The sequence below is a fragment of the Dermacentor andersoni genome, chromosome 3 (genome assembly GCF_023375885.2).
Source record: "Dermacentor andersoni chromosome 3, qqDerAnde1_hic_scaffold, whole genome shotgun sequence".
Lineage (NCBI taxonomy): Eukaryota > Metazoa > Arthropoda > Arachnida > Ixodida > Ixodidae > Dermacentor > Dermacentor andersoni.
In genome coordinates, this window is record NC_092816.1 from 56,694,682 (window position 1) to 56,766,770 (window position 72,089).

At 48.5% G+C, this 72,089-nt stretch overlaps 1 protein-coding gene, 1 long non-coding RNA gene and 1 pseudogene across 2 annotated transcripts; 1 reads left to right on the forward strand and 2 right to left on the reverse strand.

The window, feature by feature from the left end:
* Window positions 1-5,807: 5,807 nt before the first annotated feature.
* LOC126547651 (uncharacterized) lies at window positions 5,808-13,522 on the reverse strand. Its single transcript, XM_050195591.3, has 4 exons — window positions 13,059-13,522; window positions 10,776-12,243; window positions 7,600-7,842; window positions 5,808-6,080 (listed from the first exon to the last, which is right to left on the reverse strand). Exons 1-4 carry the CDS (start codon window positions 13,343-13,345, stop codon window positions 5,913-5,915), a joined length of 2,166 nt encoding a protein of 721 aa, XP_050051548.2. The 5' UTR covers window positions 13,346-13,522; the 3' UTR covers window positions 5,808-5,912.
* A 6,126-nt stretch (window positions 13,523-19,648) lies between these two features.
* LOC129380926 (uncharacterized) lies at window positions 19,649-26,684 on the reverse strand. Its single transcript, XR_008609149.1, has 3 exons — window positions 26,570-26,684; window positions 25,293-25,462; window positions 19,649-21,888 (listed from the first exon to the last, which is right to left on the reverse strand). It is a non-coding gene; the product is annotated as an uncharacterized lncRNA (long non-coding RNA).
* A 41,507-nt stretch (window positions 26,685-68,191) lies between these two features.
* LOC126520656 (uncharacterized) lies at window positions 68,192-70,170 on the forward strand (annotated as a pseudogene).
* Window positions 70,171-72,089: the final 1,919 nt, after the last annotated feature.

Here is a 72,089-nt window from a genome sequence, read left to right on the forward strand (position 1 = left end):
TTCTGCTCGCCGGGTTCGACCCGGCGGCCGCGGCTTTTGCACCTCTCTCTCTACGAGGGCATACGCTGTTTAAAGTCAGGTTACATAAAAAAAAAAAAAAACACTATTTGCGAGATAATTCCACGCCAGACGCCTAAAATTCGGTTGGTAGAGTTCCCCATTGGGAATCACCTAGATACGATGAGTAAAAAGAAAAAAGACGTGGCTGCTGTCACATTTACAGAGATCAGCGTGAGATGATGCGCGAGGGAATGCCAAGTATGCGTTCACTCTAACGTCTGTGTGCTGCAGCTCTATGATTCAAGCCGTCTTTTGCTATTTTTTTCATGACAGATTTGTTTACTTTTACCCGACTATTTGTAAAACTCAAGGCATTTGGACAGAGTAACGTCATCTTTGTTTACCTCTATATACGGACGCTTTGACATTATAACAGATTTATATTTGTTGCGCTAGCTGTACCCAGACGCTACACACGAATAGTCGTCACCGGCAAATTTTCTCCTATAACATCGCTTCCAGGGAATTATAATCTCTTATATGGGTTTGATTAGTAAGGCTCAGCGTGTTGGATCATATAACTTTTCTCGTTTGATTTAATTATTTGGTGTTCAGTATGGTTCCATAGCCTTGGCTTCTTCTTCATTGCTGCTATCCACTATGCTGTTTCTCCGTCTAGAATTTTAGGTTGGACATACTTTCATTTGCTGCTGCCCCCGAGTCCATTAACGTAATAGTTGCCGGTTAGTATCGTGGTACATCTGCATGTTTCATACACTACGAGTCGATAGTCCTCGACAGTCGCGAACGTCTTTTTCCGTATTTTTCGTGAACGTAAAAGACGAGTCTATTGCCAAATGTGGGCGATTGGCGAGACCTCCCGCAGACGTTTCAGAGCCAATATTTTTATTAAAGCTCCAACCGAAGAGCAGAGCGTTGATAATGACAGTCGGTATGCTATCCTATATGGAACATTAGCTGCTGTTGCATGATACACCTTTTCTTCGTCTGTCGAGCACAGAGTGAAGTGAGATGCACATATTGCAAGGGCGTCATCAGCGGTGTCTATACTGCTGCACCTTCAATTTTAACCTGGACTTAAGGTTAGACGCACTTTGAACATTGGGGCAAACCCATATCGTTGTTGTCATGATGATGATAATGATGATGATGATGATGATGATGATGATGATGACGACGACGACGACGACGACGTTGGTGATCATGTGCACATCTCGTTCGAAACTGGCTCGAGACATATGCCATTAAGCTGGTTATTTTAACTTTATGGCGCCTGTCAGTCTTTATGTATTTATACCCTATATGGTATACATCTACTGCCGTTTCACTCACACCGAGAAACAAAAATAGAGTAGGCTGCATCGGGGACGCATCCGCAGTGGGGTATACGCGTGCAACGCATGGCGCGTGCTGCCGAGGTTGTAGGGGCACATAAATGACGTAGCCAATTACGCAAGTTGTATTGGATTTCATTTGACCCGCGGTTGTCAACAGGGTAATGCCACACGCTGTTAGCAAGGCGAGAACGGCCTCTCATTATTTGAAAGCTGTTTGAAAGGCATTCAACATTTGAATCGATTTAGCTTTGGCACTGTTCGATTCGTATTTTTATTAGGTCTCAGAAAGCCACTATTCGCACACCTCTAGAAATGCACAATATTTCAACTCAAGTTGGCCTCGAGATGTCATTACACCCGGTTTCATCGACATTTTTGCGACATTACGACACATAGAAAAAATTGGAAAATTTTGTGTTACTGTAGGGGTACGTATGACGACGTTGGTCGTAAACAAGAGAGCTGTATGGCTGCGCTGCCAGGAACGGGCCGAGCCAACGCATCACATAACGTCGCGACGCATGCATCCCCTGAGGGGGTACCGAAACGAAAAAAAAAAAAAGAAAGGTTCTAAAGAAAAGAAAAACGAGCACTATGATAAATTATTCAGGCTGCTCTGATGCCTGCTAATAACTTATCTCATGTGTCAAGGCATTGTTCCTTCTTTTCACAAAATGTGTGAAATTAAAACTGCCCTGTCAGCCTCGTCAGCCTGTTCTAGACTCGTCATTTTTTTTTTTTCTTTTATTGAAAGGCTCACGGCACGGTCCTTACTATAATTCCTACAAAATTTGAACCTTCAGCCTCTGAACCCGCACCAGCATATCTAACTCACTGGTTCACTCTCAGTCACTCTCAGTCACTAAGCAACCACCTGCGGTGGTTGCTTAGTGTTGGGTCGCTGAGCACGAGGTCGCGGGATCAAATGCCGGCCACGGCGGCCGCATTTCGATGCGGGTGAAATGCAAAAACACCCGTGTACCTAGATTTAGGTGCACGTTAAAGAACACCACAGGCGGTCCAAATTATTCCGGACTCGCCCACTACGGCGTGCCTCATAATCAGAGCGTGGCTCTGGCACCTAAAACCCCATACTGTAATTCAATTTAAGCACTTCGCTACGGCGTCCGTGCTATTTACTTCTTTGACACGATATAGATGGTTGTAGTGGGAAATTTTACGTCTTTTCTCAAGCGTCAGTGGTCCAAAATGGGCCTCGATGGTGGTGGTCGTAAACTTTATTGAAAAGGGGAAGGGGAAAGAAAAGGGTGGCTGAGGGATCGGGCTCAAGTAAGACCCTGGGATTGCTTGGTCTTCTTCGCCCATTCCACCAGTTCAAGCTGTCGGTCGACGTCCCCGGAACTGAGCCAGACTGTCCTGTCAGTTTCGCTGCTGACGGAGGGATGGAAAAACTGGAGCGAGGTGCATTCCCACATTATGTGTGTGAGTGTCCCTGTTTGTGAACATGAACATGTGTTTTTGAACGAGCCTACATAGGTCCCTTTCCTTGCCCCGTGTGATTTTGTTAATGTACTTTGGGTGTGGGTATGCGTTTGTCTGGAGTCACCTAAACGCGACCGCTTGCATTTTATCGAGTTGCTTGGCCGGTGGTGGGAGCGCGTGACGCCTCAAGCGATGCCTATGGGCTATTTCGTGATAAGACTTGCAGGGTTCTTCGCGTCTCTCCTTTTCGTTCACGCCGTCCGCATCCGCGGACGAGGCTCGGCGCGCGAGATCTCGAGCCAAACTGTGAGCCGACGCGTTGCCGGGCACAGCCGCGTGAGCGGGGGTTCACACGAGGGTTTTCAAGCCGCTTAGGGGGCGCCGCGTGAGGACATGGTACGCCTGTGTGGAAATTCTACCGCAGACGAAGTTGCCGATGGCCTGCTTGCTGTCGCTGATGACGGCATTCGCTTCCGCATGCATTGCCGTGGCAGTCGCGGTTTCCTCCGCTTCCACCACTTGGCCAGCCGTGATTGTTGTCTGTTCTATCAATCCTCCGTTGTGATCCGCTACCTTGATGTCTTCGATTGCCTTAAAACCACAATTTAGAACGACCGACATGTTTCAAACGAGCGCCGCAAAAGCATGCCTCCGTAGTAGTGGCCGCCTCGGTGTTTCGTAGAACTGACACGGTGGCGCTGATGGCTGAGCCGATCGCTTTTTTTTACCTGTTTTAGCCAGGTAGGACATTAGGCAGTATATAGCAAGAGGTTCGTGGCGCAACCCACCGGCATGTTCCAAAGGGGACGCTCATAACATCCATCCATCAATCCATCCATCCATGCATCCATCCATCCATCCATCCATCCATCCCATCGCTGCGCCGCCTGACCATTGAAGGTATAGCCTGTATCATCGCCACATGTGGAAGGCTTTGGATGTCACTTGTGGGCGCGCTCCTTATAAGCTATAATTTCACAGAATTGTGCAAATCGGCAGGATCGCGAAAATTATGCCTGCTATACTACCATCAGTTGCACTTTGTTCCTCGAGGAGGCAGGACGTGGGTCGAGTGAACTCCTGAGCAACACTTCGCAATGTAGTGAACGCGGTTTAAATCATGGATCCGGCGTCTCAAAGAGGTGCAACGGAACGTTAACGCAATTCTCTCGCATTTAGTGCTAAATCGCAGCTGAATTTTTTTCAGCTGCGATTTCAGCTGCGCTCCTGTCAATCTGTGTGCGTGTATTCGAAGTTTATATGCTCATCAGTGTCTACGAGTTGAGGTTAACGCAATGCGTGTGGTTCGGGTGATATGTACGCGCGCATATGAGTGACATTTTTTTTATTGACAGAGAATAAATCAAATACAAGAAGCAGAGGTAATGTTCAGTTGGAGTAGGGAGCTCGACTGCATTCGGGGACGGCTCACGTCAGCGCCCTGGTTACCGGTCTTATTCGTGTAAAACTTCATACATTACACGATATCGTGAACTGTTCGCGGCGTATAAATTGAATCCGTCATCTAGACATACAACCACAGTCGGGGCGGTGTAGGGGTTGAAGGACAGACTTCGAGATGAAAAACTAACTTGGGAGTATTTATTTTACATTATATACAGAGAGGTGAGAGTCAAGTAACAGTCGTACAGTCATTACGGGCCGGCAGCAACTCGGACGCTGCGGCCCGCGGCAAGAAGTTCGAGAGAGGTGAATCAGGGAATGCTCTGGAATGCTTCTTTTAAACCCTTCGAAGACTGGAAGTCGCGTCATGTTCGGCCAATGGGAGAGCCCGCTCCGATGACGCCACCTTCGGCCAATGGTAGGCACCCGTGCGGTGATGTCACACCCGGCGGCTCCCCGCTGTCTTGCCTTGCTGTGGTGCAATGCGCTCTTCAAAGGCGGAGAAGGGGGACGCTTGGGCCTTCCCGGTACATCACAGCCGTCCGGTTGTCACGGCGCATTACCGCCGTCAGGCCGTCCCGGCACAATACCGCCGTCTTGGTTTGGCACCCACTTTACTTTGAACAGTGCCGGGCTATCCCCTCGCTTTCTGGAAGAGTCAAGCAGAGAATAGCTACCGGCGGCGTACGAACTTGTTTGCACGTGAACTTGTGACCTTCAACTTGTTTGCACGTGCGCTTCTCTGGAATGTGCTTTCCGTGTTTCTGCATTCCTTAGCAGTGGCGCGATTCGATGTGGTCTGGGGTACTCGAAGTAGGCACAGGAAACAGCCCCATATCTAACAGCGGGTGTTCGCGGACTATGAAGCCAAACGACGACGGCTTATGACAGCCTTATTTTACAGTGGTTAGAATCTCGTTGGTTATTCTCTTGACGTACGCAGCTTCTCCAACCTGGGGGAAAGAGAGCTGAGAGAGAGTGAAAGCAGAGTATTAAAATAGCATCGCCCAGCGTAGCGACGCGGCAAAGGTGGGTGAAGCATAGAAAGAAAGGAGGATCGCTGCACATGCGAGTGAGTGACGCGGCCCGGAAGCGTGCCCTCTCCTGTGGCGCGCGAGGCTGTGGGATCAGGCGAGGGAGGAGGAACGTTCTTCTCCGGCGGCTGCTAAGGCGCCTCGACGTCCTCCTCGCCCACCGCTCCGTACTGAGTGGAGACAACCGCGGCGTCTACCACGGCATTCGCCACGCGAATCGCCGATGCTGTAGTAGACGCCTTTGGCAGATGCCGTAGGGACGCGTTGCCGGCGCTGCTGTGTCGTGTGTGCGGTTTGGCACTACTTTACTGGCCTTCCCCCAGTTCCGCTGGTCTCTGGTGTTTGCAATAGCAGAGCCACGCATAGATTTATAACAATATTTAACTAGGTTTGACCATAGTATGACGTCTTTCTCTGCTTGATATTGCGGAAGAAAACGTAAAAAGAAATTACAGAAAACAAGCGCCAGAAGCAGTTGCAGAGACCCACTTTTGAGATGGAATGAAAACCACTTCCCCGCAGCCAGGAAAAAAAAAGCAAGAAAGAAAAAGAAGAGCCGACACTAGTATCTCATGACTCATAACAGAACTGTAATAATACTGTATGCCTGTATTTGCATAACGCAACATCAAAATTCGCTAAATAAACATGACTTCGCGTCTGTATAGGCGGTTCAGAAGACGCTGCACTTGTGCGTCGGGTTGAGCACGGTCTCTGGCGAGCAGTCGAAGGCCTGAGAGAAGCGTGGCACATGACGCAGCACGTCACTGCAGGGGTCTCCCTCGACTCCGGGCTCCTCCCGACCCGGGCACTTGACGAAGCACCACGTGATCAGCAGCACCTGCGCGGACGTGCGTTTTCCCAAGCTCGTTAGCAGAGCTGCGTGTGCGAGAGAAACCCCCAACGAGTTCAGCTATAAGCAAAGACTCTCAATCAGTCGATAGACTGCCAAACACAATATCTCAAAGCCCCTCTCGGCTGCGCTTCCTAGACGGAAAAGGTTTGCGTATTTTTTCGTCCAAGCAGGGAGGGAAGTCGAAGAGGGGGGGGGGGGACTACGCCCATGATGTCGCGATATGTCACCATTGTTATATAGGTAGTGTCCCAATCCACGCCCCAGCGATGGCTCCCACCCAATCAAAGAAACTAGTCTCGAAGCCTATGCTTACAGCTGGTGAACCGAATTCGCCCAGCAGCCAAGAGCACAGGAGCCCTAGGGGCTGCTCCCGCTGCGACAAAAATACGCGCTTCAACCGCTCTCGATTAAGCTTACTTACTCACGGCTACTACTACTACTACTCCTGCTACTACTACTACTACTACTACTACTAATAATAATAATAATAATAATACTGCCACTACTTGCTGATTAAACGCGGGCAAAACATTCGCCGAGTACTGGTTTCCGGTCTTATTCGTGTAAAACTTCATACATTACACGATATCGTGAACTGTTCGCGGCATACAATTTGAATCCGTCATCTAGACATACCACCACTGTCGGGGTGGGTGTTCGCGGACTATGAAGCCTAACGACGACGGCTTATGGCAGCCTTATTTTACAGTGGAGCTGTTAGAATCTCGTTGGTTATTCTCTTGACGTGCGCAGCTTCTCGTACGCATAAAAGACACACGAAAGCTGCCAGGTTGAGTATTTGATTACCACTGTTTCTTGAGCGGGATCCGTGACTACGAGGTCACGGATCCCGTTCAAGAAACAGAGGTAATCAAATTTAACCCCGCTCCTCCCCTCTGCGGCCGCATCGTCCGTAGCCTTGGCACAGAAGTCACGGAAAGCTGGCGCGGAAACTTCAAATTGCTGCCACCCCTTTCGTTGTTGCACAAGTCTCACACACACACACACACACACACACACACACACACACACACACACACACACACACACACACACACACACACACACACACACACACACACACACACACACACACACACACATATATATATATATATATATATCAACAGATCCTTGTTGAAATTGTCTATGTAAAGGACACAAACAATTTTTATATGTGTAAGGGTTCCGATAAATCTTAGCTCAACCCATATAACCTAAGTTCTTAGGCTGAGGGAGCCGTGCGAGTACGGAGATAGGCTCGCCAATGCATTCCTGCTCCATGGTGTGCGCCTTGTTATTCGTAGATTGCAGTGGGCCCTCTCCAGCATTGTAGTTATATGGGTCCGATGGCGTGTCTGTGAAAAATGGCGCACTTCTAACGAATGAATAAGTAAAACTTTTATTCGGAGGACAGATCGCTCTATGTGGCCTGGATAGGGCACGGGGGCTGCAGTGCGGGTTTATTGCGGCTAATAAAGGAATCACTGAGGAAATTCCGCACCTGGATAGCCGACAACTGCGGCGTCACCAGCCACCGGTCGTCCTCACCGCGAGCGGACCGTACGAAGGCGTCCAAAACGGCCTCCACCGAGGCCAGCTCGGCCATGAGCAAGTCCGGAGATGCCGGGCTGGCCGGCGACGTGGACGAGAACTTGAGGCACGTTCGCGACTCGTTCAGCGCCGCCTCGGCGTCCGGCAGGTGGCGGTAGAAGCGGAAAGCCAGCTCGGCCGAGGCGACGCCCACCTGAAGATAGGTCGCACGATTGGGCCCGTGAGTTGTAGCTCTGACAAGAAAAGTTTCGGCGCACCAAACCGTCTCAGCGGGGCGCTGAATCGCCTTCGTTTGAATATTGAGCGACGTGGTGGAATAAGTGCGACTGCTCAAGAGGCATATGCATTCGTGAACGGAATAATTGTAAAGGGTTTAGTAAGAACGGAGATCAAAAACAGCACAAATAGTGCCCCTCATTCCGCCCTCAACTCATCGATGCCCCTCAGCTGGGTCTAACGTTGGCTGGGACAGCGACGACAGAGCGTCACGCTTTGCCACGATCGGAGTCCGGCCGTGGCCGAGTGTAATTTGTCTTCCATCTGCGTTGTGCTTTTGCTCGCCGATTCATAGCCATACGCGATCACCCAATGGCGCCGTACTGCATGTAACGACGTCGCTGACGCCGCATACTGCGGAAAAAGTTAGGTCTGGCCCTCGAAATCTGCAGGAGAGGGAGATCGAGAGAGAGAGCGCAATCTACTACGGTAGACTGTGACTTGTTCCCTGATGCATGCAGCGGAATATTATTTCATTGCCTCGCATGTTTTACCGCAGTATTGTCTACAGATCCGGAACAGTTCTCTCGCCGTTTTCAGAAAGCGTTTCAGCGCCGCCTCAAGTGTAGAACGAAGTAGGGGCTGGCTACTCCGCGGTGCGGCAGTGACTGCAGCATTCTTTGGTATTTAGTATTCAACTCCCCTTTCGCAAATTCTCACACCCCACCGATTGGAGTCACGGAGATCGCGTTGTCCCACACGATTTAAGCCGTAGTAATCGGCCCAGCACGTGATCGTCTCGTGCTGGGCCGATGGCCAATTTTTTTGTAAAAGTTCTCCTGGATCTCAGTGAAGTTCAAAACAAATTACACTTAAAGACCCGTTTCGTTCATAGCAAACGATTTTTATACCAGCCCGCGCAGGCAAATATATTGAACGAAACGGCATCTGAGCCAAGTGTTCGATTATTTCACACATCGATTCTAGGCGTTCTTGCGATTCCGTCTGTGAATGTGAAGAACGTCTTGTTTACGGCGACGCTGGCGATTATTTACCCTATATCGCCGAAGATAATAAAACAGTAACAACTGTTCAGCTCTATTACGATATCGTATGTTCAAAATTTCTTTCTACAGCTTTGCCGCCTCCGTCCGATCTTCGATCTCTGCAAATATAACATTAAAAGAATCTTCACTTGTAGGTGAGTAGAAGTAGAAGTACCTGTTTAAAACTTTGCAAGTAAGTTCTTTAAAAGGTGTCTAGTCATAGTCTGTAGCCGGTAATTAACAAAGTAACAGTAATGAATCTTGGAAGTACGGGAGGGCGGATCTGGCTGAACAAAATCTCGGTTAACTGCTGGCGGCACCGGAGGTTGTTTCCGTAAACTTACAAAAAATCCTCATGTGGAGAACAGAGATATGGAAGTGAAATTCTGCAGAGTAAGTATATCATAGCTGCAAAGAATTTCGCTAGAGCACGCGAGCGTGCCACGGCAGCTGGTTGAGGGCCCTCTCGTAGAGTCCTAATGCAAGCTTGTGGCAAACCTGAGTGGTGTCTTGTGACGACTCCAAAAGACTCCGACACCATGCAGCTAAAGGTTGCATGGTGTGTGTGTATATATATATATATATATATATATATATATATATATATATATATATATATATATATATACATATATATATATATATATATACTATAGGTGAAAGGGTCAGTATTACCAAAGTGTATGACTAGGCATGCTTAGAACATCATCGTAGCGTCTCTGCGTGAAGTTTTATTTGCTCATTGCACTTTTCTTTTTCGGAGGAAAGGGGGTTCTGTCACTAAATTGAATTGGGAGTTTTACGTGCCAAGACCACGATTTGATTACGAGGCACGCTGTAGTAGGGGACTCCGGATTAATGTCTACCACCAGAGGATCTTTAACGTTCCCCTATGCACGGTACACGGGCGTTATTGCATTTGGCGTCCATCGAAATGCAGCCGCCGCGGCCGGGATTCGATACGCCACCTCGTGCTTAAGCGCAACGACATGGACACTAAGCCATCGCAGCGGATAGGAAGGGGGGGAGGTCTGTCATTGTCTGCGTCGGCATTGCATTGGTGTTCGTCTTCTCTTTTGGAAAATTTCTTGATATCAAAGAACGTGCTCTGGATCACACCGCGCCAGCGGAGCGGCAGTCGTTCGCTTGCACTTTCGCAACAGCCCCAACAGTGCGAGCCGTCTACTTTCCCAACAGCCCTTTACCGTTACTGTTACTTTACTGTTACGGCTCAGACTAACAGTCTGAACTGTAACAGTCCGAGCTGTGCACTTTCGCAACAGCCCTGTACGCACGCAAACCGCCAGAACTTAGCGTGTAGCAGCTCGCTGTAGAAAGAAAGCAATGGAATTACTGCGGGTCATCCGTTTGCAAGAGTTCCTGAACAGTCTTAAGAAACGAATAAAACGACGGGACAAGTCTAAAGCGAGTCGGAGAGAGTGTGAGAGAGGTGCGTCAGCATTACGTCGCACCTCTTTCAGGCCCCAGATCCACGATTTAAACCGCGTTCGCCACACATTGCGAAGTGTTGTTCACGAGCTCACTCGACACACGCCCTGCTTCTTCGAGGAGTGAAATGAAACTGACGGTGGTGTGGAGCAGATCGTGCGTCGAGCCTTTGTTGCAATATGTATATATAATGCGTTAGCATTAGGAGTGTCAGACGAAAAAAGTGTACGCATGGTAAGTGCGGGAAGCCGGCATCCCACACTTCGCACACTTTTTTTTCCCTCTGACAATCCGAGTCAATTTTCGTTAACTTTGAGTCTCCACTTTTGCATCTACTTTTCACACATTTCACGGCTTTCACAAACCCGCCCAGCGTCCACTTCGTTAAGACGTCGCACGATATGCGCCGACGTACCTGCGCGCCCAGCCCCCCGTACTTGACGGCGGCCGTGATGCCGTCGTCGTAGAACGGCAGCACGAGCGTGAACGGCGACAGCACGAAGTCGCTCTCGGTCTCGTTGAGCGTGTAGAACATGCAGTCCTGGAAGGGGCGAGCCGACAGCGACTTCCGCGGGGCCACGTATCCCGGACTACGCGTCATCGACCACAGCGCCAGCCAGTTGGTGACCAGCGAGTCGCCCACCTCCGGCGGCAGCGCGACCTCCTCGGTCGACGAGTCCGTGGGCATGTCCACGAGCCGCAGCGCAGGGTCCACCGTCTGCCAGCGGCTGGCGAACGACGTGTTGGCCGCGAAGGGCCTAGAGGACGAGGACGACGACAGGCGCCGCACGAAGGCCCCGCGCACGTCACGGACGAGGCTGTGCACGTTGATGTTGGTGTTGGGCCGCACGACGACGTCCGAGTCGTACAGGGCGAAGACGAGGTCTCCCACGAACGTGTAAGTCATGGCGAAGCAAGCGCGGCCGTAGTTGAGCAGTGCCTTGCCCCGGTCGGCGCCGTAGTGGTTGAGTATGAGCTCCAGGTTGGCGAACAGCGCGGCGTAGCGCGCCGCGCACCAGGACACGTAGAGGTGCGTGTCTTGCTCGCCGTACTTGCGTCGCAGCTCGAGAAACGCGCGCAGGAACGCCGCGTTCGTCGACCTGATCCGGATGCCGCGGTGGCCCGCCACGGCCCAGTGTCGCACCACGGCCGCGGTCCACTCACTGCGGTTGACGAGTCGCTCGTCGTCGGCCTCGAGAGGCGTCGGCTCGAGGTGCGACGCGCCCCGGTAGGCCCTGCGCAGCGGAGGCAGCATCCTGTCCTCCACGGCCCTCATCTGTTCGTACGTCACGCCGCCTTCGCGCTCCCGTCCGTCGTCCGACTCAAAGTGGGCGCGGAGAACGTCGAAGAAATGGCGGGACTCGTTGGCGGTGCGGAGACTGGCCTGCCTGCCCAGCATCCGGGGAAAGGTGTGCGCTTCGCGCACGATGACGGTCGTTCGCCAAGCGTCGCTGGCGCGCTCTCCGCCGGCAGGGTCGTCGTCGTTGGCGCGGATCGAGACGATGGCGGGCCAGTGCAGCACCTCGGACAGGTAGAGCACGGTGCGCAGCACGTCGGGCGTCCCGGACCTGAGGGGCCAAAAGACGCCGGCCTGGGCCAGGGCCTTCTTGACGTGCGGCATCTCGTTCCTGCCGTCTCGCACCACAGCGTCGCAGCTGCGGTAGAGCGTCGCTATGCGCTCGCGGTCCGTGCGACCTCGGCGGCCGCTTCGGGCGCCGCCGCCCTGGTCGGTCGGGGTTCCGGCGGCGGCCACGGCGTTGCGCGTGAGTCGAGAGAGTCGCTCGAGCGCCGACATGAAGATCTCGGTGCGCACCGAGTGCGCGTGTTGCTGCTGCCAGCCGTCGCAGACGAAGCGGGTGAAGCTGTAGCACGGGTTGAAGGACCTGCGATCCAACGGGAAATTTGGTCGTCCTTGTCGGGAATGCTCTGGAAGAACGCACACACATCTATATACTGGGCGACAGTCAAAGAATTCAGCACCAGCCTCGGCCAGGCCACAAAAAGCGCTGCACCTGCGCTCACTGCCTCCGTCCGCGCTCCGAAACGTAGTGCCCTACTGATGCCAGTATATAGCGAAAGAATTTCGCCTGAACTGGGACATCGCGGAGGTTAGCGAGCGCAATGGGCAGACGCGCATCTATACAAATGCTCTTCGAATTCGACAGGGACGTATTTGCCATTACATCTTCAGGTTGTTGCTTAGAATAAACTTGTGATAGGTTTTCTCTAGATACTAAGTGGGCTATAGTTCTGGTTTACACAAAAGAGTGAGGAACTGAAACTGACGAAATGTGCAGAACGTACACGGTGTCACGAACCTATATTCAGGTTCTGTGCGGTGCATTCCGTTCGTGGCCTTTCATTTCCTGAATGCGGAAACATAGCAATAAATTGAGCTAGTCAAAACCAGCGTAAACACAGTCAGCTATAGACGCGTGTCCAGTGGCGTAGCAACGGTGGGGGCCGGGGGGCCGTGGGCCCCGGGTGCACGGGGCCAGTAGAGGGGGGGGGGGTGTCATATACGTCTGAAGACAACCGAAAATTGTCGATATCCTCGCCTTCCTCGACTACACCCGGGGGGGGGGGGGGGAGGAGTGACAGAAGAGCTATCGGCCCCGGGTGCCAGACGACCTAGCTACGCCACTGTGCGTGTCCCATGACCCGACAACAACAGACGCAGACACGCCGAGGCACCTACCTGTTCATGGACTCCTGCAGCCTCCTGGCGAAGAGTCCGCAGGCGTACGAGCGGCACGGCTCGGTGCGCGTGCTGATGAGCGCGAACACGATGGACAGGAGCAGCGCCGAGCCCAGCACCACGGCCGCGATGCCCAGCGACGGCAGCAGCAGCATGCGGCGCGCCGACGACGGCGCTTCCTCGGTGGCCGCCGCCACCGACTGCAGGGCCAGCAGCTGCGGTCGAACCTGCGCGCCATGTGCAATCGCGAGGAGGGGTCGACCACGTGAGGCTCGGTCATGCTTCATGCAAAGCGAGCTTGTTGGTTCATACTACACGTCGCTCCTCATAGGCATTGCGCGAAGAACGGGACTAGAATATAGACAAACAGGAGAGTTCGTGTTCGTCTAGTCTATATACAGGGTGCTTTTTTTTTTGAAGCTGCACAAAATTTTTGCAAGATTGCATGCCTATGGCAGATAGCACAATTCTAACCCTTGATCTAAATTAATCGATGGGGCGGCCATTGCTTCTACGGGAAATCAAAATGTTCAATCGAATGATTGACGTAATTACGCTAAGTAACTCTCCAATTAATCATTTTACGCCACGTATTTCAACCTACGAGTCATAGCCACTGAGTTCGGAGGGCGTATCCACTTGGAACGAATTCTCTGGACGGCACCAGTTCCGAGATATTTATTATTGCGAAGCAATACTACTTTAGGTCGCACTTCAGCCCGTTCCGTGGCGAGGCGGTGGTAGGCACCATTGACCTTTAGCGTGACCTCGCTGCGTGACGTCACACCACGTGACCTAGAGTGACGTCACACCAGCTGTGTAAAAACGGGGTCCCATCTCACGCCGTCGCGAGGTGAGGCGGTAGCCACCAACGGCGGCCTAACTCCCGCTCCTCTCACCAGTGGCGCTACTATTGCTTCGCAATCACCAGGCTTAACCAAGCTACGCCACGGCCGCTTATTTTCAGTGTCCGTCGAAATGCATTGGCGTTCCAGTTATTCTAAGCAACCGCTGTTTTCTGCATTGAAGCAAGAAATTAAGTGGTACGCCAATGCATTTTGACGGACACTTTGAAAATTGATATCTCGGAACTGGTGCTGTCCTGAGAATTCGTTCCAAGTGGATACGCCGTGCGGACGCAGCGGCTATAATTAGTAGATTGAAATATGTGCCGTAAAGTAAGTAGTTAAATAGTTAATTAGCGTAATTACGCTACTTATTCGTTTGAACAATTCGATTTCCCATAGAAGTAATGGCCGCCTCATCGAGTAATTTAAATCAAGGGTTAGGACTGTGCTATCTCCCATAGGCAATCTAAGTAGCTAAAAAAAAACACTATACTATTGTTTTTTCTGCAGTTCCCAAGTAGTCACATTATACCTCACTTTAGGATATGGCTAGCGTGTAAGTAAGCACGATTTTGCGGGCTACATATTAGTTTATATATTAGTTTGCTGGCTACTTATTAGTTTATATGCTAAGGCAGCAGTACAGGGCAGACAAAGGCTACACAAGCCTTGTGAGTCAGTTTCACGGTCCTGCGTCGTTTGTCTTTCCTGCGCTGCTGCCTAAGTGGTACATGCTGGAACTAAACTTTGCTATATAAAGCCATCCACAGTATATAGGCAGGCAAACGGCGTGGAAAGGGCACGACCTCTCTCCCCTCCCCCACCAAGGAACACCAAAATAAAACGAAGTTCACAGGAAAATGGAACCCCGAAGTAATCATAACAGTGGTCGAACAACTGGAGCCACCCAATTGACAAGGTCCCTTGTCGAAAAGTTCGCTCCAACGACATTCCTTATTCGACCAGTTATATTCACTTCAAGCGCACTAAAACAGACATGTAGACACAGTGCCACAGCAGCTTTTCTTTTCTGCGCAAGTTGCCAGTCGTGGATTCGCTATTGGGGGTTGCCCAAGTAATTATACAAGAACGTGCTACAGATCATCGAAGGAAGAGAGCACATCCTCACTGGACGGTTGCGTACAATTAAGCTGCCGCTGTCCCGCTGTCCGCAGTACTTTTGAGCAGGCACTCACGCTGACTGACGACAGTCCGTGGATGACATTACGGCGACGATGACCACGAAGTTCTCATTAGAAACATCTCTACTGGGTGGTTTTTCCAGTGTAAAACTGGTTATTAAATCTTTCCTGTGGCAGATGGCGGAATTCCGTCGCATCAACTGGATCACTTGAACAGGCGGACACCACTTGCGCGACTATATCGCAGCGCGATGCTAGCTGATAATGGCTAAATTACCTTGCGATTAGTCTCTTTACTGCACAAGTGTTAAGTGGGAACTTCAAACCGAACAGTAATGAAAACATATTCATTTACCGGAAATTCCGTGCTTAGCCCCACTTTTCGACGAATGCCATCGCTACTGTTCGACAATTAGAAAGAAAATTAACTCTTCAAATTTGTTGACAGGTTAAACTGCCGTTCCAGTTAATACCCCTTAGTACAGCTGGAAAGTGAGGCGCTGATAGGCGTCAACTGGATGAGTGCTAGCAGTCGTCATAATACCTCGATGTGGCGCCATGAAGTCACTTGCATCTTATGTTAAAGCGGGTTGCGCGGTGACTGACAATACGTTCTGCCCCATTCTCACTCAGTGCCGTTCCTGTCCCCTCAGAGTGCAGTCTGGACTGGTACACCATGCAGATCGTTCGGCCCGCGCACACAGAGTTCCCCACAAAAAATGAGAAATAACTCTGGCGCTATAGAGTACGTCTTTGTGGGAGCTCCAGGCATGCATGGCGGTTCTGCCAGCGTGAAAGTGATGGCTATAACACACGCCTACGCTCCGTCCTTTTGGCTTCGCCAAGCTTTGCGACTTTGCAAATCGGCGACACAAAAAAAAAAAAAAAACAGAATAATGATCAGTGAAACGACGCACAATGGTAACGTATATGTATACCACCGGGGTTTTATTGCCTTCTGGGTTTAGAAAAATAGGACTGGCGTCGGAAGTCAGGCCCAGCAAAGACAGAACTGGCGTACTAACTATAAAGCCACAAGCACGTCTATAAAGGTGCAAACACGAATATCAGGCAGATCCATTACTCCAACGGTACAGTCGAACGACTGCGGTGCCAGAGATCTCTCTACAGTGTAGTATTTGTATAGGAAACTATATGCTCCCTGCGTCCCGTCTGCGCTGGAACGCCGTGCAAGCCGTTAGGCCTAGCCCGGTAGACTCGACGACATCTCAGTATAGTCCGCAGAGAAAGAAAGCAGCCTCGCGCGTCGCGTACCTGAGCGCTGTAGCCGCTCGTCTCCATGACGGTACGCAGCCCCTGGGAGGTTTCTCGGATTGCAGAGATGCAAAATCAGAGAAGAAAATGATGTCAGCCAGTCGCAGCTCTCGGGTTTGAGCAGGTTCACGCGCGACCTCTCCTTCTTCTTGTGCTCGAGCTCCTTCCTGTTATTTTTTCTTCTTTTGCTTCCAGAGTAAAATAGAAGATAAAGGCGACGCATTAGCAAAAAGGTTAAGCCTTGAATTCGTTGATCAGCGACGGAAAAGTTAAACCTTTCCGACGCAGCTGTTAATATTAAACGGAAATAATTCTAGAAAATTATTCATTAGAGCGCATTATTAGCAACAACGCGATACGTTGGGACCGAGATGGGCGAAAGGACGGCAGAAACTTCGCTTGTAGCAGTAGTAGTAATAGTAGTAGTAACAGCTAGCAGTAGCGGTCGTAAGAAGCAGTTAGTAGTACAGCAGCAATAGTAGTAGTAGTAGTAGTAGTAGTAGTAGTAGTAGTAGTAGTTTTTGTTGTTGTAGAGTTTATTGCCTTCACTAGAGCGTTTTGGACATACGGCGTTCCCGCCTTACCGGTACCAGTGCCTGCCGCAGCGGCGAAAGACAGATTTCTAATTGTAAAGTTCCAAGGAACTTCCCTTTAAATGTAGACATTTTTCATTTCCCACTACCGGAGGTGATAGCCGAGTAGTCCCCTGAACGAAGCACAAAACCGAGCAAACATTGGCCCAACAAAGGACAACGCTGGCCCAGCTGTCACTGCTATATACTGTATAGTGTTCCTGTATATGCTCCCGCAGGGAGCAGAGCTGCGCTTAACTTTTCCGACGCCGCTCCCAGCGCTATCACGTGGTGCAAGATGACGTCAAATGTTGAACTGCGCCGCTGCGAAGTCAATTTTACGGGCGCCACGCCGACTCGTTTCCGTCACTCAACCAGCGGACCGCCAAGCGAATACGTTGCATTCATCGGCTCCGGGCTGTAGGCACAGTATTCGAGTGTATAAAGTCAAGGACCTTGCTGAACTGATACGAAACACATCACATTCACGCGTGCGTGCCAGTATGACGGCGTGCAGCGCAGCAAAGCGCACAAACCGCACGGCAAAGCTTCTTACGCGGTGCCGTGTGGATGGATAGACGTGGGCCGGCGTTGTAGCCATGGCTGTAGCCATACGCTGTAGCCATGGCTATAGCGTATGGGTTGAGACGGGCCGGCTCTTAAAGGGACCAGGATATGCGAGGTTCGTTCGCCTAGCGTACAGCAGAAAGAATCGGCGACGCCGATCCGGAGAGACCTAGCTCAGCCTCGAAAAAGCGTCACCGTCGTTACTGCGGCGCCGTGGGCTGCCATGAACAAGAAGGCCCGACTCCCAACATCAGAGTCTACCGTTTTCCTTCAAGGCCTCGCGAAGCGGACCGCCGGGCGCGCTGCTGCAGTTCGTCGCGCTGGGTAAGCGAAGCTTCGCGCCATGCTGACTGCTTCGCCTGTCTTGAAGCTTGCTTGATTATATGCGTTCTAAAATTCGGTCTTTTGCACCGACATAGCTGCAGGCATGTCTGGTGATTCACGATTCGAGACCCGGCCACAGCGACAATTAACAGTTCGACCGGTACTAGGTGGTGAAGTGACCAGGTGTGTGCAAATGATCACAAATGGTCGGGCTGATTCGGTGACAATTCACTACCCCACTACGAGCAACACGTACAGGTTAGAGAGTTAAATGTGCTCATCCTTGACCTCAAGCCGGCACGTTGAGGCAGCACGGCAAGGTAGTATTGATTGCAGCACATCGATGTTCGAGCGCTGTCGTTAAAAGTTTCATCTAGCGAGAAGCGCACCAGCTCGCGCTGCAGCGCGATTCGCACGTACGTTACTGCGAGCTCACTTTATCATTCTCTCGTGGTGGCCGGGGGTGGGCTGCGGGGAGCTGCGAAAGGACGAAATTTTCGGAGTAATTATCGGAAAGCTTTCCTGTTCACTGTGGGTGCGGTCCGGGCAACGGGCCAGAACGCTTTCTGCAGACGTGAGTCGACGAATCGTGGTGCCCACAGGTAGCGATGACGACCAGGTGGGCAGCAAAAATGTCCCCGATGATTCACCTTGCAGAGCTTCTGCAAAACTCAGCCTCGTGATCGACACGGTGCTGCTGGTTAAACATGATCCGAAATGCGGGAGAGGCGCGCCGTGGGTGGGCCCGCAACGTTGTGCCGGGCACCTCGCATTCTTGGAACGCCTGGGTTATGGAAGCACTTAGCATAGCGTTACCAGCATAGCCGCTAAACAGGAGATAATCTGCGCCGGCAAACTCGAAGCCAGCGGGAGCAACGCAGGAGTCCGATAGGCGCAAACCTCCACGCCGGTCTCCGTCTGTTAATGGCGTCACGAGTGGTTTCTGCCCAAATTGCGTCAGACCCGACTCTGCAAACCTTTCCCTACCTTTCTCGCTCACCAAGATGAACCTGTACGCCTCCTTTAAGCCGAAAGTGATGCACTGTTCTTGCCAATTTGTTCGTGTAGCAACAGCGACATGACAATCAAAAACAATTTGGAGGTGAGGCGGGAATGCCCCCATCACGTCCCCCTTGGGGCCGCTGCTGACTACACCTTTATTTTACGAAGAGGAGGTCCCCATAGTGTCCTATATTATGGGACCTCCTCCTGCATAGTCCTTCATAAAGACGCCTAATAAGCTTGCTGCTGCAAAACAATCCTAATCTTCATGTTTGCTGCTGAGTCTGTTCTTAAAGCACAGTCACGTGTCAGTGCAAAAATAACGTGGGAAATGATTTCCTCCCATAATTATGCAAACCCATTGTGGGGGCTGAGAAGCAAGATGGCAGGTTGGGTTAATTGGTTGAAGTTCATGATGTACTGATCTTGAAGCACGCCAGCAAACACACAAAAGAGAACAAAAAGTAGACAGAAGGTGTCCTGCCAGCTTTCTGTTCTGTTTTGCGTGTAGGCAGGTGTGCTTCAATATCCGTCCATTGCATATAATGCTGGATAAGAACTGGGTGGTGGTATGAAAACAAAAATGATAAATGGAAATATTTTCTTTCTTTTATGGGGTTTTACGTGCCGCAACCACTTTCTGATTATGAGGCACGCCGTAGTGGAAGGACTCCGGAAATTGCGACCACCTGGGATTCTTTAACGTGCACCTAAATCTAAGTACACGGGTGTTTTCGCATTTTGCCGCTATCGAAATGCGGCCGCAGTAGCCGGGATTCGATCCCGCGACCTCGTGCTCAACAGCCAAACACCATAGCCACTGAGCAACCATGGCGGGTGATAAATGGAAATACAAAAGAAACGAATCAATGTAAAGTGTAATACAGCAGTCAACCTCACAAAACAAAGAAAAAAGAACTAGTTTGAAAATTTTAAATACTAAAGATGACCAGGAGAATCACACACTTATTTCTTTTTTTGTTCTCCTAATTTGTCCCGTGCCAGTTTTGCACTAATCATATGATAACTTCTTTTTCATTCGCACCCACAGTCACACACTTATTTAAATCAGCGAAGCGCAGATGACCATTTCAAAGAAGAAAATAAGTGCAACGAATTAAAACAAGTAAAATCATTTAGAAAGGGCAATGGGAAAGGAATCGCAGCCGAGATCCACGACCACATCTCACCAGGACTAAAAGCCCGAGAAGGAAAGTTTTTCCATCACCAATAGTACTACTGTTGCAGCACAGGAAGTGAGTGACTCGGTGTTTTAGATGCAAAAAAGGAAATGCACTCAATCCATGATATGCCTCCCAAAAATCACATCACAGCACAATGCACAAAAGCTGTGCTGCGGTATCTGCAAGGAGATGGCTCCAGAGTATATAGTTGACATAGATGAAGAAAGCACTAGGTTAAAGAGAGCACCACTAAGTTAGGGAAACGAAAGTGCGCCAATTAACGATGTACCACCTGCACGCAACCATGCTTTACCTAGCCTCCTCCCCCCGTCCCCAAAGTATTGCTAGGTAATGCACAGTCCCCAACAAATGAAATGCAATAATGCGCATTCGCTGTACTTAGAACACACCAAATTATTGCAGCTTTTCTTATGGAAGCATTTGGGTATGCTATCAGTGTAAACTGCCCTACATCAAAAGTGATGCAATGAAAGCCAGAAGTATTTGCACCTATGCTTTGCAAAAATTTCACAGAAGGCGGCGTATATGAGTCATCAATGGAGCCTCGAACGGGTGCCTTTCTTGGTTCCAAAATATGTATGGACGCAAACACACAGCGAGCCTTACGAAACTGCTCACAAAACTCTTGAACCTGGTGCAGCAAACGTGAAGTCTCCTTAGCGGGAGCTGCTCGTTGAATAGATGCAAGCAAAGCAAATTTCTTCAAAGAGTGATTGGTTTATCAGCTTCACACTATCTCAAAAAGACACATTCCCATTTCAAAACAGCACATGCAAAGCATAAATGGACAGTGTTTAAACAAAAATGGCTCTCTCAACTTGCTGAGTCTTCACATACCCACAACTGGCACACAAAAATAAAGAGGCATCCACTGTTCTCACCTTCCTTCGATCTTCACAATAACAGGCTTTCTCTGACACCTGAACAGTACTTAATAGGGTTTGACCATGCATGCACACTATGAATGAAGCAGTCTCTCTGCACAAAGGTTCACACAGTCTTTGAAATGTGACAGCCACGCAGATAACGAATGACGTCTCTGCTCTTAGTTCCCAGGGCTACCATGGCCACTAGCACTTGTCTCTCACGTGCCCTTCACTCGCCACCAATTGTTCAGAGGGTGGTGGAAGTGACGGGCATGATACCATACACATCCAACTTTGGGTGGATTCCTGACGTGAGGAGGTCCAACTGGTTGAGATAGGCGAGGCGCTGGGCGTCGCCATCGTCCGATGGGGGCGGGGGTGGCGGCAGGTACAGTCGCGATCAATTTGAAGTTGATCGCGCGAGCATCGACTGGCGGGCCTTCCAAGCAGCATAGCGGCCGATTTCGGAACTGCGAAGATAAAAATTGCGTGGCCTTCTTCCCCTATTATGCTCTTCCAGGCTGCAACCATCACCCCCCAAGGCCAACTCGCCACATTCTTGTGTTTGTTTCCCTTTCATGGCAATGATCTGTGTGCGTCGCTTCCTCATGCATATCTTGGCTGACAATGACGCCTCTGTGCAAAAGCTCATAACGCAATCGAAATGAATTCGCAGGTTATGCCATGAACGGTGACGGGAGTGACAGCTTTTCAGGGAACACCGAAAGAGAGAGAGGGGAGCTATCTGATGTTTCCCTCTCGACCAACGGTGATGACGTAACGTGGCGCTGCTCCTAGTTATGGTCGCCGCTCGAGCGATCACCTTCAAATTGATCGCGACTGTACAGGAAGAGCACGGCCGTCGTCTGTGTGTGCTGCTTGATCATGACGTTGACGGAGTGCAGGTAGTCCTCACGCGGACCCTCAAGAAGGCCCGCCACGTGGTCCCACAGCACCACGCTGATGGTCGCCTCAATGCACAGCAGCAGCAGCAGCATGCCGCTCCCAGTGGCGCCGGTGGCGAGCAACCTGCTTACAAGAGTACAATACGAATGCGGCAGTGGTAGCTACAGGTGGTAGTTATGCGCAATGCTGGCTATTCCATCGGCACCCGCTTCAAAGAAACAGCATTTGTGTACTACACTGCCTATAGGCGAGAAATATAAGCGGATCTACAATTTCAATTTTTTGTTACTCACAACAGTACAGATTAAGAAACAATGGTGCACGAGTAAGCATAGAGGAAGTTAACTGTGACGTTTTAAGCGAACTGTACAAATTAAATAATGATAACGGACGTGAAAGTGGATAAAAAGAGAAGTTGCCGCAGGTGGGGATCAAACGTGCATCTTCAGCATACCATGTCTTGCTTTACCAATTAAGCTACCATGGCAACCATTCTCCCACCCACTTTCTTAGGTGTTTGTCTGTGTGTACAAGATTAGCCCTGGAAGTTTTAGCCAGTACCTCTTACAAATGCCTTAACCTGGTTAGACAATGCATGCCACCAACGTGTCACATCGCTCTTACACAGATATTGCAATAAACTGTATCACAAATGCCAGCTATATTTATAAAAAAATTCCAGTAGAACTTAAAGCCAACAGTGAATGCCAACCACTGAACGTTAGCTTATGGTGGTTGCCTGAATTTTGACCCCCTGGAGTTCTTTATCGTGCACCTAATATACAGTACCATGGATGTTTTTGCATTTAGCCCCTATCGAAATGCGGCTCCTGTGGCTAGGACTTGATACCGCGATCTTGTGCTTAGTAGCACAAGGCCAGACACTGGGCCACCATGGCGCGGTAGCAAGAAGAAGGTAGCCACCATGGGGCCACAGCTTCAGCCAAGCATGTTCTCAAGTCAGCATAGCATTTATTCATCCAGGAGACAAGCACAAGGATATCTCTGTGTAGTAATAGGAGTAAAGGTATGCGGTCTAGCTTGTTCAAATTTCAAATTTTTTTTTCCAAGATGCACATGTGTATTTCACGTGGATTTGTATCTACTTTTTGTTGCCCCTTGTTTTATTTGCAGAATAAACATGTCACTAGAAGCACTTGCACTCATGAATGTGCAATGTCTGCTGTGTCATGATTTGGTGTTTTATAAAATTGTGCTGTGCATATACACACATGCACACATACACAAACAAACACGTATGCAAGCACAATTACACACACAAATACAGTCGACTTCCATTACCTCGACACTGACGGGACTGACGAAATTGACGAAACTCTCCAGAGGGTCGAATCAAACATGCTGAAAAAGTACCAAAACATACCACACTGAAGCGTTTGCCAGTGTTTGCCTGATTTTAACATGCCCCTGAAAAAAACAGACGCCCGCTTTATATATGTCTCAAATAGAAAACTAACACAGAAATGACATAAAGTTCCTAACCAAAGTAGAAATTTTACGCACACCTGATTTTTTAGAAAGCAGCCAGTTTCCTAACTCATTGCTCTTTAACCCTTTAACCTAACCCTGTAACCCATTTTGCCTTTTAACAAGTGAGGGCGAGGCACTGAGCAGAGAGGATGACTTCGTTCCGGAGCTTGCACCACCAGATTCGAGCCCCGACGAAGATGACAACGAAGCTGGTCCATCAACAGGCAAACGAAAGAAACAGCGACCAACAATTTCAAAGAACAGGGGAAAAGGCAAGCGGGAAACAGTCGAGCTGTATCACGAAGTAGATGACGTACTAGAAGAGGAAGTCTGTGACAACTGGAGTACAAATGAACCGCCGATCCGTGTTGGGATTCCAAAGTCATGGGACCCTCAGTTCTCAACAAAGCCAGTGGTGCGGGCAGCCGACTGTTTTGATCTGTTCTTCGACGATGAAGTGTTGGAAATGATTTTAGAGCGCGCAAACCATGTCGGGGCACAAAAATACCCTAAGAAGTTGGCGGTGCTCACAAGTGATGAGCAGCGCGCTTATTTTGGATTGCTGCTTCTGATAAGCGTGTCACAACGACATCACTTTTATCATTACTGGAGCCGTGATTCTCTTTTCAACTGCGAAGAAATCGCCAAGGTGATGTCTTTCAAGCGATTCCAGTATGTCGTGAACTCCCTTCGTGTAAACGAAAAAAGCAAAGAAAAGGGGAGAGGATGGCTATGACAGGCTTGCTAAGCTGCGTCCCCTCATTGATAAACTGAACAAGAAATTTCAGAAAGAGTACTCGTCGTCCTCTCACCAGGCAATTGAAGAGAGCATTGTTGCTTTCAAAGGAAGATCCAGTATGAAACAGTACCTTCCAATGAAGCCCATAAAGAGGGTATAAAGTCTGGTGCAGGGCCGACTCAAAGACGGGCTATTCGCTGCAATTTCAGGTGTATGAAGGGAAGAACGCACGAAGACCGGCCAATCAAAGCCTTGGTGAGCATGTCGTACTTTCTCTGCCAGAGAACGTGCACCCTGGAACGCGGCTATTCTTTGATAACTATTTTACCTGCACTCGCCTAATGGAAACTTGCTGAGAGGAGCATCCTAGCCGCAGGGACGGTTCGCACCAACAGAAAGGACTTGCCGGAAGAATTGAAGCGAAACGACAAGCTAAAGAAGGGAGAATACCTGTGGCACTCCAACGGTCAGGTCACAGCCTATCAGTGGCGTGACACTAAAGATGTTCACCTCTTGCCGAATTTCCATGATCCGACAGTTTCGAAGTGTCACGGAAGCTGGCCAATGGCTCTTCGGTGGCTGTGATCTGCCCAAAAGCACTGACAGACTACAACATGTCGATGGGGGCCGTAGACAAATTTGACCAAAAGCGAAATGCCTACACTTTTGATAGGCGTTCCAAGAAATCCTGTGTATAGGATATTTTATTTTCTCTTCGATGCTTCTGTCGTAGATGCATTCATTCAATAATGCGCCAACAATGACATAACATACTTGTGGTTCCAGCTTGTTCTAGGACGGCAACTCATAAATGGACAAACGTTCAGGCACTACATTAACACAGGACCATTCTGGAAGAACAAGGAGGGCCGAAAGAACGGCCAAAATATGGTTGGAGTCTCGGAGAAAATTCAGTTTACAAGAAGCGCCCACAATCCACAGAAAGTACCCACAAGGCGAAGGTGCAGGTGGTGCTCCACCACAGGAAATGAGGTCCGCACAAAGTTCATGTGTGGGGTGTGCAAGGTGCCCCTGTGTGCCACTTGTTTTGGTACCTTTCACACTAAATAGGCACAAAAGTGATCTCAGCATGGTGCCTTCATGAGACAATGGGACAGTGTTGTCCCACTTCCGAGATCCACGGAATGTGCCAATGGCACATATACGTCCCACTTTCTTCTAATAAACTAGGCATGTTATAATCCTCAAATTTGTTTAGTATCATTTGTGAAGCCTTCAGGAGCTCAAAAAAGCAAAGCATTTCCCTTTTTTGCTAGAAAACGATATATGAACTCACAAAGGGCTACGCGAGCTCTTCGATAACAAGGCCCACCAGCTTCCTCAAGGTAGCAATCGGTACGCCAACTGCTGTTACGGTGAACAGCGTATCGAGCCCAACTTCCACTTGAGGTGTCCCGGCACGGGCTAGATGTTGTAGGGTTACTTCAACAGTGCCATCGGGTAGAGCTGGAAAGACAAGATTTTTTTTTCATTCGAGTGTTTTTATTCTACGGTGGTTGCTTGGGGTAGTTGGTAATTCACGGTAAAAAACGACGTACAGCGCGAAAGACAAGGATTGCAAGAGACGACATACACAGCGCAGTGTATGTAGTCTCACAGCCCTTGTCCTTCACGCTGTACGTAGTTTATCATGTTTTTATCATTAGGGTTGCCAACAACTTATCCTAGAAGGAAATGGATCAACAGTCAGTAGAGACCCGTTTAAAGGGTCCATGAACCACCTCTTGGGCTTGCTGAGAAAACACGGACCCAATAGCTGACATCAATCATGAAAGGTGTTTTGCGCGTCTTCCTACTGTTACTGTATGAAGTAAGTGAAAATATGCTTGCGAATTTATAATAATTACGTACAATTATAATTACAGCCCACGCTCGGCCGCAAGGGTGACTAAGCAAGCAGTACGGCCTTAAAAAATGGTAAAATGCCCCTTTGTACAAGTTAAAGAAATTGCAGTTCGTTACAGCCTGCAATTACGACTAAGAATAAAAAAGAAGAGCAAGTCTTCGAAAGTGTCGCACGGCCGTCATCAGCTTAGTTCCTAATGTCGCTAGCGAGTTCTATGGCAACGAAAATGCAATGTATATTAAGTGCAAGCCGTGGCACAGTTAACATTTATGGTGTAATTAGGAGCGTTGCCAATAATTGTTCGGTCCTGATTTGTTTGGATATTAGTAAGTTTTGTAGAATGTTTCCCCTGTATCTTCAGTGGACTAAACATGAAACCTTGCTTACAGTTGATTAAAATTAGGGGCAAGTTATGGACCAGGTGTAGACGAAGTTTCAAGCATGTGAAATAATTAGAGCCTCAGCAGTAGTAAATTACGTGTGCAAGGGGTCTGGAGCGTTCATGATCTAGAGCCCCACTGCAGGGCGATGCGCCCAAGACCATGAAGGCACTGGATTACCCCCATTATGAGCTCCGCTCGCTTCTATGTAGGCGCAGTTGGTCCTGCGTGTCTCTTGGTGCAGAATGTCAAACTCTTATATGGAATCGTATCATATATAGGGAATTCTATGGAATCATAGATATTGAGATACGGGGAATCACTTACCTACATCAACCGATTGATCAGCATGGCCAACAGGCTGTTTATCCTGAACACTTTGTTTAACTCTTTCTATATTCGTTATGGATAGGAGAAGTTTCATGTCGCTGATCTCCACTGCTTGGAACTGCAGAAGGAAAATTTCTTTCAGTCTTTCTGCTGTCTCAACAAGATGCCATGAGTAAATGCACAACTTAGCAATATCTAACATACATGAGCATATTAAGGAATATAATGAAATAACAAAAATTATGGCTGTTTCATTTCTGAACTAAATTTGGCGGTCGCGGAAACTGACGCTTCCAAAGCATTGCACGACCAATGAAAAGAATCATGAAGAGGCGTAGAGTAGCGTGTGTCTGTCGATACTCCCAGGGCACCTACATCACGGTGGCGTTCTTACAATTGCTAGTAGGTACAGCGGGGCGTTCCTTGTGGCGCTCAACGTTTCTGTGCAGGCGCGAGCAAGAGCGGGTGCGAGAGAGAAATTCTATCTGGGGGCCTTTGCTCCTTGAATATGTGACTCTGCCTAGGCACTAAGGAGGAGGTTTTTTGGCACATGTTGCAGAATTGTCCCCTAGACATGCCGGCATTGCGGAGTGCAGTCGAGTTTGTTTATGCTCCGCCACTAGCTGCCCGTGCGGTGTGGCAGTTGGCATGGGCGCCCCGTTTGGTGATCACTGTCTCTGAAGGGGCAAGGTCCTCAATGATGTGTAAGTCACGGGTAGCTTTTTTTGTCGCAACGATAGATTGCATTTTTTACAAGCACTGTTCCAGGAGGGCACATGTAACTGGCTAATAAGGGCTTCAGGAGCGCACCCGAGATCATAATAAAGCAGGCGGCGCAGGAGTTCCAGGGCACCCAAGGGGTAGTGGGGGTACCTAAGCTAGAAGCACGGTGGCCCATGGGTTGGGGCCGCGCAGGCCTCGGCGAACCCCAACCCAAGGAGCAGTCCTGTTTGTAGCTTTGGTGTCCCCGTTGCCGCTTTCGTGTCCTGGAGGAGCCGCCAATAATGCGAAATAATGACACGTTATTACCATTACTAAAGAACACAGTTGAAGAAACAGGCACGTACCCAGGATTTTTTTTCGGGGGGGGGGGGGGGGCCACCACATCCATCATCATCATCATCATCATTATCATCATGTTTTATGTCCACTGCAGGACGAAGGCATCTCCCTGAGATCTCCAATTACCCCTGTTTTGCGCCAACCGATTCCAACTAGCGCTCGCAAATTTCCTAATTTCATCGCTCCACCTAGTGTTTTGTCGTCCTCGATTGCGTTTTCCTTCTCTTTGTACCCATTCTGTAACCCTAATGGTCCAACGGTTATCTAACCGGTGCATTACTTGACCTGCCCAGCTACATGTTTTCCTCTTGATGTCAATTAGAATATCGTCTATACTGTTACGTTTCGCCTACAACGCGCGGTATAGCCGGCGCGGATGCAACGGACGCCGGAGCTTCGTTAAAAGCGGCGGACATTTTGGCCCGTTCGGAGCTCCCGCAGTCTCCCCGCCAAGCGCGTCCAGGCGTGTTTCAGTGCCACGTGTCTTCGTGTGTGTGTGTGTGCCACGCTTGTCAAAGCGCGGCAGCCGGGGAGAGGAGCTCCCCAAGTGTGAAGCGAGGAGGTCTGTCCGGCGCCCGGCCGGCGGTTGAGTCACTACACTCGTCTCAACATGTATCTCAGCTCGTCCGTACCCGCCGTCACGTGGTCTCGTCACGAGGTCTTCCTTCTTGCCCTCAACTGCGAAAGTATAAGAGCAGCTGCCCCCGGACGCCAAGAGAGAGGCTCCGATTTCTTCTGTTGAGTTACGTGCTCTCCCGTCTCTCACTTCGGTCGACCTGACCGCCCGCTCTTTTGCGATGTTAGAATAAACCAGTTGTTCTGTTACCAGTCGACTCATGCTTTGCCGGGACCTTCGGATGCTTCCAGTGCCCCAGGCCGCCAGGCCAACGCTACCCTTGGGGCTTGCGACCCGTTTGCAATAACGGGCGTCAGCACTGAGGTTCCAACAACTCGTGCCAGCGGTGCGATATCCAACAGCTGGTGGCAGCGGTGGGATCGCGACAACGGAGGCCAGCAGCGAAGAGATGCGGTTGACTGTATGCTGAGCAGCACAACGACCATCCGGGAGCAGTGCAACGAGCCCTGTGTGATGACTGGTTGCCTGCAGCGGAACGACTGCGCTGAATTCTTGGCTGCGAGGTTTGGTGAGTGCGGGACTTTCTTCTTCTGAGTTTTGCCAGGCTTTTGTTAGTGTCAGAAACAGAGCTGGTAATTGTGGTTGTCGTTGCTGCCGGGTTAGTTTGCGGCAAGACAATAGTAGGCAGTAGAGAAAGCAGCATTCAGAGCAGCCATGGATTTGAAGTCGTTGCGCAAACCGAAATTGCTGGAGCTTGCAAGAGAGTTGGGTCTGGATGTCTCAGACAAACTCAGAAAACCAGAACTGCTAAGGGCTATTCTTGAGTTAGAAGCTGAGGATGACGAGCTGTCGGATTGCCTTGAGACCATTGAGGAGCGGGCAAAAAGACATGAGCGCGAACTTAAAGAGCAGAAAGAAAAAGAAGAGCGCGAACACGCTTTGGAATTGAAGCGTCTCGAGATAGAGATGGAACGCGCTCGTAATGGATGTCAGGCACACGGTGCAGGAGAACGAGTATCGTTCAAAATGACTGACCTGATGCGGCCGTTTAAGCTTGGAGAGGACATTGGTTTGTTCCTGGTTAACTTTGAGCGAACGTGCGAGAAGCAGGGGTTCTCTCGGGAAACGTGGCCACAGCGCTTGCTCACTTTGTTACCCGGCGAGGCGGCCGACGTAGTCGCTCGCTTGAAGAGAGAGGAGGCAGAGGATTTCGACAAAGTGAAATCGAGTCTGCTAAAAAAGTACAGGCTGTCAGCGAAGGCTTTCCGTCGGAAGTTTCGGGAAAATGAGAAAGGCAAAAGTGAGTCATATACAGAGTTTGCCTACAGGCTTATGTCAAACATGCAGGAGTGGCTCAAAGAAGAGAAAGCGTTTGGTGACCACGAGAAAGTTCTGCAGTGTTTCGGGCTAGAACAGTTTTATAGTCGGTTACCTGAGAACGTGCGGTACTGGGTCTTGGATAGGCCAGACGTTAGTACGGTGGCTAGAGCCGCCGAGCTAGCCGAGGAGTTTGTGACGCGTCGGGCTCGCGGAGCTAAGGACGGTCAAAAGGGTGAATTTGGCTCCAAGTTTGAGAGGCCAAAGTTCACGCCCATGAGAGCAAAGGGGGACACACGTAGTGCGGATGCGAGTGAAAGCAGTCCGACCGAACGTAAGGAGACGGCGGCAACCGAAGCCGAACGCAGAAAGCGGTTCGAGACGAGGCAAGCGCGCGTTTGTTATACGTGCCAGAAGCCGGGTCACTTTTCGGCGCAGTGTCCAGAAACAAAAACAAAAGTCGTGTTTTTGTCTTTATGCAGCACTGACGAGAACATGAAGCTTCTCGAGCCTTACATGCGAGACCTCCTCGTGAACGGGAAAGAGTGCCGAGTGCTTCGCGATTCCGCAGCTACAATGGATGTAGTTCACCCCTCTTACGTAGAACCCGATATGTTCACGGGCGAGTGTGCATGGATCAAGCAAGCCGTGGAAGCTCATAGCGTGTGTCTGCCCGTAGCAAAAGTGCTTATTGAAGGACCTTTCGGAGCGCTTGAGACGGAGGCCGCAGTGTCATCTATGCTGCCCCCCCAGTACCCGTACCTATTTTCGAACAGGTCCGATCACCTCCTGCGCGAGAAGGGGCTTTTGTTTGGTGAGGCTAGCGTTCAGGCCTTAACCAGATCGAAGGTTCGGGAGCTCGCTGCAAAGGCGGTAGTTGCGGGACCGACGTTGTCAAACAATGAGAAAGGGTCAGAGGTGCAGCAAGCTGATATTCAGAGCACGTCCAAACTGAATAAAATTGAGCCTGTAGCGTTAAAGGCACCAGATACTGGAGAGGAAATGCCCGACACGGGAAAGCTAGAAGAGCTATCTGCAGATTTGCTCATCGCGCCTACGTCAGATGGACTTAACAGGTTGCTAAAAGTCAGCCGGTCGGCTTTGATAGCCGAGCAAAAGAAGGATGGCAGCCTAGAAAACATACGCTGCATTGTCAAGGAAGGTATCGCCAAGAAAAATGCTCGTTTGTGGAAAGAGGTGGCGTCCTGTACCGGAAGTATCTAGACCGCAGGGGAGTGGAGTTCGATCAGCTGATCGTGCCTCAATGCTATCGTCAGGATCTGTTGCGCTTGTCGCATGGGGGTTCGTGGTCCGGACACCTAGGAGTTAAGAAAACTAAGGACCGTCTCTTGCAGGAGTACTATTGGCCAGGGTGTTTTCGGGACGCAGACCACTTTGTGAAGACATGCGACACCTGTCAGCGGGTGGGCAAACCAGGGGACAAATCGAGGGCGCCGTTGAAGTTGGTACCTATCATTACGGAGCCTTTCAGACGGCTCGTTATTGATACAGTGGGACCTCTGCCGGTAACAGCCACGGGGTTTTCGCCAGCTGAGCTAGTGTACGGTCGCTCGCTGCGTTCTCCGCTTCGCCTGCTTCGAGACGGATCACTGCCCTCTCCAATGGCTGCAGACCATCTCTTCCACAAATGGCCGCCTCCTGCGCTGGAGCCTCGCTTTGCAACAATATTCCTTTGAGGTGCGTTACAAAAAGGGGAGTCTCAACGGTAACGCCGATGGCTTAAGTCGAAGCCCCTAACGTGGGAATCAGCCTCAAAATTGTTTGTTACTGATGTTTTTCTTCCTGAGGCAGGATTTTCAACCTATTGCTTTTGTGTAGTGTTTCAAAGTGATGATGTGCTTTCTAGTGCAATTTTCCGATTTGTGGACGCGTTCTGAGTGCTGCTAAACTACTGTAAGGAACTAGGCAGCAGTATAAAAGGGGAAAGAGCCTGGCAGGGCTTAGTGAGGGTTGTGCCGTGCTTGCTGACTGAGCGGTTGAGTTTCGGCGTAGTTCTAACGCTTGCCGGGAACGAGAACAAAAATGTCAACTCTCCCGAAGTCACTTTGCAGTGTCCTGTGTGAACCTGAACGAGAGAACGAGGCCTTCTCTGTGCGCTGCGCTCAAGAAACGCCGAAGGACGCCCGACTTCGGTTATGAGCATCATCGAGCGACATCCCTCCGGACAGCGGATGCAGTCCCCTGACCATCGGGATCTCCTTCCCCCGGCGGGGCGGTCTGTTACGTTTCGCCTACAACGCGCGGTATAGCCGGCGCGGATGCAACGGACGCCGGAGCTTCGTTAAAAGCGGCGGACATTTTGGCCCGTTCGGAGCTCCCGCAGTCTCCCCGCCAAGCGCGTCCAGGCGTGTTTCAGTGCCACGTGTCTTCGTGTGTGTGTGTGTGCCACGCTTGTCAAAGCGCGGCAGCCGGGGAGAGGAGCTCCCCAAGTGTGAAGCGAGGAGGTCTGTCCGGCGCCCGGCCGGCGGTTGAGTCACTACACTCGTCTCAACATGTATCTCAGCTCGTCCGTACCCGCCGTCACGTGGTGTCGTCACGAGGTCTTCCTTCTTGCCCTCAACTGCGAAAGTATAAGAGCAGCTGCCCCCGGACGCCAAGAGAGAGGCTCCGATTTCTTCTGTTGAGTTACGTGCTCTCCCGTCTCTCACTTCGGTCGACCTGACCGCCCGCTCTTTTGCGATGTTAGAATAAACCAGTTGTTCTGTTACCAGTCGACTCATGCTTTGCCGGGACCTTCGGATGCTTCCAGTGCCCCAGGCCGCCAGGCCAACGCTACCCTTGGGGCTTGCGACCCGTTTGCAATAACGGGCGTCAGCACTGAGATTCCAACAACTCGTGCCAGCGGTGCGATATCCAACAATACCCGTTCGCTCTCTGATCCAAACCGCTTTTTCTCTCTCTGAACGTTATGCCTAGCAACATTCGTTCGATCACTCTTGCGCGGTCCTTAACTTGCATTACATTACATTATGGGGTTTTACGTGCCAAAACCACTTTCTGATTATGAGGCACGCCGTAGTGGAGGACTCCGGAAATTTCGACCACCTGGGGATCTTTAACGTGCACCTAAATCTAAGTACACGGGTGTTTTCGCATTTCGCCCCCATCGAAATGCGGCCGCCATGGCCGGGGTTCGATCCCGCGACCTCGTGCTCAGCAGCCCAACACCATAGCCACTGAGCAACCATGGCGGGTGGTCCTTAACTTGCTCTCAAGTCTCTGCCCCATATGTCAGCACTGACAAAATGCACTGATTGCACACCTTACTTTTCAATAATGATGGTAAGCTTCCAGTCAGGAGCTGGCAATGTCTGCCGTATGCGATCCAACATATTTTTATTCTTCTGTGAATTTCCTTCTCATGATCAGGGTTCCCTGTGATTAATTGACCTAGGTAAACGTACTCCTTCACAGTCTCTAGTGGCCGACTGGCGATCCTGATCTCTTGTTCCTTTGCCCGGCTATTTATCATTATCTTCATCTTCTGCATATTAATATTCAACCCCACTCTTACACTCTCTGTTAAGGTCTCCAACCATTTGTTGTAACTCGTCTGCATTGTTGTTGAATTGAACAATGTCATCGGCAAACCGAAGGTTGCTGAGATATTTGCCGTCGACCTTTACTCCCAAGCCTTCCCAGTTTAATAGCTTGAATTCTTCTAAGCACGCAGTGAATAGCTTTGGAGAAATTGTGTCTCCCTGTCTGACCCCTTTCTCTATAGGTATCTCCCTGCTTGTGTAGAATGAAGGTAGCTGTAGAACTTCTTTAGATATTCTTACATGAAGGACGAGTTAGTAAGACGAGAAACTATTTACAGATTATATTTACAACAACGGTTGCAGCGCTGACCGGTTACATTAACAGCGCGAGCCCAGTTCGTTCTTCCTCCTCTTTTCTGGAGTGATGGCGCCCACGCGCATCGTTCAAACAAACAAATACCACACGCATGTAGCAATATTTTCCAAGCATTTTACATAAGCGTTCTGTACTCCTTGATTACGTAGTGCCTCTATGACTGCTAGTATCTCTACTGAATCAAATGCATTTTCGTAATCTATATAAGCCACATAGAGAGGCTTATTGTACTCTGCAGATTTCGCGATAACCTGATTGATGACATGGATGTGATCCATTGTAAAGTATCTCTTCCTGAAGCCAGCCTGTTCCCTTGGTTGACAAAATCCAGTGTTGCCCTTATTCTATTGGAGATTATTTTGGTAAATATTTTATATAATACTGGGAGCAAGCTAATGGTCCTATAATTTTTCAATTCTTTAACGTCTCCTTTTTTGTGGAGTAGTATAATGTCTGCATTCTTCCAGTTTTCTGGGACCCTTGCAGTCGATAGACACTTCGTATAAAGAGCCGCCAGTTTTCCAAGCATTATGTCTCCTCCATCTTTGACTAAATCGACTGTTATTCCACCTTCTCCTCCCACTCTCCATCGTTTCATGTCTTACAGGGCCCTTCTGACCTCATCGCTAGTTATAGGAGAGTTTCTGTATCCAGTTCATTACTGTTTCTAAGTGAGGTATCGTGACTCCTGTGGGTACTGTATACAGGTCAGCTTAGAATTTTCCCGCTGCCTTTACTATATCTTCGACATTGCTGATGATATTATCCTTCTTATCTTTTAGTGCATACATCATGGTTTGTCCTATGCCAGGTTTCTTCTTTACTGATTTCAGGCTGCGTTCATTTTTTACGGCTTCTTCAGTGTTTCTCATGTTATAGTTTCGAATATCAGTTATTTTTGCCTTGTTGATAAGTTTTGACAGTTCCGCGAACTGCGTAATGCAGTGCGGCCGCCAGTCCCATACAACCGCGTAGAGCGCAGGACTCTGCGATTCTAGACGTACTGCGCTCACCGCGAAAGGTTAGAAAAACACCCACATAAGCACAGCAGAGAAGTGGCTACGTGAGGCGGTTCGACCGATAACTGTAGAAGCGTCATTCAAAACAAGTAATTGTTCTCCACTTCCGACGGCGTTTTCTCTACTTTCTTTTTAAATAAAAAGAAGTTGATCCATAAATAGTCTCATAAACCAGGCTAACTTTTTTTATTATTCGATTTTGCTTGCAGTTTGGTTGTTGCCTTGGCTCTCTCCCTTAGTAGATCGCTTAATTTCTCAACTCCTTGCGATTCTTGTTTCCAGTTGCCAATTTTGCACGAAAAGCGCTATATAATTAGGGAAACACAGACGAGGTAACGGGCGACAATCATCTTGCTTATGGGTTTAAGGGTTATTGCAGGGTTTCATGATGGACGCACTTGCACATTATTTCATTTCCCACCTTATCTAACCCATATCACGTGTATATGGTTCCGGGCATCTGCCAGCGTCGCGGTGAGCCGTAACTCAAGGAAATAATGAAGCAAAGGGAAAAGTTAAACGCAATTGGCGTTTTCGCCGGCCGCAACTCGATCGTTCCATGAGAGTAGAGACCAGCTGAGTAACAGCCGCATCCCTCTCCTGGTCCGAGGATCAGCCTAAACAAAGAAGGTTGAACTAACAAAAGCAACAGCTATGGGCGTGACGGTTGAATAGATGGCGACAACTGAACGCATCTCGAGTTAATCGCGGCGCGGGTGCGGAATCTATGAGAAAACTGTCCTTCAGATTACAAGAGGTGCCGATAACTACCGCCATCTAAAAGGAGTGAAAAAGGCAGCATAATGCTGACCGATGAACAGCTGCCAAGTCTCGACATAGATCTGGCGGCGCTTTAGGAATGTGTGAGGAGTGGTGGCGTGGGTGGGGAGGGGGGGCGTGGTATGCCACTTGATTTCGGGGGGGGGGGGGGGGCGGGCCCCCCCTTGGGTACGTGCCTGTGAAGGAATATAATTACGTCCAGCCGCCAACTTGCGACGCTAACTTCAGCACTACCGCGCTCCGTGACTTCTGCCGGCACGCCTAGGGACAAACGCATACAACACCCGCTGAGAAACTGCGTTGTTGTGCCAAGGGCACCAGGGCAGCTATATTCAATGAGCAATAGTCCCCACTTTTCCTCTCTCGCACCCGCTCCTACTCGCGCATGCGCGCTAATGTCCTCCGTCTGCGCAAATGCCACGCCCCGCTGTACCTCACGCGGTAGGCACTCCGCTGAGCCAGCGTGCTTACATAGATTGCTGCTGGATTTTCGCAGGTGCATGTGTGATTCCAAGGTTTACAACGAAGGAACAGCAGTACGCTGACAGCATTGTGGTAGGTTGAGCCGAACATCACAAGGGGCTGAAGCTTTCGTTTTCACGGGTTGTCTGTTCATGAAAGCCATCACAAGTAATGGGCTGCCATAGTAAAAGGCGAAAGTTAAGATTCCGTCCAGCTCATCGAACATGCGCCAAACGTTTCATAACAGTTAAGCTTCTATGTTATTTGGCGAGGCATGCATTAGCGAACAAGTTGCTTAGGATCGTTAATACCCTCTTGTTCAAATTTCTTACTCCACTGTGGAGGAGCTAAATAGGATTAGCTTTCAACGTAGGTACAGCAAACAGAACGTCACATTAGCCGTGTAGATATGAGAGATTCACATACACAGGCTGCGTGGCCACTACGGTCTGAATATCATAACCGCGTCCGAATGTTTTCCCAAATGTGAAATGTAATGTGCAGAGTTGGCCATTCACGCCAGCACCAATGAAAGCGTGATTTCGGCGATGTTTTAAATGCAGGAGCAGGATACACGTAGAGCTGGCAATACTGTCTAAATAAACAAAGACGGCTACGTTATCCAAGGGCGCTATAACGTAAAGCTATTCCAAGCTTTTCTATTCCAATTCGGCAATCGGCCCTCCGCGATTGGTCAACAACTTTTTTGGGTAACCCGCACTTCGCCTGTCAGCCACACGACGTCACGTAAACCGCGATAGCTCCCTATCTGATATGGTGTGTACACTCTGATTATGCATGAGTAGACCAAGGAAAAGAAAAATAGCTATTTTTGGTTCGACGCCATTAGCCCTCGGGTATTGGTCAAATGTTTTCGGGCTGCAACTACTTCACCTGCCTGTCACGCGGCGTCCCAACACCGTGAAAACTCACCGCGTCAAAGTGACGTGTCCGCGTTAAAGACGTATTAATATGCCGAACCAAACTGAATTTTTCGCTGAATAGCCGCAGGCTGCCCCGTGCGGAGGGGAATAGAAGATGACTGCCGCCGATCACCCAGGCACTGGCTACACGCACCTGCCGTAGAGCATGGTTTATTTGTGTACAATAAAACTTTTGGCGTGGCACTGTAACGTTTTCCAGCACTTCGGCCGGCACATTTACGTCCTCGCTCAGCCAACTTTTCGTTGCTGAGGATCCTTTTTAGTGGAATTCTTAACCTTCTGTTGCATGTGGCCGCCATTTTCGACCAGCCACCGCAATATACATAAGGGAAAACGGACCAATCCCAGACACCTGAACCATCCTCTCTATATGGTGATCGAATTTTCAGTGCATTGGCTCGGCCCCATTCAATCCCTCTCCACTTGAGTGAGCTCCTCGCCTCCCATCAGCCAATTAGATGAGACAAGTCGCTCAGTGTAGGCAATGTTATTCATTTTGTTAGCCAACATTTCGACAAGTGGACTTTTCTTCAAGGCGACGTATGCTTTCCTCACCACAGTATATATAGGTGGGGTTCTTCTAAAGGAGAGAGGGTTGCCGCACCCACCCACCTAACACCCCCTCTCCGTCGAAACGTTGCCTCCTGCTTTCACCTTGTTCTCGTTTTGCTCATCGTCTTAAATTCCTCTTTGGCATCCCATAATGCTCCTCCAAGGGGCGCGGTATCGGTGCGTCACGGTTTGGCACGTGGGCGCGATTCCTTTTTTTCATATAGTTTTTATTTACCGGTTGCAACAACGGGCCTTTAGTATTATTTGCGGCACCTCCAGGACACCAAAGCGGCAACGGGAATACCAAAGCTTGAATCCGGACTGGTCCTTAGGTTGGGCCTCACCGAGGCCTACGCGTGCCAAGGAAGATCAGCTGTCCGCTATCGCGGACAGCCAGAAAAAGAATATGGAGATGCCGCACCGGCTACATTATTATAATCTCGGGTGCTCTCCCAGGCCTCATTTTGCCGGTTACATGTGTCCTACTAGAGCAGTACTTGCAGAAAAAAAAAACCAATCTACCATCAAGACGAGAAAAGCACCCCGCAACGATAAAAGCGCCCCGCGACTTCTGCAACATACTATGCCCATGCGAGGAGAATCACAGAACGCCACCGAGGAATCCGTCCGTCCGGCCTGTCCAGCGAGCCGCACCAGATTTTTTGAAAAGTACATTCTTTCATGCGAGCCGAAGGTTAATAAATTCGTCTGCGGTGACGTGTTTCCATTTCACGAGATATTATAGCTGGCGCGGAAAATCTGTCTCGTGCGACACTTTGCAAACGGAGCGAAGCGTGGCGCGAGTGCCTCGCTAATCGTGATGCGTGGGCGGAATTCGCAGCAGCCGCCACAGACCGACGTCTGTTCATGCAGCACTCTGTCCATACAAATGACGCGCATGTGGCACGATGGCTGCGAGATGGCGCCATCATTGCCACAAAGCACGCGTCATGCAGGGCATTGTGCTTTTCTTCTCACGCTTTCGCCGCACCCTCCCCCACCTCCGCTTTCGTCCTCGCGATTTCTTCACTATAGCCACATTTCATTTTCAGCTGCACTGCGTGTCGCTCTTTGATTCTTCACCGTGGTGCTCGTTCGCTCGGTTACGCCGACACTCGTGCTACGAGGCCATAAAAAATCAGGTTTATGGATACCGGGTTAATTGTGGGAGCAGCATTCATTGACCGAACTACAGCACTTGGTACTCTAGCTGAACCATTCTATTCTTTTGTATCAACTGCAGTGACCTACGGCATCACTGGTACTTTATGGCTAGCTAACTAATCGGTCTCAATTTGTACTTGGCAACCTTTCAATCGCTAACTTTATCATATTTGGTGTTCCTCAAGGTTGTATTATTAGGTCCCTTTCTGTTCCTGTTGTTCAACAATCTACCCGATGCGCTTACCAGTTACAAGTTCCTCTTGTATGCCGATGACAACCATTTATTCATCTCACTAGTGATTGACAGTAATGCAAGATCAGCTGAACCCTGATCTTGGCAATATCGACAGGTAGTGCTCACTAAAGCACCAAATCATCTTCCAATCAGTCCTTCAAAAACATGTTGTTTTGTTTGATAACCTTCAAACAACAATTCCACCTACTACAGGTGTACCATTAACTAATCATATCCTACCAATATCTGACAGCGCTACAATTTTAGGTGTCATTTAAGACAAGCTATTAAATACACATGGTTAACTCGATCTAAATTAAATTTCATTTGTATTCACTTTATCATCAAAACATGCAGCTATTTTCAACCTCATATTCTTCGCTCATTGCATCATTCTTAGATACATTGCCCTTTATCATACTGTAAGCAGACGCTGCGCAGACGAGGTGGCGCGGATGAGCACACCTCGATGGGCACTCGGCGTTCCTATACACTAAGAAATTGTGCGGATTCCACAGTGCTGCAACAAGCCAGCTATTCTACTCCTTAGAGCCAACGTTACATCCATTGTTCATTTATTTATTTACACAATACTGCAGGCAGCAATGCTGCCCAAGCAGGAGAGGGATTACAAAAGATGCTTTTTCAACATATTTTCAAATGAAACATGAGATGTGCATTGAACAATACATTCTGGTAAATGAATCCATTCTTCGCTCGTAAGTGGAAAAAATGATTTCTCATAGATTTTAGTGTGGGCAAAGTATGACTGGACTACTTTATAATGGAAAATATGCAACGACCTTTGTAGAGCATGGGTAATATATGTGGCATCCGTTACAGGAAGTACCCCGGCATAAAACATTTTCGTGTTACAATGCACTTGTTGTATGTGGCTACTATCCGCCGGTCATGCAGGCGGAGGACAAAGCCGGTCCGCACCCACGCAGCATGGTCAGACTGGATCGTATGAGCGCGAGGACGCACACGGGCCCTGTCGGGCACAAAGCAAATGCTGCGCAATATGCACTACATCTGCATGTAGCTGCGGTCTGCTACGTAGCGCAGATACGGCAGGGTACCCCGACGAGCCCACTGGCTCAGCGCTCTGCTGCTCGCTCATGACAACCGCGTTTGGCTTACGTTTGGCCCGTTGCAGGCGCCAAAATCGGGGGTAGTGGCGTCTACGTTAACATCCAAATTCAAATGTGAACAGCGCGCCACAGTGACATATAGAAGGCGGTGCCTTGTGAGCACGCCCCGCTCTGTCGTAACCTTGGCAGTGAAAGGCATTGAAGGAGGAGCGGAAGCACCGCGAACGCCACGTTCGATTGCTAATAAATCCGCTTCTGGTGAACGCATCGAAGTACTTTTTATGACAAAGTGTTTATTAAATAGCCTATTTTAACTTCGAATGCTTTTCTCCACTGCGATAAACATGTAAGTGGATCAGGGCCCGCATAGGTGCCTCCGAATTCGTAAACGTTACGAAAATTGGTAGAGCTGACATATACACTAACAGCTTGTGACAAAAACCAAGGAAGTGTATTTGAATTAACAGAAAGCAATCACTTACCCCACGTTGGGCACTCTTCTCATTAATCTCTGCCACCTTCTGGTCGAGAACTGATATTTTACCAGTTTTTGTAACCAAATATTTTATTCCAAGTGTCATGGTGCTGAAAAACATGGTGAGACATATTCAATGCGGGACATACCTAAAGGGTGCCCGAGCCGCCCTCAGGCGCGTTGAAAAAACAGTCCGCGGATAGCAGACGTTTATGCGATCACCTCAGCCAAGTTTTGCAGTTTTGCACGACGCGCGGAGTTCACAAGCCGAGCGTGAAATCGCCTTCCTCTCGAGCGCTCTTTTTTACAGCGATAGCTTCAGGGCCCCGTTACGCACAAAATCCGGCGTTGGTCGTGCGCCGACCTCGAGCACAAATTTCCATACATATTTAGGTATACTTATGCCATATATATATATGCCATATATATATATGCCATATATATATAGGAAATTATCAGTCATAGCACTCGTAGTACAGCCCTCTGGGCCGTTCTCTTTTCGAAAGTAGTCTTATTAGGGTTATTATAATTACACCAAGGTATTTCGCCCTCGTGAGCAGCAGCCCTTGAGATAGTTACTCGGCCTAGCTTCCCACGCTAAGCGTCCCGCGCTCGCACCTGTTTAAGCTTTTCCTAGACTCTAGAGGTTAACTATGTCCGCGCAGCCTTGAGCGATCTGCGTTTTCTGCGCTTGGCCGGCAGAGAAGGGGGGCTTTGTTCCGGCCACAAAGCGCTCCATGTCTCAGTAAGGTGCCTGGTGTGGTCTCGTGCGGACGCCGTCCACTCGGTGAGCGCATATTGCCCTCATATTTTAAAAAGTTCAATACTTACAAGCATTTGTCTCGCAAACCATGCTTAGTTCAAGGGAATTTTCCACGTATGAATAATTTCTCTCGTCGTATTCGAGTGCTGATTGCCAGGTTATCGGTTGTTAACGAAACTTTCTCTCAAGTCTCTAAATATTTTAAGGCAGTTTGTCGTGTGCGTATCATGGCCACGCACGCTTATATCTCCTTCCGTTTCTCTACCGCGGGTGCGCTTTAAAACCACGGCGCTGCAATTATGCTCCAGAAACTATCCATTCTATAGATGAGATGAATATATATATATATATATATATATATATATATATATATATATATATATATATATATATATATATATATATATCATCGGCATAGTCAGAAATTTCGTTCGGGGGGGCTCACCTTGCAGCTCGGCCTCCTCCTTAAGAGAAAGCTTTAGCTCGGGTGCTCCTATTTAAATGCATGTAAAGGGTAATTCATTTTCCCCCGCAACCACTGCTGCAAGGTTGACGAGGTTTGCTGCATTTAAAAGAAAAACTTAAATTCTAGTGACTGTTGGTTTGGAATCTTTCAGTTAGGTGGTCAATTCTTTATTAAAAATTGACCAAAATCGCACATATTCAGAAAAACGAAACTAACAACTTTAAAACTCTATAACTCAACAATGAATAATGATATCACAGTTCTGTGAATTGCATATAATAGTACATCTATAGTGGACAAACAGATATGCTGCACATGAATCTCAAAAAAAAAGTTAGTATTATGTAAATACAACTTTCGCAGAACCCTTGTAAAAAACGTAACCAATTCACGTAAGATACAAATTGACATAGCAAATTTGTCCGCTTTGACTGTTATAATAGGTGCTATTTACAGAACCGCGATATCTGTTCTTGGTGCATAGCTATTAGATTGTAAACGTCGTGCTTATATTTTTTTGAGCTTTCGAATTTTTCAAAATATTTTTTTAAATATTCTTCCAATTCAGCCCCTAAATAGAAGTTCCTTTTCCAACAGACACAAGAATTTAGTTTTCTCTCTCAAATGCAACAAAGTTCATTGAAGGCGATTAGCAGAATTATCTCAGAAAAGTGTTTCTGCGTTTTACACGTGTTTGAATAGACCGTGTCGGATTGGTCCCGAGCTAAAGCTTCCCCTTAAACAATTTGTCGAGGGATCAAATACGTGAATAATAGCTGCATTGCCATTGCCAAAGATGCTGCAAACGACTTCTTTAACGCTACGCACTGTCAAAACAAGTGAAATATGTATTTGTCTATCAAAGAATATACTTATATCTGCCAAAAATTGTGCCCAAAATAACTGATATCGATGCTTCCATGTTTTTTGTCTATTTAATAAGTAAAGAAGATATCCCACGAACTTTAGAACTATATCAGTTCGAAACTAGGAAAGCAGTGCATGCCACTGATATGAAAAATGAGAAGGCCATGAAATGAAGAAGTTGAGGACAAATATGTTAGTGAAACTTTGTCATACAAGAACCGCGTTTACTTTCATGTACGTATGCAACGGCCAGTGCAAAATATCAATGACACTGGCATTTGTTCCGATGCATAACGCAGGAGCAGTTGTGATCGGTTGTGTATCGTGAGTAACTGCACCGAAATTATAGTCGCAACAGAGAGCACGTATAGAAAGCAGTTCTGCAAGATATACGAGGGCGAGTCAAATGAATGTGAGTCAATGCGAATATATGACAAACGAGGTACTTTATTTAAAAGTAATCTTTATCAAAATTTGGACATTTCTCCCAATGACTAACGAGTTGCGTGATTCCCATCTCATAAAACTCCTTGGGTTGCTGCTTCAAAAAGTCTGTAACTGACTTTCTCACGTCATCGTCCGGCACGAATCTGGTTCCCTTAAGCTGTTTTTCGGTTGCCCCAAGATGTGGAAGTCGCAAGGCGACAGTTCTGACTGTATGGCGGATGTTGCAGCGTTTCCCACTTGAACATTCTCAGTTTTGTATTAACCACATCAGCGACGTGGCGACGGGCATTGTCGTGGAACAAGATGACCCCATTCGTCAATTTTCCACGTCGTTTGTTCTTGATTGCGACACGCAGCCGTTCCGGCGTTTCACAATATCGGAAACAATCAATAGTCTCTCAAGATTTACCAAACTCTATCAGTAATAGCCCCAGACGACCGAAAAAAAGTCAACAACACCTTTCCGGCGGAAATGCCGGCCTTTGCGTTCTTTGGGGGTGGTAAATTCGAATGTTTCCACTGTAAGCTTTGCCGTCGTGTTTCAGGCTCGTAGTAGTGGTACCATGGTTCGTCCCCGATCACAATTGCAAACAAGAAGTCGTCATCCTCATTGCGAAACAGGATCAGATGAGTCAAGGCAGCGCCAAGCTTCTCCGTCTTCTGGCGGTGGATAAAAATCTTGGGCATCCATCGCGCACACAAGAGCCGATAACCGAGGTGCTCATTAATTATGGCGTCAACTGAACCGTGACTGTTCACACGGTCTGCGAGTTCATCGATACTTATCCTCCGTTCTTCTCTCATCAGCTCATCAACCTTTGAAATTGTGTGTGGGGTGATTGCACGATGGCTTTGGCGCGGTCTTGGAATGTCTTTGCAACTTTCCCGTCATTTGAACCGTTTGCTCCAACGCTTCACAGTGGCCAATGAAATGCAATGTTCAACGCACACGGCAGCCATACGGCGACTAATTTCTTTTTGGGAAACACCTTCAGCTGTCAAAAACTTCGCGACATCACGCTGTTCAACTTTTGGAGTGCCCATTGTGTCACGCAACCATGTTCAACCCAGTGAATGAGAGCATTAAAAACATTTATCCTCACATCTGCGTGTCACTTTTGTAAATGAGAGATGTCTGTGTGCCACGTGCATGCCTCGCAGATAATGAACCGAACCATTATTGCGCGGTTAGGGTAGGCTCACTTTCATTTGACTCGTCCTCGTGCATTAGAAATGCAAAGATACAATGGTATATACAAATGCGAAAGTACAGCTTGATAAAGGACAAAAAATGTCACTGGAAACAAAGTTCACTCGACGTATGCACAAAACCTCGCAACAAGATATTTAAATACACGTATAAATCTCCAATAAAGCTACGTATGTAAAAAACAGTTACTGTATATAATGCGCCAAGCAAGCCAAATAAACATGTTGCGCAATCATAGATTCACAGAATCCTACATTCCGCCCCCATTTCATCAACTCTCCCCCCCCCCCGAAGTATCGCGCGCGACGGAAGGCAGCGCGGTTGTTGCCCGCTTTTCTCCTTTGCGCACACAAGACAGTCACCATCGACGGCTCACCCATTCCAACCCGCCCCCCCCCCCCCCTCATCCTACGCTTTCACTCGCACATACAGCATGCGGCGCGGGGTCACGATGTTATCACCCTTGATACGAAACCGAAACATACGAAACATGAGGGCGACGGCTACGTCAGTAATGCGCCTGGAGCGTTCATATAGTTACTTTCGCAATAATATAATCAGAGTATGTGAGGCCACGTGATCCCACCTTTCTCAAGCGATTCCAGTATGTCGTGAACTCCCTTCGTGTAAACGACCCAAGCAAAGAAAAGGGGAGAAGATGGCTATGACAGGCTTGCTAAGCTGCGTCCCCTCATTGATAAACTGAACAAGAAATTTCAGAAAGAGTACTCGCCGTCCTCTCACCAGGCAATTGAAGAGAGCATGGTTGCTTTCAAAGGAAGATCCAGTATGAAACAGTACCTTCCAATGAAGCCCATAAAGAGGGTATAAAGTCTGGTGCAGGGCCGACTCAAAGACGGGCTATTCGCTGCAATTTCAGGTGTATGATGGGAAGAACGCACAAAGACCGGCCAATCAAAGCCTTGGGGAGCATGTCGTACTTTCTCTGTCAGAGAACGTGCAGCCTGGAACGCGGCTATTCTTTGACAACTATTTTACTTGCACTCGCCTAATGGAAACTCTTGCTGAGAGGAGCATCCTAGCCGCAGGGACGGTTCGCACCAACAGAAAGGACTTGCCCGAAGAATTGAAGCGAAACGACAAGCTAAAGAAGGGAGAATACCTGTGGCACTCCAAAGGTCAGGTCACAGCCTATCGGTGACGTGACACTAAAGATGTTCACCTCTTGTCGAATTTCCATGATCCGACAGTTTCGAAGTGTCACGGAAGCTGGCCAATGGCTCTTCGGTGGCTGTGATCTGCCCGAAAGCACTGGCAGACTACAACATGTCGATGGGGGCCGTAGACAAATTTGATCAAAAGCGAAATGCCTACACATTTGATAGGCGTTCCAAGAAATCCTGCATATAGGATATTTTATTTTCTCTTCGGTGCTTCTGTCGTAGATGCATTCATTCAATAATGCGCCAACAATGACATAACATACTTGTGGTTCCGGCTTGTTCTAGGACGGCAACTCATAAATGGACAAACGTTCAGGCACTACACTAACACAGGACCATTCCGGAAGAACAAGGAGGGCCGAAAGAACGGCCAAAATATGGTTGGAGTCTCGGAGAAAATTCAGTTTACAAGGAGCGCCCACAATCCACAGAAAGTACCCACAAGGCGAAGGTGCAGGTGGTGCTCCACCACAGGAAATGAGGTCCGCACAAAGTTCATGTGTGGGGTGTGCAAGGTGCCCCTGTGTGCCACTTGTTTTGGTACCTTTCACACTAAATAGGCACAAAAGTGATCTCAGCATGGTGCCTTCATGAGACAATGGGAAAGTGTTGTCCCACTTCCGAGATCCACGGAATGTGCCAATGGCACATATACGTCCCACTTTCTTCTAATAAACTAGGCATGTTATAATCCTCAAATTTCTTTAGTATCATTTGTGAAGCCTTCAGGAGCTCAAAAAAGCAAAGCATTTCCCTTTTTTGCTAGAAAACGATATATGAACTCACAAAGGGCTACGCCAGCTCTTCGATAAGAAGGCCCACCATCTTCCTCAAGGTAGCAATGGGTACGCCGACTGCTGTTACGGTGAACAGCGTATCGAGCCCAATTTCCATTTGAGATGTCCCGGCACGGGCTAGATGTTGTATGGTCACTTCAACAGTGCCATCGGGTAGCGCTGGAAAGACAAGATTTTTTTTTAATTCGAGTGTTCTTATTCTACGGTGGTTGCTTGGGGTAGTTGGTAATCCAGGGTAAAAAACGACGTACAGCGCGAAAGACAAGGATTGGAAGAGACGACATACACAGCGCAGTGTATGTAGTCTCACAGTCCTTGTCCTTAACGCTGTACGTAGTTTATCATGTTTTTATCATTAGGGTTGCCAACAACTTATCCTAGAAGGAAATGGATCAACAGTCAGTAGAGACTCGTTTAAAGGGTCCATGAACCACCTCTTGAGCTTGCTGAGAAAACACGGACCCAATAGCTGACATCAATCATGAAGGGTGTTTTGCGCGTCTTCCTACTGTTACTGTGTGAAGTAAGTGAAAATATGCTTGCGAATTTATATTAATTACGTACAATTATAATTACAGCCCACGCTCGGCCGCAAGGGTGACTAAGCAAGCAGCGCGGCCTTAAAAAATGGTAAAATGCCCCTTTGTACAAGTTAAAGAAATTGCAGTTAGTTACAGCGTGCAATTACGACTAAGAATAAAAAAGAAGAGCAAGTCTTCGAAAGTGTCGCACGGCCGTCATCAGCTTAGTTCCTAATGTCGCTAGCGAGTTCTATGGCAACGAAAATGCAATGTATATTAAGTGCAAGCCGTGGCCAGTTAACATTTATGGTGTAATTAGGAGCGTTGCCAATAATTGTTCGGTCCTGATTTGTTTGGATATTAGTAAGTTTTGTAGAATGTTTCCCCTGTATCTTCAGTGGACTAAACATGAAACCTTGCTTACAGTTGATTAAAATTAGGGGCAAGTTATGGACCAGGTGTAGACGAAGTTTCAAGCATGTGAAATAATTAGAGCCTCAGCAGTAGTAAATTACGTGTAGTAAATTACGTGTGCAAGGGCTCTGGAGCGTTCATGATCTAGAGCCCCACTGCAGTGCGATGCGCCCAAGACCATGAAGGCACTGGATTACCCCCATTATGAGCTCCGCTCGCTTCTATGTAGGCGCAGTTGGTCCTGCGTGTCTCTTGGTGCAGAATGTCAAACTCTTATATGGAATCGTATCATATATAGGGAATTCTATGGAATCATAGATATTGAGATACGGGGAATCACTTACCTACATCAACCGATTGATCAGCATGGCCTACAGGCTGTTTATCCTCAACACTTTGTTTAACTCTTTCTATATTCGTTATGGATAGAAGTTTCATGTCACTGATCTTCACTGCTTGGAACTGCAGAAGGAAAATTTCTTTCAGTCTTTCTGCTGTCTCACAACAAGATGCCATGAGTAAATGCACATCTTAGGAATATCTAACATACATGAGCATATTAAGGAATATAATGAAATAACAAAAATTATGGCTGTTTCTATTCTGAACTAAATTTGGCGGTCGCGGAAACTGACGCTCCCAAAGCATTGCACGACCAATGAAAAGAACCATGAAGAGGCGTAGAGTAGCGTGTGTCTGTCGATACTCCCAGGGCACCTACACCCCGGTGGCGTTCTTACAATTGCTAGTAGGTACAGCGGGGCGTTCCTTGTGGCGCTCGACGTTTCTGTGCAGGCGCGAGCAAGAGCGGGTGCGAGAGAGAAATTCTATCTGGGGGCCTTTGCTCCTTGAATATGTGACTGTGCCTAGGCACTAAGGAGGAGGTTTTTTGGCACGTGTTGTAGAATTGTCCCCTAGACATGCCGGCATTGCGGAGTGCAGTCGAGTTTGTTTATGCTCCGCCACTGGCTGCCCGTGCGGTGTGGCAGTTGGCATGGGCGCCCCGTTTGGTGATCACTGTCTGAAGGGGCAAGGTCCTGAATGATGTTGTTGTAGTGGGTAACATGCATGTGGCGCTGTGCGGACTGCCACCGCTGCGGCGCGAGACCCGAGCTCGGGCTGCTGATGCGAACGGCTAGGACTCGCGATCAAGAGCTACTTGCGATCCCTCGTACGAGCTGCAATAAACCCCCTTTCATTTGGTGGAGGTGCGGGGTAGACCTCGGAAACTGGAACTCCGAAGCCGGACGCTACCGACTGCTGCGACCATGCCTGACGAAACCACCCAGGAACATGCACCACAGCCTCCAGCGGTCATCGTTTCCGGTGTGTTGCGCCAGCGTGATCCTGCCATCTTTAGCGGCACCGATGATCATGACGTGGAGGATTAGTTGTCATCTTACGAACGGGTGAGCCAACATAACAAGTGGGACGACGTCACCAAGTTGCACAACGTGTTGTTTTACTTAACCGGCGTCGCGAACCTCTGGTTCCGAAACCACGAACACGATTTCGCAACATGGAGCACATTCAAAACAAGTTTCGCTGAAGTGTTCGGGCGCCCCGCTGTGCGCAAGCTTCGCGCAGAACAACGCTTACGGGGGCGTGCGCAACATCACGGTGAAACTTTCACAAGTTACATCGAAGATGTCATTGACCTGTGTAAGCGCGTGAATCCGTCAATGTCAGAACAGGACAAGATAAAACACATTATGAAAGGCATTGATGAGGACGCCTTTCAGATGTTGTTAGCGAAGGATCCGCGTACCGTGGCCGAAGTTATCAATTTGTGCCAAAGTTTTGACGAGCTACGGAAACAACGCATCTTAGCTCGGCGCCCACCGCCTACGGAAGATTCGCTAGCAGCATTAATTATTGGCGACAACCACACAACTTTGCTGACGCAAATAAAAGAATTTGTGCGCGAGGAGGTCGCACGACAGCTCTCGATTTTGCCGACCACGGAGAAGCCTTCTCAATGTTTGGCTCCAGCGCTCCGACAGATAATTCAAGAGCAAGTGACCGAAGCTCTTCCACCTCCGTGTCAGCCGGCTCCCGTGGCCGCGCCTCTGACGTATGCTGAAGCCGTTGCGCGGGCGCCTCGTCTACAGGGGTTCTCTCCTCCGCCTTCAGCGCCTCGCCCGCCGGTGTTCTCTCCTCCGCCTTCGCCTCGCCAGCCGGCGGATCCCTTTTTCAGTGCACAGCAGCAGGGTCCAAATCCTTGGCGCACTGCTGACAACCGCCCAATATGCTATGCCTGCGGTACCCCGGGTCATGTAGTGCGCTTCTGCCGCCGGCGCTTGCCGGCCTTCGTGGGCACCCCGCGACGACCCAGCTCCGACTTCCGACCTTTCCGCATGCCTTCACGACCACCACCAGAAGTCTACGCTACTGATGACATACCGGCACCGCAGTCACAGCTCTACGGCACTCGTCGCTCGCCTTCCCCTCGTCGGCGCTCACTCTCACCCATGCGTCGTAGACCCAGTGCCAGTACTGCTGAGGCGGAAAACTGATTTCCGCAGTTCCTGAGGCACGAACTGCGTCATCGTCGGAACATCAAAGTCCTCGTTTTTCCCCCGCTAACGTTATTGAAGTGTGCGTTGATGGCATCAAATCCCTTGCGCTCGTCGATACAGGTGCTGCTGTATCCGTGATTAGCGAGAAGCTTTGTCGTGCATTGCGGAAAGTGACCATGAAGCCTTCGATTCCATTGCTTAGAACAGCCAGTGCGCAACAAGTACAGCCAGTCGCTATGTGCACTGCCAGAGTGCTGATTCGAGACATTTTGTATTCCATTGATTTCTTTGTGTTAACTTGTTGCTCCCACGATGTCATTCTCGGTTGAGATTTTCTGTCGCGCCATCATGCCGTCATCGACTGTGCACGTGCTGAGGTTCAGTTCTCCGTTCTGTGCAATTTGCCATCTCGCGACTTTCTAGTTCACGATCTTAGCAGGATCTGTGTAAGTCACGGGTAGCTTTTTTTGTCGCAACGATAGATTGCATTTTTGCAAGCACTGTTCCAGGAGGGCACATATAACTGGCTAATGGAGTCTTCAGGAGCGCACCTGAGATTATAATAAAGCAGGCGGCGCAGGAGTTCCAGGGCACCCAAGGGGTAGTGGGGGTACCTAAGCTAGAAGCAGGGTGGCCCATGGGTTGGGGCCGCGCAGGCCTCGGCGAACCCCAACCCAAGGAGCAGTCTTGTTTGTAGCTTTGGTGTCCCCGTCGCCGCTTTCGTGTCCTGGAGGAGCCGCCAATAATGCGAAATAATGACACGTTATTACCATTACTAAAGAACACAGTTGAAGAAACAGGCACGTACCCAGGATTTTTTTTCGGGGGGGGGGGGGGGGCACCACATCCATCATCATCATCATTATCATCCTGTTTTATGTCCACTGCAGGACGAAGGCATCTCCCTGAGATGTCCAATTACCCCTGTCTTGCGCCAACCGATTCCAACTAGCGCTCGCGAATTTCCAAATTTCATCGCTCCACCTAGTGTTTTGTCGTCCTCGATTGCGTTTTCCTTCTCTTTGTACCCATTCTGTAACCCTAATGGTCCAACGGTTATCTAACCGGTGCATTACTTGACCTGCCCAGCTACATTTCTTCCTCTTGATGTCAATTAGAATATCGTCTATACCCGTTCGCTCTCTGATCCAAACCGCTCTTTTTCTCTCTCTGAACGTTATGCCTAGCAACATTCGTTCGATCGCTCTTGCGCGGTCCTTAACTTGCATTACATTACATTATGGGGTTTTACGTGCCAAAACCACTTTCTGATTATGAGGCACGCCGTAGTGGAGGACTCCGGAAATTTCGACCACCTGGTGATCTGTAACGTGCACCTAAATCTAAGTACAAGGGTGTTTTCGCATTTCGCCCCCATCGAAATGCGGCCGCCATGGCCGGGGTTCGATCCCGCGACCTCGTGCTCAGCAGCCCAACACCATAGCCACTGAGCAACCATGGCGGGTGGTCCTTAACTTGCTCTCAAGTCTCTGCCCCATATGTCAGCACTGACAAAATGCACTGATTGCACACCTTACTTTTCAATAATGATGGTAAGCTTCCAGTCAGGAGCTGGCAATGTCTGCCGTATGCTACCCAACCTATTTTTATTCTTCTGTGAATTTCCTTCTCATGATCAGGGTTCCGTGATTAATTGACCTAGGTAAACGTACTCCTTCACAGTCTCTAGTGGCCGACTGGCGATCCTGATCTCTTGTTCCTTTGCCCGGCTATTTATCATTATCTTCATCTTCTGCATATTAATATCCAACCCCACTCTTACACTCTCTCTGTTAAGGTCTCCAACCATTTGTTGTAACTCGTCTGCATTGTTGTTGAATAGAACAATGTCATCGGCAAACCGAAGGTTGCTGAGATATTTGCCGTCGATCTTTACTCCTAAGCCTTCCCAGTTTAATAGCTTGAATTCTTCTAAGCACGCAGTGAATAGCTTTGGAGAAAATGTGTCTCCCTGTCTGACCCCTTTCTCTATAGGTATCTCCCTGCTTGTGTAGACTGAAGGTAGCTGTAGAACCTCTTTAGATATTCTTCCACGAAGGACGAGTTAGTAAGACGAGAAACTATTTACAGATTATATTTACAACAACGGTTGCTGCGCTGACCGGTTAGATTCACAGCGCGAGCCCAGTTCGTTCTTCCTCCTCTTTTCTGGAGTGATGGCGCCCACGCGCATCGTTCAAACAAACAAATACCACACGCATGTAGCAATATTTTCCAAGCATTTTACGTAAGCGTTCTGTACTCCTTGATTACGTAGTGCCTCTATGACTGCTAGTATCTCTACTGAATCAAATGCATTTTCGTAATCTATATAAGCCACATAGAGAGGCTTATTGTACTCTGCAGATTTCGCGATAACCTGATTGATGACATGGATGTGATCCATTGTAAAGTACCTCTTCCTGAAGCCAGCCTGTTCCCTTGGTTGACAAAATCCAGTGTTGCCCTTATTCTATTCGAGATTATTTTGGTAAACATTTTATATAATACTGGGAGCAAGCTAATGGTCCTATAATTTTTCAATTCTTTAACGTCTCCTTTTTTGTGGAGTAGTATAATGTCTGCATTCTTCCAGTTTTCTGGGACCCTTGCAGTCGATAGACACTTCGTATAAAGAGCCGCCAGTTTTCCAAAATCGACTGTTATTCCACCTTCTCCTCCCGCTCTCCATCGTTTCATGTCTTGCAGGGCCCTTCTAACCTCATCACTAGTTATAGGAGAGTTTCTGTATCCTGTTCATTACTGTTTCTAAGTGAGGTATCGTGACTCCTGTGGGTACTGTATACAGGTAAGCTTAGAATTTTTCCGCTGCCTTTACTATATCTTCGAGATTGCTGATGATATTATCCTTCTTATCTTTTAGTGCATACATCATGGTTTGTCCTATGCCAGGTTTCTTCTTTACTGATTTCAGGCTGCGTTAATTTTTTACGGCTTCTTCAGTGTTTCTCATGTTATAGTTTCGAATATCAGTTATTTTCGCCTTGTTGATAAGTTTTGACAGTTCCGCGAACTGCGTAATGCTTTGCGGCCGCCAGTCCCATACAACCGCGTAGAGCGCAGGACTCTGCGATTCTAGATGTACTGCGCTCACCGCGAAAGGTTAGAAAAACACCCACATAAGCACAGCAGAGAAGTGGCTACGTGAGGCGGTTCGACCGATAACTGTAGAAGCGTCATTCAAAACAAGTAATTGTTCTCCACTTCCGACGGCGTTTTCTCTACTTTCTTTTTAAATAAAAAGAAGTTGATCCATAAATAGTCTCACAAACAACGGCTAACTTTTTTTTATTATTCACTTTTGCTTGCAGTTTGGTTGTTGCCTTGGCTCTCTCCCTTAGTAGATCGCTTAATTTCTCAACTCCTTGCGATTCTTGTTTCCAGTTGCCAATTTTGCACGAAAAGCGCTATACAATTAGGGAAACACAGACGAGGTAACGGGCGACAATCATCTTGCTTATGGGTTTAAGGGTTATTGCAGGGTTTCATGATGGACGCTCTTTCACATTATTTTATTTCCCACCTTATCTAACCCATATCACGTGTATATGGTTCCGGGCATCTGCCAGCGTCGCGGTGAGCCGTAACTCAAGGAAATAATGAAGCAAAGGGAAAAGTTAAACGCAATTGGCGTTTTCGCCGGCCGCAACTCGTTCCATGAGAGTAGAGACCAGCTGAGTAACAGCCGCATCCCTCTCCTGGTCCGAGGATCAGCCTAAACAAAGAAGGTTGAACTAACAAAAGCAACAGCTATGCGCGTGACGGTTGAATAGATGGCGACAACTGAACGCATCTCGAGTTAATCGCGGCGCGGGTGCGGAATCTATGAGAAAACTGTCCTTCACATTACAAGAGGTGCCGATAACTACCGCCATCTAAAAGGAGTGAAAAAGGCAGCATAATGCTGACCGATGAACAGCTGCCGTCTCGACATAGATCTGGCGGCGCTTTAGGAATGTGTGAGGAGTGGTGGCGTCGGTGGGGAGGGGGGGCGTGGTATGCCACTTGATTTCGGGGGAGGGGGGGGCCCGGGCCCCCCCGGGCCCCCCCTTGGGTACGTGCCTGTGAAGGAATATAATTACGTCCAGCCGCCAACTTGCGACGCTAACTTCAGCACTACCGCGCTCCGTGACTTCTGCCGGCACGCCTAGGGACAAACGTATAGAACACCCGCTGAGAAACTCCGTTGTTGTGCCAAGGCCACCAGGGCAGAGTCATATTCAATGAGCAATACTCCCCACTTTTCCTCTCTCGCACCCGCTCCTACTAGCGCATGCGCGTTAATGTCCTCCGTCTCCGCAAGTGCCACGCCCCGCTGTACCTCACGCGGTAGGCACTCCGCTGAGCCAGCGTGCTTACATCGATTGCTGCTGGATTTTCGCAGGTGCATGTGTGATTGTAAGGTTTACAACGAAGGAAGAGCAGTACGCTGACAGCATTGTGGTAGGTTGAGCCGAACATCACAAGGGGCTGAAGCTTTCGTTTTCACGGGTTGTCTGTTCATGAAAGCCATCACAAGTAATGGGCTGCCATAGTAAAAGGCGAAAGTTAAGATTCCGTCCAGCTCATCGAACATGCGCCAAACGTTTCATAATAGTTAAGCTTCTATGTTATTTGGCGAGGCATGCATTAGCGAACAAGTTGCTTAGGATCGTTAATACCCTCTTGTTAAAATTTCTTACTCCACTGTGGAGGAGCTAAATAGGATTAGCTTTCAACGTAGGTACAGCACACAGAACGTCATATTAGCCGAGTAGATATGAGAGATTCACATACACAGGCTGCGTAGCCACCAAGGTCTGAATATCATAACCGCGTCCGAATGTTTTCCCAAATGTGAAATGTAATGTGCAGAGTTGGCCATTCACGCCAGCACCAATGAAAGCGTGATTTCGGCGATGTTTTAAATGCAGGAGCAGGATACACGTAGAGCTGGCAATGCTGTCTAAATAAACAAAGATGGCTACGTTATCCAAGGGCGCTATAACGTAAAGCTATTCCAAGCTTTTCTATTCCAATTCGGCAATCGGCCCTCCGCGATTGGTCAACAACTTTTTTGGGTAACCCGCACTTCGCCTGTCAGCCACACGACGTCACGTAAACCGCGATAGCTCCCCATCTGATATGGTGTGTACACTCTGATTATGCACGAGTAGACCGAGGAAAAGAAAAATAGCTATTTTTGGTTCGACGCCATTAGCCCTCGGCTATTGGTCAAAAGTTTTCGGGCTGCAACTACTTCACCTGCCTGTCACGCGGCGTCCCAACACCGTGAAAACTCACCGCGTCAAAGTGACCTGTCCGCGTTAAAGATGTATTAATATGCCGAACCAAACTGAATTTTTCGCTGAATAGCCGCAGGCTGCCCCGTGCGGAGAGGAATAGAAGATGACTGCCGCCGATCACCCAGGCACTGGCTACACGCACCTGCCGTAGAGCATGGTTTATTTGTGTACAATAAAACTTTTGGCGTGGCACTGTAACGTTTTCGAGCACTTCCGGCACATTTACGTCCTCGCTCAGCCAACTTTTCGTTGCTGAGGATCCTTTTTAGTGGAATTCTTAACCTTCTGTTGCATGTGGCCGCCATTTTCGACCAGCCACCGCAATATACATGAGGGAAAACGGACCAATCCCAGACACCTGAACCATCCTCTTCATATGGTGATCGAATTTCAGTGCATTGTCTCGGCCCCATTCAATCCCTCTCCACTTGAGTGAGCTCCTCGCCTCCCATCAGCCAATTAGATGAGACAAGTCGCTCAGTGTAGGCAATGTTATTCATTTTGTTAGCCAACATTTCGACAAGTGGACTTTTCTTCAAGGCGACGTATGCTTTCCTCACCACAGTATATATAGGTGGGGTTCTTCTAAAGGAGAGAGGGTTGCCGCACCCACCCACCTAACACCTCCTCTCCGTCGAAACGTTGCCTCCTGCTTTCACCTTGTTCTCGTTTTGCTCATCGTCTTAAATTCCTCTTTGGCATCCCATAATGCTCCTCCAAGGGGCGCGGTATCGGTGCGTCACGGTTTGGCACGTGGGCGCGATTCCCTTTATTCATATAGTTTTTATTTACCGGTTGCAACAACGGGCCTTTAGTATTATTTGCGGCACCTCCAGGACACCAAAGCGGCAACGGGAATACCAAAGCTTGAATCCGGACTGGTCCTTAGGTTGGGCCTCACCGAGGCCTACGCGTGCCAAGGAAGATCAGCTGTCCGCTATCGCGGACAGCCAGAAAAAGAATATGGAGATGCCGCACCGGCTACATTATTATAATCTCGGGTGTTCTCCTGAGGCCTCATTTTGCCGGTTACATGTGTCCTACTAGAGCAGTACTTGCAAAAGAACCTATCTACCATCAAGACGAGAAAAGCACCCCGCGACGATAAAAACGCCCTGCGACTTCTCCAACATACTGTGCCCATGCGAGGAGAATCACGGAACGCCACCGAGGAGTCCGTCAGTCCGACCTGTCCAGCGAGCCGCACCAGATTTTTTGAAAAGTACATTCTTTCACGCGAGCCGAAGGTTAATAAATTCGTCTACGGTTACGTGTTTCCATTTCAAGAGATATTATAGCTGGCGCGGAAAATCTGTCTCGTGCGGCACTTTGCAAACGGAGCGAAGCGTGGCGCGAGTGCCTCGCTAATCGTGATGCGTGGGCGGAATTCGCAGCAGACGCCACAGACCGACGTCTGTTCATGCAGCACTATGTCCATACAAATGACGCGTATGTGGCACGATGGCTGCGAGATGGCGCCATCATTGCCATAAAGCACGCGTCATGCAGGGCACTGTGCTTTTCTTCTCACGCATTCGCCGCACCCTCCCCCACCGAGGAGTCCGTCAGTCCGGCCTGTCCAGCGAGCCGCACCAGATTTTACAAAAGTACATTCTTTCATGCGAGCCGAAGGTTAATAAATTCGTCTGCGGTTACGTGTTTCCATTTCACGAGATATTATAGCTGGCGCGGAAAATCTGTCTCGTGCGGCACTTTGCAAACGGAGCGAAGCGTGGCGCGAGTGCCTCGCTAATCGTGATGCGTGGGCGGAATTCGCAGCAGCCGCCACAGACCGACGTCTGTTCATGCAGCACTCTGTCCATACAAATGACGCGCATGTGGCACGATGGCTGCGAGATGGCGCCATCATTGCCATAAAGCACGCGTCATGCAGGGCACTGTGCTTTTCTTCTCAGGCTTTCGCCGCACCCTCCCCCACCTCCGCTTTCGTCCTCGCGATTTCTTCACTATAGCCACATTTCATTTTCAGCTGCACTGCGTGTCGCTCTTTGATCCTTCACCGTGGTGCTCGTTTGCTCGGTTACGCCGACACTCGTGCTACGAGGCCACAAAAAATCAGGTTTATGGATACCGGGTTAATTGTGGGAGCAGCATTCATTGACCGAACTACAGCATTTGGTACTCTAGCTGAACCATTCTATTCTTTTGTATCAACTGCAGTGACCTACGGCATCACTGGTACTTTATGGCTAGCTAACTAATCGGTCTCAATTTGTACTTGGCAACCTTTCAATCGCTAACTTTATCATACTTGGTGTTCCTCAAGGTTGTATTATTAGGTCCCTTTCTGTTCCTGTTGTTCAACAATTTACCCGATGCGCTTACCAGTTACAAGTTCCTCTTGTACGCCGATGACAACCATTTATTCATCTCACTAGTGATTGACAGTAATGCAAGATCAGCTGAACCCTGATCTTGGCAATATCGACAGGTGGTGCTCACTAAAGCACCAAATTATCTTCCAATCAGTCCTTCAAAAACATGTTGTTTTGTTTCATAACCTTCAAACAACAATTCCACCTACTACAAGTGTATCATTAACTAATCATATCCTACCAATATCTGACAGCGCTACAATTTTAGGTGTCATTTTAGACAAGCTAATAATACACATGGTTAACTCGATCTAAAATAAATTTCATTTGTATTCACTTTATCATCAAAACATGCAGCTATTTTCAACCTCATATTCTTCGCTCATTGCATCATTCTTAGATATATTGCCCTTTATCATACTGTAAGCAGACGCTGCGCAGACGAGGTGGCGCGGATGAGCACACCTCGATGGGCACTCGGCGTTCCTATAGACTAAGAAATTGTGCGGCTTCCACAGTGCTGCAACAAGCCAGCTATTTTACTCCTTAGAGCCAACGTTATATCCATTGCTCATTTATTTATTTACACAATACTGCAGGCAGCAATGCTGCCTAAGCAGGAGAGGGATTACAAGAGATGCTTTTTCAACATATTTTCAAATGAAACATGAGATGTGCATTGAACAATACATTCTGGTAAATGAATCCATTCTTCGCTCGTAAGTGGAAAAAATGATTTCTCATAGATTTTAGTGTGGGCAAAGTATGACTGGACTACTTTATAATGGAAAATATGCAACGATCTTTGTAGAGCATGGGTAATATATGTGGCATCCGTTACAGGAAGTACCCCGGCATAAAACATTTTCATGTTACAATGCACTTGTTGTATGTGGCTACTATCCGCCGGTCATGCAGGCGGAGGACAAAGCCGGTCCGCACCCACGCAGCATGGTCAGACTGGATCGTATGAGCGCGAGGACGCACACGGGCCCTGTCGGGCACAAAGCAAACGCTGCGCAATATGCACTACATCTGCATGTAGCTGCGGTCTGCTACGTAGCGCAGATACGGCAGGGTACCCCGACGAGTCCACTGGATCAGCGCTCTGCTGCTCGCTCATGACAACCGCGTTTGGCTTACGTTTGGCGCGTCGGAGGTGCCAAAATCGGGGGTAGTGGCGTCTACGTTAACATCCAAATTCAAATGTGAACAGCGCGCCACAGTGACATATAGAAGGCGGTGCCTTGTGAGCACGCCCCGCTCTGTCGTAACCTTGGCAGTGAAAGGCATTGAAGGAGGAGCGGAAGCACCGCGAACGCCACGTTCGATTGCTAATAAATCCGCTTCTGGTGAACGCATCGAAGTACTTTTTATGACAAAGTGTTTATTAAATAGCCTATTTTAACTTCGAATGCTTTTCTCCACTGCGATAAACATGTAAGTGGATCAGGGCCCGCATAGGTGCCTCCGAATTCGTAAACGTTACGAAAATTGGTAGAGCTGACATATACACTAACAGCTTGTGACAAAAACCAAGGAAGTGTATTTGAATTAACAGAAAGCAATCACTTACTCCACGTTGGGCACTCTTCTCGTTAATAGCCGCCACCTTCTGGTCGAGAACAGATATTTTACCAGTTTTGGTAATCAAATATCTCATTCCCAGTGTCATGGTGCTGAAAAACATGGTGAGACATATTCAATGCGGGACATACCTAAAGGGTGCCCGAGCCGCCCTCAGGTGCGTTGAAAAAACAGTCCGCGGATAGCAGACGTTTATGCGATCACCTCAGCCAAGTTTTGCAGTTTTGCACGACGCGCGGAGTTCACAAGCCGAGCGCGAAGTCGCCTTCCTCTCAAGCGCTCTCTTTTACAGCGATAGCTTTAGGGCCCCGTCACGCACAAAATCCGGCGTTGGTCGAGCGCCGACCTCGAGCACATATTTCCATACATATTTAGGTATACTTATGCCATATATATATATATATGCCATATATATATATAGAAAATTATCAGTCACAGCACTCGTAGTACAGCCTTCTGGGCCGTTCTCTTTTCGAAAGTAGTCTTATTAGGGTTATTATAATTGCACGAAGGTATTTCACCCTCGTGAGCAGCAGTCCTTGAGATAGTTACTCGTCCTAGCTTCCCACGCTAAGCGTCCCGCGCTCGCACCTGTTTAAGCGTCCGCGCAGCCTTGAGCGATCGGAACGCACGTTTTCTGCACCTGGCCGGCAGAGAAGGGGGGCTTTGTTCCGGCCACAAAGCGCTCCATGTCTCAGTAAGGTGCCTGGTGTGGTCTCGTGCGGACGCCGTCCTCTCTGTGAGCACATATTCCCCTCATCTTTTAAAAAGTTCAATACTTACAAGCATTTGTGCGTATCATGGCCACGCACGCTTATATCTCCTTCCGTTTACACACACACACACACACACACACACACACACACACACATATATATATATAATCATCGGCATAGCCAGAAATTTCGTTCGGGGGGGGCTCACCTTGCAGCTCGGCCTCCTCAAGAGGAAGCTTTAGCTCGGGTGCTCCTATTTAAATGTAATTCGTTTTCCCACGCAACCACTGCTGCAATGTTGACAAGGTTTGTTGCATTTAAAAGAAAAGCTTAAATTCTAGTGACTGTTGGTTTGGAATCTTTCAGTTAGGTGGTCAATTCTTTATTAAAAATTGGCCAAAATCACACATTTTCAGAAAAACGAAACTAACAACTTTAAAACTCTATAACTCTACAATGAATAATGATATCACAGTTCTGTGAATTGCATATAATAGTACATCTATAGTGGACAAACAGATATGCTACACATGAATCTCAAAAAAAAAATTAGTATTATGTAAATACAACTTTCGCAGAACCCTTGTAAAAAACGTAACCAATTCACGTAAGATACAAATTGGCATAGCAAATTTGTCCGCTTTGACTGTTATAATAGGTGCTGTTTACAGAACCGCGATATCTGTTCTTGGTGCATAGCTATTAGTTTGTAAACGTCGTGCTTATATTTTTTTGAACTTTCGAATTTTTCAAAATATTTTTTTTTATATTCTTCAAATTCAGCCCCTAAATAGAAATTCCTTTTCTAACAGACACAAGAATTTAGTTTTCTCTCTCAAATGCAACAAAGTTCATTGAAGGCGATTTGCAGAATTATCTCAGAAAAGTGTTTCTGCGTTTTACACGTGTTTGAATAGACCGTGTCGGATTGGTCCCGAGCTAAAGCTTCCCCTTAAACAATTTGTCGAGGGATCAAATACGTGAATAATAGCTGCACTGCCATTGCCAAAGATGCTGCAAACGAATTCTTTAACGCTACGCACTGTCAAAACAAGTGAAATATGTATTTGTCTATCAAAGAATATACTTATATGTGCCAAAAATTGTGCCCAAAATAACTGATATCGATGCTTCCATGTTTTTTGTTAATGTTAATGTTAATGTTAATATGTTAATGAAACTGTCATACAAGAACCGTGTTTACTTTCATGTACGTATGCAACGGCCAGTGCAAAATATCAATGACACTGGCATTTGTTCCGATGCATAACGCAGGAGCAGTTGTGATCGGTTGTGTATCGTGAGTAACTGCACCGAAATTATAGTCGCAACAGAGAGCACGTATAGAAAGCAGTTCTGCAAGATATACGAGGGCGTGTCAAATGAATGTGAGCCAATGCGAATATATGACAAACGAGGTACTTTATTTAAAAGTAATCTTAATGAAAATTTCGACATTTCTCCCAATGACTAACGAGTCGCGTGATTCCCGTCTCATAAAACTCCTTGGGTTGCTGCTTCAAAACGTCTTTAACTGACTTTCTCACGTCATCGTCCGGCACGAATCTGGTTCCCTTAAGCTGTTTTTCGGTTGCCCCAAAATGTGGAAGTCGCAAGGCGACAGTTCTGACTGTATGGCGGATGTTGCAGCGTTTCCCACTTGAACATTCTGAGTTTCGTATTAACCACATCAGTGACGTGGGGACGGGCATTGTCGTGGAACAAGATGACCCCATTCGTCAATTTTCCACGTCGTTTGTTCTTGATTGCGACACGCAGCCGTTCCGGCGTTTCACAATATCGGAAACAATCAATAGTCTCTCAAGATTTACCAAACTATCAGTAATAGCCCCAGACGACCGCAAAAAAGCCAACAACACCTTTCCGGCGGAAATGCCGGCCTTTGCGTTCTTTGGGGGTGGTAAATTTGAATGTTTCCACTGTAAGCTTTGCCGTCGTGTTTCAGGCTCGTAGTAGTGGTACCATGGTTCGTCCCCGATCACAATTGCAAACAAGAAGTCGTCATCCTCATTGCGATACCGGATCAGATGAGTCAAGGCAGCGCCAAGCTTCTCAGTCTTCTGGCGGTGGATAAAAATCTTGGGCATCCATTGCGCACACAAGAGCCGATAACCGAGGTGCTCATGAATTATGGCGTGAACCGAACCGTGACTCTTCCTACGGTCTGCCAGTTCATCGATACTTATCCTCCGTTCTTCTCTCATCAGCTCATCAACCTTTGAAATTGTGTGGGGGGTGATTGCACGATAGCTTTGGCGCGGTCGTGGAATGTCTTTGCAGCTTTCCCGTCATTTGAACCGTTTGCTCCAGCGCTTCACAGTGGCCAATGAAATGCAATGTTCAACGTACACGGCAGCCATACGGCGACTAATTTCTTTTTGGGAAACACCTTCAGCTGTCAAAAACTTCGCGACACCACGCTGTTCAACTTTTGGAGTGCCCATTGTGTCACGCAACCATGTTCAACCCAGTGAATGAGCATTGAAAACATTTATCCTCACACCTGCGTGTCACTTTTGTAAATGAGAGATGTCTGTGTGCCACGCGCATGCCTCGCAGATAATGAACCGAACCATTATTGCGCGGTTAGGGTAGGCTCACTTTCATTAGACTCGCCCTCATACATTAGAAATGCAATGATACAATGGGATACACAAATGCGGAAGTACAGCTTGATAAAGGACAAAAAATGTCACTGGAAACAAAGTTCACTTGACGTATGCACAAAACCTCGCAACAAGATATTTAAATATACGTATAAATCTCCAATAAAGCTACGTATGTCAAAAACAGTTACTGTATATAATGTGCCAAGCAAGGCAAATAAACATGTTGCACAATCATAGATTCACAGAATCCTACTTTCCGCCCCCATTCCATTCACTCCCCCCCGAAGTATCGCGCGCGACGGAAGGCAGCGCGGTTGTTGCCCGCTTTTCTCCTTTGCGCACACAAGACAGTCACCATCGACGGCTCAACCATTCCAACCCCCCCCCCCCCCCTCATCCTAGGCTTTCACTCGCACATACAGCATGCGGCGCGGGGTCACGATGTTATCACCCGTGATACGAAACCGAAACACACGAAACATGAGGGCGACGGCTACGTCAGTAATGCGCCTGGAGTGTTCATATAGTTACTTTCGCAATAATATAATCAGAGTATGTGAGGCCACGTGATCCCAGCTTTCTCAAGTGATTCCAGTATGTCGTGAACTCCCTTCGTGTAAACGACCCAAAAAAGAAAAGGGGAGAAGATGGCTATGACAGGCTTGCTAAGCTGCGTCCCCTCATTGACAAACTGAACAAGAAATTTCAGAAAGAGTACTCGCCGCCCTCTCACCAGGCAATTGAAGAGAGCGTGGTTGCTTTCAAAGGAAGATCCAGTATGAAACAGTACCTTCCAATGAAGCCCATAAAAAGAGGGTATAAAGTCTGGTGCAGGGCCGACTCAAAGGCGGGCTATTCGCTGCAATTTCAGGTGTATGATGGGAAGAACGCACAAAGACCGGCCAATCAAAGCCTTGGTGAGCATGTCGTACTTTCTCTGTCAGAGAACGTGCAGCCTGGAACGCGGCTATTCTTTGACAACTATTTTACCTGCAATCGCCTAATGGAAACTCTTGCTGAGAGGAGCATCCTAGCCGCAGGGACGGTTCGCACCAACAGAAAGGACTTGCCCGAAGAATTGAAGCGAAACGACAAGCTAAAGAAGGGAGAATACCTGTGGCACTCCAAAGGTCAGGTCACAGCCTATCGGTGACGTGACACTAAAGATGTTCACCTCTTGTCGAATTTCCATGATCCGACAGTTTCGAAGTGTCACGGAAGCTGGCCCATGGTACTTCGGTGGCTGTGATCTGCCCAAAAGCACTGGCAGACTACAACATGTCGATGGGGGCCGTAGACCAATTAGATCAAAAGCGATATGCCTACACTTTTGATAGGCGTTCCAAGAAATCCTGCGTATAGGATATTTTATTTCCTTTTCGATGCTTCTGTGGTAGATGCATTCATTCCATAATGCGCCAACAATGACATAACATACTTGTGGTTCTGGCTTGTTCTAGGACGGCAACTCATAAATGGACAAACGTTCAGGCACTACACTAACACAGGACCATTCCGGAAGAACAAGGAGGACCGAAAGAACGGCCAAAATATGGTTTTTTTTTTCATTCGAGTGTTTTTATTCTACGGTGGTTGCTTGGGGTAGTTGGTAATTCACGGTAAAAAACGACGTACAGCGCGAAAGACAAGGATTGCAAGAGACGACATACACAGCGCAGTGTATGTAGTCTCACAGTCCTTGTCCTTCACGCTGTACGTAGTTTATCATGTTTTTATCATTATGGTTGCCAACAACTTATCCTAGAAGGAAATGGATCAACAGTCAGTAGAGACTCGTTTGAAGTGTCCATGAACCACCTCTTGGGTTTGCTGAGAAAACACGGACCCAATAGCTGACATCAATCATGAAAGGTGTTTTGCGCGTCTTCCTACTGTTACTGTGTGAAGTAAGTGGAAATATGCTTGCGAATTTATAATAATTACGTACAATAATAATTACAGCCCACGCTCGGCCGCAAGGGTGACTAAGCAAGCAGCGCGGCCTTAAAAAATGGTAAAATGCCCCTTTGTACAAGTTAAAGAAATTGCAGTTAGTTACAGCGTGCAATTACGACTAAGAATAAAAAAGAAGAGCAAGTCTTCGAAAGTGTCGCACGGCCGTCATCAGCTTAGTTCCTAATGTCGCTAGCGAGTTCTATGGCAACGAAAATGCAATGTATATTAAGTGCAAGCCGTGGCACAGTTAACATTTATGGTGTAATTAGGAGCGTTGCCAATAATTGTTCGGTCCTGATTTGTTTGGATATTAAGAAGTTTTGTAGAATGTTTCCCCTGTATCTTCAGTGGACTAAACATGAAACCTTGCTTACAGTTGATTAAAATTAGGGGCAAGTTATGGACCAGGTGTAGACGAAGTTTCAAGCCTGTGAAATAATTAGAGCCTCAGCAGTAGTAAATTACGTGTGCAAGGGCTCTGGAGCGTTCATGATCTAGAGCCCCACTGCAGTGCGATGCGCCCAAGACCATGAAGGCACTGGATTACCCCCATTATGAGCTCCGCTCGCTTCTATGTAGGCGCAGTTGGTCCTGCGTGTCTCTTGGTGCAGAATGTCAAACTCTTATATGGAATCGTATCATATATAGGGAATCTATGGAATCATAGATATTGAGATACGGGGAATCACTTACCTACATCAACCGATTGATCAGCATGGCCTACAGGCTGTTTATCCTCAACACTTTGTTTAACTCTTTCTATATTCGTTATGGATAGGAGAAGTTTCATGTCACTGATCTTCACTGCTTGGAACTGCAGAAGGAAAATTTCTTTCAGTCTTTCTGCTGTCTCACAACAAGATGCCATGAGTAAATGCACAACTTAGCAATATCTAACATACATGAGCATATTAAGGAATATAATGAAATAACAAAAATTATGGCTGTTTCATTTCTGAACTAAATTTGGCGGTCGCGGAAACTGACGCTTCCAAAGCATTGCACGACCAATGTAAAGAACCATGAACAGGCGTAGAGTAGCGTGTGTCTGTCGATACTCCCAGGGCACCTACATCCCGGTGGCGCTCTTACAATTGCTAGTAGGTACAGCGGGGCGTTTCTTGTGGCGCTCGACGTTTCTGTGCAGGCGCGAGCAAGAGCGGGTGCGAGAGAGAAATTCTATCTGGGGGCCTTTGCTCCTTGAATATGTGACTCTGCCTAGGCACTAAGGAGGTTTTTTGGCACGTGTTGTAGAATTGTCCCCTAGACATGCCGGCATTACGGAGTGCAGTCGGGTTTATGCTCCGCCACTGGCTGCCCGTGCAGTGTGGCAGTGGGCACGGGCGCCCCGTTTGGTGATCACTGTGTCTGAAGGGACAAGGTTCTGACTGATGATGTATTAGTCACGGGTAGCTTTCTTTTTGTCGCAACGATAGAGTGCATTTTTACAAGCAATGCTACAGGAGGGCACATGTAACTGGCTAATGGAGGTCTATGGAGAGCACCGAAGATTATACTAAAGCAGGCGGCGCAGGAGCTCCAGCTCACGGACTCAAATTGGATTGAAAAGTGCAATTTGGCAGCGCGTCAAATGAGCTCGAGAGGGACGTGGCGTCTCTTTCACAGCCTCATTGACCCCACTCAGACGAGAGGGGAGACGCAACGACAACTTCTGAGAGCTTTGCGCGGGTACCAAGGCACGACAGCTCAACTCGCGGACACGCTATGCGACAGGTATCTCTGTCGCATAGAGGACCCGATTGGGCCCGAGTACGAGTACGCGGGCAAGCCTAATCCAGATCTTGATGCCCCTTTTACATTCCACGACCTTAGGGCGGCTTTAGCTAAGATGCGCAGAGGTACGGCTCCGGGCCGTGATCGCATAACAGTGTAACTATTGGCGAATCTTCCGGACTGGGCCTGCCTTCACTTGCTAGAGTACATTAATCAGATCTGAGACGGGCGTCCACTCCCTCCTGATTGGAAGACCTCCTTGGTCACTTTCATCCCTAAGCCAGGCAAGACCGTAAATACCGACAACTTAAGTCCCATCTCACTGACTTCGTGTGTGGGCAAACTTATGGAGAAGATGGTTCGGGATCGCCTCTCTCCGTACATGGAGGCTAAGGGCCTCTTTGCAGACACTATGTTTGGTTTCCGCCCGTATATGTCTGCACAAGACGTCCTCCTCCAACTACATCGCGACATAATACGACCCACAGCCATGCGCCACAACGACAAGGCCATCCTTGCCCTCAATCTTAGGGGGGCCTTTGACAACGTTCGTCACGGCAGCATCCTGGCAAACCTGAGCACCACGGATTGCGGGCACAAGGCATTCGCCTACGTCAGAGATTTCCTCTCGAAGCGTCAGGCCCTCCTTAAGATCGAGGACGAGGAATATGGCCCACACACCATGGGCACACGGGGCACTCCCCAAGGAGCGGTCTTGTCGCCACTCCTTTTCAACATTGCCATGATGCAGCTGCCACAACAATTGGCCCGGGTGGAAGGCATCCAACACGCACTTTACGCGGATGACATAACAATTTGGACTACCGAAGGGAGCGTCGATAGCTATGCTATTTACTGTGGTCCCCAATGCGCTCCTGCGAAATCGGAACTTCTTCACATTAAAACCAATCCCAAAGACAACACGTGTTTGCGTCTCTTTCTGATGGGAGGTCCTATTAGAGAGGTCGAGGAGATCCGGATCCTGGGTCTGTTCATCCATCACAGACTCAGCCCGGAATCCACTATCGACAAACTCAAACGCATAGGCGAACAGGTTGTGGACGTATGATCCACCGCGTTTCCAACAAACGCGGCGGGTTGCGGGGCAGGGACGCGCTTCGGCTCGCCCATGCCTTCGTAACCAGCAGGATCCTATACTCCGTACCCTACCTTCGAACTACAAAGAAACACGATGAACGCATCGACGCCATCATAAGGAAGGTTACAAAGGGAGCTTTGGACTTCCCGTTGGCTACCTGCAACGCTAAGTTGTTGGCTCTAGGTGTGCCTAACACCAGAGTCCTTCCATGTTTTTCTGGTCACGAAACTCCGCCGTCACGCTATGGGAGGGGTTCATATGCTGCCCAAAGGTGCCGCGACGCAGCGCCACTGTGCCACAGAGGGCATCGTTCGGGGACCGAAACGCGTGCGCAGTGCGAGGCGAGCTGAGTGATCGGGCGCGTTCTGTGCAAGTGCCGCGCTATTTTTCGAGTGTTGGGCTGTTTAGTTGAAGTGGCGGGGTGGGACAACGATGCCGAACACGTGTTGCAAGTAACAGCTGAAGAAGTAGAATGGTGGTATCTCTAACAAGCCATTAAAAAAAAATGCTGTATTTGTGATGTGGCTACTTGTGTTCGTTTGAGAGTTGTTTTGCCATGTGTTATGAAATGCTTATGCTTTACACTTTCTTGTTTATAGAAACAATCGATTATGCATTCTGTATTTATTGCCATTCGTTTGCTGGTGTTTGTTTCCTGCCCCCCAATGTATATCTCTCACGTTTGATGTTATTTCTTTATGCTTATTATAGCAGTGTCATGCTTTCAACAAACTTCTTGCATTGTGAATGGCGGACCATTCGTGACCGGACGCCTCTGTGCTGTCTGTATTTCTCTCCGCTTATTTTACATGATAAATAAATGATCGTGCTTGTATGTTGTTTTTGCACCAACACGTTCTATTTCTTTTCTCAATCGAATTATAAAGTTTTTAACATATTGTAAATAGTTGCGCATTAAGAACCAAAATACCTAGTCTCGTCGTTGCTGCGTCGAAACCACGAGCAGCGTGAATAAGTGCTGGGCTCACTGACGCTTCTAAACGACTGTTTGCTAAGGCAATTGCCTAATAACAATACAGCTAGTTTCAACTGCGCAGGTCCTAACACTTCACGTTCGCCTCAATCCGTTGCTAAAAGCCGCACCGAAGACATTTAGTAGCGAAGTTTGTCTTGCATTAATCCTACCTAAATCTCATTCAGAAATGGCATCGCTTTACAGAGAAATCTTAAGCGCACAGAGCGGCTCAATTTCCTTTTCTTTGTCATTAAGTATTCTACGGTAGCAGCCCTTTGCAATAACAATTCCATTCTTTTGATCTCCTTATAACATACTGCCCACAGTCAGAGTCCTTTTCTGCCACAGTTTAACAGAAAGTGAACAGCTGTGCTCGGCGAAAAATCTCGCGCTATGCGCAACGTTGGCGCTTACTTACTGGTAAGCGGGGGTGCAACAGCCCATATGCTTGCATCTGGTGATAAGTGGGACCACTGGCGCTTTGTTGCGAATGCGCTGTGCTTAATCTCAGGCAAATATTAAAAAGCGGAGCCCACCAAAGTGTTGAGGCGAACACTTTGGTGGCGAACACAATGATGTAGAAATGTGAACCGAGACCAGCCGGCCGTGTACAGCGGACGCATTTCGACGGGGGCGAAATGCAAAACACCAGTTTATTCATTTTAAAGACACTTAGTAGCGAAGTTTGTCTTGCATTAATCCTACCTAAATCTCATTCAGACATTTATTTACGTTTATTTAAATTTAGGAGCACTTTAAAGGATCCCAGGTGGTCAAAATTAATCCTGAGTCCCCCACTACGGCGTGCTTCATAATCGTATCGCGGTTTTGGCAATTTTTTTTTTTTTTTGGTCTGAGACAGCCGCAAGCTCCATGTTATGAGCGGCTTTTTTTTTTTTTTCGTCCCGGCGCTCATATCATGGCAGAAGACGCACTCAGGCAGTAATTTAAGCATATTCAATGTTAAAAATAGTTACGTGAAACTAAAGCGACGGTTGAGGAAGTTGAGAGAGGCTGCCCCACACACAACCACAGCGGTAGCGGCGTTCGCATGCCCTCTCATGCACGGTTGCGCCTCTAGTGGCGGGCGCTGGCTCTATATGAAACTGAGGCGGCAGTTTCGTGACCAGAAAAAAAAATGGAAAGACTCTGCTAACACCTACCAGGAGTTAAAGGAGGCCCACCTTGTGAACCAATACACGCGGCTCTCGCAGACGGTGTCCGGGCGCCACTTGCTAGACCGCTTGCACATACAACACGAGTGCATTCCAGAGGAGACATGCAGGCTTCCGGAGCTCTGGCGTCACAAGCTCTGGGTCCCTCCACTCCCGCGCAACATGGACACGCAGACACATGAAGGCAGACGAAAGGCGCGCGCTCGGGCTCTCGAACACCAATATGGATTAAAGCAGGGTGTATACTACGTTGATGTGGCAGGGCCGTCGCCCACTGGATTCTACACGGCTGCCGTAGTTCACCAGGACCAACGAGTTAACGGACTTTCCTACCGCGCTTTCAACTCCGCGCAGGCCGAGGAGGTTGCTATAGCACTTGCCGCCTCGGACCCGAATTCGAAGGTAATCATCACAGATTCGCGCAGAGCCTGTGAGCACTACCTGGCGGGCGAGGTATCACCCTTTAGCCTACCGCATTTTACAGCGAGCCGTGAGGGAATCGGACCCCTCACCCAAACGCATTATTTGGACTCCGGGCCACCAGGGCCTTAGAGGTAACGAGGCTGCGGACGCGGCCGCCCGAGCGCTTACCCACCGGGCACCTCAACCAGACTCTTCCGGCTCAGAGATTAGACAACCGCTTCTGCGGTTCAGGGAAATTCTGGCAGACTATTGCGAACGTCATCGGCTTTTCCCGGTCCCTGCTAAGGGCCTGAGTAAGGCCGATGAACGAACACTGCGGCGCCTGCAGACAAACACCCTGTTGTGTCCTGCAATAGCAAAACATTTTGACCCAAAAGTTGGTGGGCGATGCCCTCACTGTGGGGAAGTCTCCGATAACTTTCACATGGTGTGGGCATGTCAGATGAATCCGTCCCTTCCCCCCAACCCTTCCCCCACTAGAGAGGCATGGGAGGCAGCCCTATTCAATTGCTCGGCGCTGGAGTCCCAAAGGGCTCTAGTCCAACGGGCGCGGGTAGCAGCTTCGTCCAGTGGGGTCCCAGACTAAGGACTCCACCTATGTAAAGGGCCATGTTTGGCCTACAAACTCTCAATCCGTTGAATAAACATTTTTCATCCATCCATCCAGGGCACCCAAGGGGTAGTGGGGGGCACCTAAGCTAGAAGCAGGGCGGCCTATGGGTTGGGGCCGCGCAGGCCTCGGCGAACCCCAACCCAAGGTCCAGTCCAGTTTCTAGCTTTGGTGTCCCCGTTGCCGCTTTGGCTTCCTGGAGGAGCCGCCAATAATGCGAAATAATGACACGTTGTTCGCATGACTAAAAAACAGAGTTGAACAAATATAATTACGTCCAGCCGCCAACTTGCGACGCTAACTTCTGCAGTACTGCGCTCCACGACTTCTGCCGGCACGCCTAGGGACAAACGCATACGACACGCGCCGAGAAACTCCTTTGTAGTGTCTAGGCCACATAGGCAGAGTCATATTCAAGGAGCAATAGTCCCCACTTTTCCTCTCTCGCACCCGCTCTACTCGCGCATGCGCGCTTATGTCCTCCGTCTCCGCAAGTGCCACGCCCCGCTGTACCTCACGCGGTAGGCACTCCGCTGAGCCAGCGTGCTTACATCGTTTGCTGCTGGGTTTTGGTTTTCGCAGGTGCGTGCGTGATCCACAGTTTTACAACGCAGGAAGGGCAGTACGCTGACAAGCTGCATTGTGGTGGGTTGCGCCAAACATCACAAGGGGCTGAAGCTTTCGTTTTCGCTGGCTGTCTGTTCATGAAAGCCGTCACAAGTGAAAGGCATTGAAGGAGGAGCGGAAGCACCGCGAATGCCACGTTCGATTGCCAATAAATACGCTTCTGGTGAACGCATTAAAGTACTTTTCGTGACAAAGTTTTTATTAAATAGCCCATTTTAACTTCGAACGCTTTTCTCCACTTCGATAAACATGTAAGTGGATAAGGGCCCGCTTAGGTGCCTCCGAATTCGTAAACGTTACGTAAAATTGGTAGAGCTGACATATACACTAACAGCTTGTGACAAAAACCAAGGAAGTGTATTTGAATCAACAGAGAGAAATCACTTACGCCTTTGCCGACAATGCGCTGGTTGACATTGTGTATCCTATTCTCCGTTGCCACTAAGTGGCCGTGGGACTCAACTATAAACTTGTAACCCTGGTGATCCATGGGCGCCTGAAAAACATGACGAGACATATTCAAGCCGGGACATACCTAAAGGGTTCCCAAGCCGCCCCTCGATCTCGGTGAAAAAACAGTCCGCGGGTAGTATACGTTTCTGTGAACACCTCAGCCAAGTTTTACAGTTTTGCAAGGTGCGCGGAGTTCACAAGCCGAGCGCGAAGACGCCTTCCTCTCAAGCGCTCTCTTTTACAGCGATAGCTTTAGGGCCCCGTTACGCAGAAAATCCGGCGTTGGTCGAGCGCCGACCTCGAGCACAAATTTCTGTACATATTTAGACGAGAAGATAGGGAGTTAACCGAGGGGCCCGATTTTTATTAGTCGTATCATAAGAAGCCAACAAACACTGACACCAAGGACAACATAGGGGAAATTACTTGTGCTTAATAAATGAAATAAAGAAACGATAAATTAATGGAAATTAAAGTGGATGCTCTACTAATTGAGCGACCTCAAATTGGTAGAGCATCCACTTTAATTTCCATTAATTTATGGTTTCTTTATTTCATTTATTAAGCACAAGTAATTTCCCGTATGTTGTCCTTGGTGTCAGTGTTTGTTGGCTTCTTATGTACATATTTAGGTATGTTTATGCCATATGCCACGCCTCGCCATATGACATGCGGCACGTGCGGGTTATATCGTCACACCATTCTAGCACATTCTCGACGAAGTTATCCCTCGGAATTTTGAGAAGCAAACAAATGTCATAAAAACAAAACACCCACGGCGCACGCTTTTGAAGCGAAGATTTCTTTGCCTTTTACTGCGACTTTCCCGCTGCTGCTGCTGCTGTGGTCTTGCATGCCGCTAACGCCGGCCACGTCGAGACATATTTGAGACGCACGCCGCTAACGTCGGCCGCGTTGGGACGCTGCTGAGACGCGGCCTTGTCGCAAAAACATCGAAGGCATGCACCGTCTGTGTTTTGTTTCACGACAGTTGTTTATGAGCTGTCACTTTCAAAATTCCGAGGAATAACATTGTAAAGAATGTAAGACAAGGTACGTGCCACGTGGAGTGCCTGTGTGGCTGTGGTTCAGGCCGATTACTCGCCTAGCGATGCCCGCGGCGTCGACAGCGGATTTTTCG

What these genes read in the sequence shown, in the direction of transcription:
- LOC126547651 (XM_050195591.3), bottom strand. Translation starts at nt 13,345, where the DNA reads ATGAAGCATGACCGAGCCTCACGTGGTCGACCCCTCCTCGCGATTGCA. An exon ending in CTGCAGGAGTCCATGAACAG is followed by an intron (nt 12,244 to 13,058) that starts GTAGGTGCCTCG and finishes GTTGGATCGCAG; the next exon opens with GTCCTTCAACCCGTGCTACA. An exon ending in ACGGGGGGCTGGGCGCGCAG is followed by an intron (nt 7,843 to 10,775) that starts GTACGTCGGCGC and finishes ACCTATCTTCAG; the next exon opens with GTGGGCGTCGCCTCGGCCGA.